The 55,553-nt window shown below is 39.2% G+C and overlaps 4 protein-coding genes and 1 pseudogene across 7 annotated transcripts; 4 read left to right on the plus strand and 1 right to left on the minus strand.

The window, feature by feature from the left end:
* The window catches only part of LOC133449116 (uncharacterized), a 2,485-nt pseudogene extending 2,285 nt beyond the window's left edge, over window positions 1-200 (plus strand).
* Window positions 201-12,717: 12,517 nt separating this feature from the next.
* LOC133449117 (olfactory receptor class A-like protein 1) lies at window positions 12,718-13,677 on the minus strand. Its single transcript, XM_061728248.1, has one exon. The coding sequence runs from the start codon at window positions 13,675-13,677 to the stop codon at window positions 12,718-12,720; it is 960 nt and encodes a 319-aa protein (XP_061584232.1).
* Window positions 13,678-17,863: 4,186 nt separating this feature from the next.
* Window positions 17,864-20,055, plus strand: LOC133449118 (olfactory receptor class A-like protein 1). Its single transcript, XM_061728250.1, is given in 5 exon segments — window positions 17,864-18,064; window positions 18,627-18,739; window positions 18,741-19,047; window positions 19,799-19,955; window positions 19,958-20,055. Coding segments are annotated over 5 exon segments (876 nt in total).
* Window positions 20,056-21,334: 1,279 nt separating this feature from the next.
* phtf1 (putative homeodomain transcription factor 1) lies at window positions 21,335-33,718 on the plus strand. The gene is made up of 17 exons (XM_061726919.1): window positions 21,335-21,648; window positions 21,797-21,912; window positions 23,751-23,807; window positions 23,904-23,973; window positions 24,220-24,378; window positions 24,915-25,089; window positions 25,459-25,570; window positions 26,699-26,890; window positions 27,130-27,369; window positions 27,594-27,722; window positions 29,576-29,845; window positions 30,240-30,371; window positions 30,490-30,576; window positions 31,373-31,528; window positions 31,642-31,737; window positions 32,621-32,746; window positions 33,220-33,718. The coding sequence occupies exons 2-17, from the start codon at window positions 21,862-21,864 to the stop codon at window positions 33,238-33,240; spliced, it is 2,073 nt and encodes a 690-aa protein (XP_061582903.1). The 5' UTR covers window positions 21,335-21,648; window positions 21,797-21,861; the 3' UTR covers window positions 33,241-33,718.
* A 2,356-nt stretch (window positions 33,719-36,074) lies between these two features.
* Window positions 36,075-52,002, plus strand: pfkfb2b (6-phosphofructo-2-kinase/fructose-2,6-biphosphatase 2b). 4 transcript variants are annotated; one of them, XM_061726920.1, is made up of 17 exons: window positions 36,075-36,370; window positions 37,183-37,347; window positions 37,896-38,021; window positions 39,866-39,962; window positions 45,493-45,556; window positions 45,721-45,795; window positions 46,748-46,804; window positions 46,968-47,092; window positions 47,291-47,498; window positions 47,670-47,816; window positions 48,255-48,359; window positions 48,515-48,644; window positions 48,730-48,792; window positions 48,896-48,960; window positions 49,557-49,724; window positions 50,407-50,429; window positions 50,985-52,002. In XM_061726920.1, exons 2-17 carry the CDS (start codon window positions 37,263-37,265, stop codon window positions 51,052-51,054), a joined length of 1,608 nt encoding a protein of 535 aa, XP_061582904.1. In that variant the 5' UTR covers window positions 36,075-36,370; window positions 37,183-37,262; the 3' UTR covers window positions 51,055-52,002. The 4 variants fall into 4 exon arrangements, with proteins under 4 accessions (XP_061582904.1, XP_061582907.1, XP_061582905.1 ...); XM_061726923.1 differs by lacking the exon at window positions 49,557-49,724; XM_061726921.1 differs by lacking the exon at window positions 50,407-50,429 and having other exon boundaries at window positions 36,076-36,370.
* Window positions 52,003-55,553: the final 3,551 nt, after the last annotated feature.

Here is a 55,553-nt window from a genome sequence, read left to right on the forward strand (position 1 = left end):
ACAGAGAGGATGGATGGTTTGAGAGGGGCATCAGGGAGGCCATCTATGTGAAAGTGGAGCGACCCTCTTTAAATAGAGGGGGGGGACTGAGACATCATTTGTCCTCATCTTACAATGCTGTTTTGAAAACATTACCCCGGCGCTTAACAGACCAACCAACTTGCTCCACCTCACAGGCGGGGGGAGGGGCATCTGTTTAGGCTCCTGGGACACCATCTTCTCTGGCTCACTCATTGGGCAGTCATGTGACCTTAGTCATGTGACTCCTTTGAGTCTATAACTGCCAGAGCTACTTCCTGTGGACCAAACAACTGATGAAGGTGTTTGGATGAACACCGAAACGTCTTGTGTTTTTAAGTATGTTTTAAGTCCAGTGTTTTTAAAATAAAAACCTTTTTAGAAGATATAATAATAAGGAATTAAATAATTTCCTGTGTTTGTCACCAGTGTATAAAAAACACAAAAAATATTCAAGACATTCATAAATTATTCCTAACAATATCTTATGAATGACTCATTCGCAAATATAATTTTTACAACTGCATAATTTCAAAGCAGACAAAGTTTCGCACCCCCCTCCCCCCAGAGATCTCTGGCGCTCCCCCAGGTGGGGCCCGGACCCCAGGTTGGGAGACACTGTATTAGAGGACCGTCAGTCCTCAGAGGTCACAGTAAAACTCTTGCAGCTAAAATCCTTTCTTCTAGACTATAAGAACAATATAAGTTCAAAAGCAAAATCTTCCTAAATTAGAAATTAAACCTGGAATGGGAAATGTTAAAAGCAACTTTGTTTACATCTGGAGGTTTTTGGTTTTTGGTTTCAAATAAAAAGAGGAGACGAGACAACGGAAAAACAAGGAATGCATGTGTAAGGAAAAGGAAAAGCAAAATATATATATATTTCTGCTTTTATTTTTAATCATGTTAGTTTTGGTCCTCCATAGAACATAGCATATTAGTAGTAATGTCAAATGAAACCCAAATTATTATATATATGTATATATATTTATATATACTTTCATGTATATACATACTATATACTGTATACTGTATATACTGTATTTCCTTAAAATGCTTCATGCCTTAAATGAGACCTTTTGCTATCTGGCAGCAGACGTCTCCTATTCAGCGGATGGATGAGTGATTATTGAAGTGGAAGCGTCCTCTGAGCCCTTCGTCCCCTCTGAATGTTCTTATTTTGGACTACTTGATTGATTGATGTTGGACTAGTAATAATTAAAAGACCTTATGGTCAATTCCACTTTAAGGTTTTTCTACTTTTTTAATGGAGTTTGCTGTTTCTGTCTCTGCCTCCTCTGTTTCAGGAGAGCAAAGTCGTGCACTTCTTCTCAGACTTCTGTATTAACCCTCCATGCATACATTTATGACTTTCTTTTTTCCCCTTTCTTTCTTTTCTTTTTTCCCCCATGGCAGCTATCTCTCATCTATTGTCTTTGTATTTTTTGGCACTTCTGTTCTCTCGTCTCACCCCCAACTGTTCAAAGCAGATGGCCGTCCTCCCTGAGTCTGCTTCCGCCGGAGTTGTCCTCCTGTTCTGAGGGACTTTCACTTTCTTTTCCACTGTCATCTGCCACTACGTGCATGCTCAGAAGGGGGGGTTGAATCAAATTGAAGGTTTAATACAATCAACTTATTATGAGACAAATCTTTATGAACTGAAATGATATAAATACATTTATATTGGATTGAAGTAAACTAGATTATAATTCTATTGGATTAAAAAGAATTGGATTGGATTTGACTTGGGATTGGTATAAATTTAATTTGAGTTGTGTTGAACAGTTTTACGTTCTCTGTTCTCCAGGATGTCCTGTTTTTGTTGTGTTTTGACTTGGCAAGATATGATTAGACAGAATTCAATTCAATTTTCTTTATATAGCGTCTAATACAACAGATGTTGTCTATAGATGCTTTCCAGAGACCCAGAACATGACCCTCGAGCAATTGTTACATAAACAATGTATGTTTGAATGAATGTATATAAAATAACTGATTCTCTTTGATAGTGATAGATAAACAGCCCCCCTCTTGTTTCCAAAGTAGCAGAGCTCCTCAGCATGCAACGAGGCTGCAGAAAATTGACCTTCATCATGGAAGCTGAGCTTCTCTCCCCTCCTGAGGCCTGATGTGCTGCTGGTTTGGACATATTCCAAGGTTAGGTAAAGCGCCTGGGTCCTGTGGGGAGGGGATGAGGTCATATGTCCAATGCCCTTAGCTGTTAATGAGGGTATCTTGAAGAACCACAGGAGGGCAAAAGCGAACATGAGAGGTTCGGGTGAAAGGGTCTCCCACCAGCCGCCCAAATCGACCAGATGTCTGTGTGTTGAAGGTTGAATACAGGGTATACAGTCGTTTTTAAATCTGGACACTAGAAGCATGACCATTAGAAATAAACTTAGACAATGATTAATGCTTGATCAAGTTTACATGGATGAAAAGGTCAACACTTTGTAATACTTCTCAATGCCAAAATCAGCATCGTGCTCTTTGTTTTTCCAGATATAATTGGCGTTAGATGAACACAATCCTGACAAATCCGACCAAACGTTTTTGAATGATGAGCAGAATATCACTCATGTTAACTATGACTATTTAGTAAATTGGACACCATTACAGACCAGCAACTGCTTGTCATCTACATGATGCACCAGTAGGAATGATTTTTAAAGAACAAACAGGACTGTCTTATCCAAAATCATGCACATACGCAATGTATATGACATGATACATAACTACAGCATTCAGTCTGTAGAAATGTCTAAAAAAGTTCTTTAATCCCAGTTTAGGATGCAGAAGTCATCATCTCACACGATTACGTGTTTATGTGGCTGCTTTGTTTATTTTTTAGTTTTGAAACAGATTTTCTCTTTTCCTTTTTTCTTTGGCTGCTTTCAGCCTTATTACTCTGCAACTGCTGAATTGTGACAGTAACTTTGCATGGATTCGATCCAATCAGGTTTCTCAAAATCACAGAACTTCAAAATGTTATGTACATTTCAAGTTTTCTGTCAAGGTGGCAGCGACTGAAAGGAGATGACGGTAGAATCAGTTTTTTTATAAACCTTTTGTACACTCACAAAGTTGAAATTACTCTGGTTTGTCTGCAGGGCCTCACTGAGGGAGAATTACATTTTTCAGTGTTGTCAAAGACTTAAAAAAGCAATTTATCTTGTGCAAAGTGCAAACATTATTGTCTTTTTGCTGCAAATATACATTCTGTTCTGACTAAAAACTGTTATTTTGGTCCCTAACCAAAGATAACACTCATCACCATCTATTAATTAACCAGGGGTTGTATATGTATGTGGAATGTGACTTTAAATACCTAATCCCAGATAAATAACATTCACTGTGTCAAAGGGAAGTGAAGGAGTGAACTGTTTAACTACTACATCAGAAAAAAGTATAATGCTAAGATAAAATGCTAGCTGGTAGCCGTCATAAAGGCATTCTTCTTCATCCATTTTCTTCCACAACTTTTAACAAGTTTGTAGGATAAATGAGTTTTATTAGTCAAGCTGGACATTAATTTCAGCATTATGTTACTGATATATACAGTATATATATATACTGCCGCTGACTCAAGACTCATACTGGCCTTTACTTGACATACCTTAAAAAATTCAACAGGTGGCACTCTGTCCTCCGCCATCTCCAAATGTTCAAAAGTGCACTGCCTGAATTTTTGATCACAACAACACCTCAAACTCCCCGAATGTTCTCTCTGTCATAGCTAATGTTTCTAACACTGACTAAAAGTGAAAATGAAGTCGGGGGTTCACCGGGGGCAACTACACCCACGCCATGGGAGTGCTTTTACTTTCTGAGGCAGAACATGGAAAGCAGACACATCGTAGCCTACGAGTTACACCGGTGCTAGGATAAACCTTGATACGGCTGTGTGAGTGTTCCACTCTTGTCCTCTGTAATTACTCTGACAGCAGATGTATGATACACAGAGGGTCCAACAGATGTATTATTCAGCTGTAGGTGGGAGGAGTGACACCACTTGTTCTGAAAAGGCATGAGTAGTCTCAATATTTCATAGTGTGCTGGAGCAACACTCCTTACGACAACATCTTCCCTCTGTGAGCAATTTGTCATCTCATGTGCATCCCAGTGACACCGTGGGACTCCCTGGAACTCCGTGGTTTGTTTATGTGCTCTATAAATGCATACAGCACATTACTGAGTCCTGAAATGCCTTTGGATTCTCCAACTTCCTGCTTGCAGACGGCGCTTTTAGCTCTGAGGAGACATTCTGTTCTCACCATTTTCCTTATGTTTTATTCTGCACTTCCTTCACCTGTGAAAAGGGTGTCAGTGGCACGATGAGATACGTGCAGCTGCTGTGTTGGAACATGCCCCGCGTTGTATAACTTTACAAGCTCTGTTACTCTGCAGCACAGATTGCGGCCTGTTTAATGGAGCGGTCGTAAATGTCCCCAAATACTTTGAATTTACAGTTGTGCTGAAACATCCTGCTCCTTTTAGGGCTTTTGTAAGAGTTGCTTACTCGGACAAATAAAGTGAACGCCACATTAAAATGCATCTCTCATTAGATAAATCTCAACAGCCTTCTGCCTTTATGAATTGGCCAATGAGACGGAGTCAGCAAACTGCTGAAGTTACTGCCCACTGCAGGCTCCTCACAACAATTAACAGCAAACAATAGCAGCTACCCACTCTGCAGGACGAGGCTGCACTTTGAGTAATAGCTTAAAAAACACCCCGAAGGAGATTTAAGGGAGGAGAGCATGATGTGCAAGAGCTAAGCTACTCAGCACACTGTTACATGCCGGGATGCCGTGCTCTGCAGGCTTGCTGAATCTTGTCTAAATTCCACAGCAAACTCAGGGTAGCGGCTCATGGAAAATTCCACCTTTGTGGCATTTACAGGCTGAGATGATAGAGATAAAGGGCAGAATCCTTCCTGCTACAGAGTAAATTTAACTTGAAAAAGGTTGTGTCTTTTTGATTAAAGGTCTTATTTAATCTGCAGGATGATACATCAAAGTCCGTAACGTATGAAAATATGAATAATTTCACTTCAGTTTGGAAATTAACACTAATATATTTAATGAGATTTTTTTTTGTTCAAATAAGATCATCTTCTTTTCTAAAGTTTTATGAGAAAAGTACTACACTTAACACGTCTGTTCAGTATAACCGCAACCAGCTGTTTATTCATTCTGCTAGTTAAAAGGGCTGTAAATTGTTTACTTTGCTGGTAAAGCAGAAACATAATCGAGCTGCCTTTGAATCTAAAATGAAAATGCTGTACATTTTGAAAATGATTGACGTGTGTCAAAGAGTAGGAAACACACATGTAATTACTGTGATGTTCAGCTTTGTGTGTTGGAGGTTTCAAAGTCTTTGGGTTGTTTCCACCTTTTGCTGTTCTAAATAAGAAGTGACCGTATCGGAAGAGAGGAAGAACCATAAATTAATCAGGGAGCAAACACTGGCGAGGGTATCGACCCCTGTGCACAGTCACTGCAGTACGAGCGCCGTCTCTGTTCTCATTTAAACATTTAGGGTAAAACATGACACATTTAGGTGGCACTTCAGATTTTAGTAATTGATAATAATGAATAATAAAATCTGAAGAGTATCACAAGTGAAAACTGCGTATCTCTGTTTGAGCTTCGTCTTTGGTTTCTGCTAAAAAAAACTAAAAACTAAAAAAACAGTGAAATAAATGAACAATTAGACTAAAAAAAATCCTGTCTTTATTCCCATTCTTTAAGATGATTGGCTTTCACATACATTTGCTGCTCCACTGGAGTAAAACAGAGCCACTCCTGTTTATTTGTCTGTTGTCATGGTGAATCATTGTATCCCTGATCCATTGATGACATCGTTTCAACCTCAGGATTCATTCATTTCACCATTTAAGGACAAAACGAAAAACATTTAAACATCTTTTGAGGGTCACAATGAAATGAAAACAAAACCTAACAACCAAACTTCAAACAAACATTGTTTTTTTTTTAACTGTCAGATTTTTTTTCCTGTGCTTTCACTGTTATATGTGGAATTTTCTGAAATACATTATCAAGGAAAAGTCTGTGAACTCTTTGGAAATAACTGATTTTCTTCATTGATTTGCCATAAAATGTGATCTGATCTTTATCTAAGTCACAGTAACAGACAAACACAATATGTTTAAGCTGATAACGCACAACGGTTAAAAGCTTGTGACATCACTGGAGCTGGCAAACATGTCCGTTCATCAGCCTTATCATACAGGCAGCATGTCCATGGCAGAACACTACAGGGAAGTTTCAGCAGTCCAAAATAATTACTTATGAATCATAGCCATGTGCTTGACTTTTGCCAAAGAGCATTTAGCCAACTCATAATGCTGCAGGGAAAAGGTTTTATGAGCTGATGACACAAAAGTTGGATTTTTCCGGAACAATAGTTCGAACTTTGTACAGCACACCGAGGGCACAGCTTACTAACATCAAAATGGCAGCGGGAGCATCATTATTTGGGCTTGCTTCCCTGCCTCATGGCCTGGAGCACAAGCCACTATCGTGGGGGAAAATAACTTAACAATTTTACCTAAATAACCTGTAGGATAATGTCAGGGTGTCTGTCCACCAGCTGGAGCTTTGAAGTTAGGTGGTGCAGCAAAAAACAATCATTGTGAGCAGAAAAAGTAAATCTACCAAAGACTGCCTTGTGGGAGGGGAGAACACTTTTGGAGGGGCATTTTCAGAGCCTAGACCTTAACTCTTAACTACAGAAGATCCACTCTGCACTGGAGGTCCTATATGTGTCTGAGTTGCAGTTCTGTAAAGAGAAATGGTCAAGAGTTCCTCCTGATTGTTGTGCAGGCCTGATCCGAATCTATCCAAAGTGCCAAAGAGGTTAACCCGCCATTAACTCCAAGGGTTCACTTAATTTTTCAACAAGAACTCTGGGTGTTAAACAGATATGTTCAGAAAATACACAAGGAAATATTACTTTTATCAGCGTAAGCACATTGTCTTTGTTTACTTTTATGACTACCATATTTTCTGGACTATAAGCCGCACCTGCATATAAGCGGCATCCGCTCTATTTTAAAAAAAAATAATTAAAAAAAAAGATATACAAGCCGCACCTGCATACAAGCCACATCCGCTCTATTTTTAAAAAAAAGATATGCAAGCTGCAGATATTTATGTTGTTAGATTAGATATTTACTACATGTACAGAATTATTTTGAACTGTAAATGATGTACATGTTTGTACCTAAATAGATCCTTTCCTAACAGTGTCTTTTAACATGGCAGCAACTTTGCTGATTAAAACGGGACAGAACCAAGAGAAAATAACCGGTATTTATTTATCTATTTATCTGTTTGAAATCTGCTTCTACCTACTTCTATCTGCTAAAGAAGGAGTAGCGTATTCTTCTTTGCATTTATTTTGTCTTAGTTTTGATCCTAATTCCGGTTAGAGCGCCCCGAGCGGTGGAAGAAAAATCCACAGAATAGCCGCACCTTTATATAAGCCGCATGGTTCAAAACCTATGAAAAAAGTAGCGGCTTATAGTCCAGAAAATACGGTAGATGAAGATCAGATAAATACCTGTCAACTCCATGAGGTTCACATCCTTTTTCTTGTCATGGTGCGTTTGTGTTTCCGTTGTCAGTGCTGAATTTTGTTTCCTGAAATAATATTAGTTTCGTTGTTGCACTATGCATTTTATTCTCACCATATAACTCACTGTTTCTACGTGTGATCTCATACTGACTCTGTGACGTAACACCGGGACTTTGAGGACAAAACCATCCACGTCATGAATGTTGGTTCATTTTTGCAGACTTTTTTGGACTGCAGCAGTTGTCATCCAACTGCAAGGTATGGTGCTTATCTGCATACAACCTAAGACGGAGAGCTGTAGAGACATGAATGTCACATTGTAAGTGTTGCATTACACTCTGGCCACAGGTTGGTCAGTTTTTTATGTGTGAACTAAGATTGTTGATTCTACATTTGGTTCAGCGTTAAATTCAAATTAAGGAAAACCAACAGCTATTCCTAGCGTTTGATTCAACTTTTAAACCGCACCAGTTGAAGCCCCTGCTGCGTCCACTGCCTTTTATCTTCAGTCACGTCAACAGATTAAAATCTGGGTGCGGGGTTTCTATGTTCACAGAGTGTTCGGCGTGATTCAGCGGCCCTCCGGGACTCTGGATTGGTTCATCAAAGTTTTAATCTCCTCAAACTGACAGGTCATTGGAGCCTGTTTCTGTCTGATATACACATTTTTTTCTCTCTTTCTCCTTAAAAAGATGTCCAGATCTGGTTAAGCCAACCTATGAAAAGAAAAGGAAAGAAAGAAAAATCGCTCCTGAGAAATGGAAAAAAGGGGCCACTTTTTGAGAGAATATTGATGTAACACCCACTCATGCTTTAGTTTACATCAAGGCATGGTTTCAGCTTTCACTTCTGCTAATTCAGGCCGTCTTCCTCATCTTTCTGCTCAGAAACTGTTAATATTCAGTTATTCTTTAGAAGTGCACATGACAACATCTCCATTTTTGTTTCAGCAGTTTGTTTGTTTTTTTCTCTTCTCACAAGTCCCATATAGTTTCCTCCACACCTTGTTTTCTTGGGCTTCTCCTCGCAGCGTGATGAACTGCTGGATATAAAGCGCTGCGTCTTGAATGTCGATCAAGTCTCAGCACAGCAGCGCATATCTCACCTGTGAGTGGAGGGGTTGCAGCAGCCTGCGATCCCTCAGGGCTGTGAGCCACGGCCGTCCCACCCCCACCCAGTCTCCCGTTTGGCCTGTGTCCTGGCTGCTGCTGAACAGGAGACGCCTGTCATATATAACACAACGTGTCAACTTGGTGTAGTAGTTTCATTGCAGTATGCAAAAATGCAGCTTTGGTTTCCATCTGCACAGGGATGTTCTGACTAAATGTGTTAAAATACACTCCATCATTGACTGAGCCTGTTTTTGTCTAGACTGAACCTTAAAACTACAAAGGTGTATCCAGATTTTAATTAATGGGCTTTAGCAGTAATCTTTAGATTTGGTTATTTTTGGAAAGTGCCAGGCTGTGCTACAATGAGTTTACCATCTGCAGGATTGCTCAGAACTAAGACTGCTATCACTTTTCTGCTCTAACCCACTCAAGAAATAAAACTGGTCTCATTCCCTTCATTTTAAACTGCAACGTTGACGTATTGCAGCTCCTTTGAAAATCAGGCACAAAGTCAACGATACAACCTGAACTTTGATATGGAAAACTATACAATATAGGAATGAGTGAAGTTGCAATGCCGTGTTTGCTGAGACAAAACGTCTTTCTTCTTTTTTTTAACCTGTTGTGTAAGTTTTCCTTTCACCGTTTTGAGCGCAGGCCTCCTCACTGAGGTGCAGCGCAGCATTCCAGGCAAGTTGAAACATGGTCATGTCTTCCATTTCTGTGAAAAGCAGTTGATGCGAGGAGAAGGGTCACACACATTAAGACTCTGCAACTTAGGAGTGCCAAAGAGAAAAAAAAAATCTGAATTTAGAAAAATGAAATCAACTTGGCTCAGTCCTGCTGGGTCTTCTGAGGTCAGATTTAAAGAACATTGCTTTGACTTCATGTAGAAATGACACTTTAAAGGGTTTTTTTCTTCTTTTAAATACTTTATTTGATCATAAAATCAACTCTGCACTTTAGAAAATGGAAAAGTAGAGGTGTTTCTTTACATAAAACTTCCACTGTGAATGTTTTCTCCATCATCTTCACTCAGACATAATTCTTCCAAACCGGTTACCTAAAAGGAAACATCCCCCAGAAGGGTCTGTTATCTGAAAACTTAAAAACGGGTTTATTGCGACATCTCTGTCATTCCCATGACAATTTGAAAGTATCCCAGGATATGTTTATGGCTGTTATTAATCAAATAAGCACCGGCATTTCCTGTTGCTCCAGTAATCCTCACTTTTTCTTTTTCTAAATAAGAAAATAAAACAATATCATTTTATGTGTTTCTAAATAAATAAGTTATAGTTTTGAAACTACAGATTTGCAGATGTTGTTGTGGAAGTCGTGCTTTGGTTGCCACTTTTACTGTCAGTTGTAAGTTGTGGTTGTCGTGATTCAAATTCTTATTTCTGCGTAATTGGTAAAGTTTACAGCGGGGGGAGGAGCTGCAGTTGCAGCTGGGCGTGGATTCCCTCGGAGGCAGGAAAAGTGGGAGGTTTAACCCCGATGCTGCCTTGCCATTGGTGGACAGGGGGACAAAAATGCCTGTACCTGCTACAGGTAAACAGATTTGCATCAGGCACAGCAGAGGTCTTAACAAGATCGGCTGGAGGGATTTTGTGAATTTATTTATCACTTGGGACGATCCGGGACCTTTTTTTTTTTTTTTTTTTATGTGTTGCTTTTTCATAGGTTTGTATCGTGTACCTGACATAACTCCACCTGAAGAAAGGAGTTATCATCTATAGGTTTATTAGTTGTAAAACTGATTTGTCGGCACTTTGTTTTTGCATTGGTCGAAGATTATTTGCAGAGGAAGGGTTTGCACCGATCCGAAAGTGTAGGTCTTAGATGGCAAATATCCAAACTGGTGCTGGGTTGGTCTCCACATATTTAACAGCACCCTGCTTTCATCAGGCTCAAAAGACTCGAGAAGGATGAAAACAGTAAAAAACAGGTTGTGTCTTGTGCAGGGAGAGGCCTGCTCGACACACCCTTCACACACAGGTAAATACTTGAGCATACACCCCAGCGCACGCCTGCCTTTTGTGTGTTTCCTTCCCTCTTTTAACCAATCTGCTACTTCTCTCCTGACAGAAGAGGAACGACGTCCCTGCAAGCGTTGAAGGGGCGACATCAGTGTCGACCCTCCCGACGACACGGCTGCTGCTCTTGTGAAACCATCCATGTATTCTATCCTTCATTCCACCGGAGTCTGTATAAAGTACCATTCAGATTTCAGTGGTTTGAAGAATAAGGCACATGGAATTTGTCATCTGGAGAAAGATTTAGAGAGGGAAAAAAAAGGAGGGATTTTCATGGTTGCAGCTTTTACATTAAATGTGTGAACGTTACCGGTCTCGGTTTTAACTTGGTGGAAAATGCAACAGTTCTGCACAAGCACCCAAAGAGGACTTCTCCTCCCACCCTTTCCTCACCTGCAGTGCGACAACTGGTTGCACTTTAGACTTATTGCAAGATCAGAGCTCTCGCAGCCCCCCCGCTTTATGTCTTTCAGGCTGTCACTCTCAAGGGTTGTAATATCCTCAACCCGTCTCTCTACCCTTCATTTTCTAAGTTAAGGCAATTACATAATGACTTCCTCTATTCCCATGCTACCACATCCTCAGCAAGCTCGTGCTAAAATATGCTTTTGTTCCTGCTCATCTTAGAGCTACAACCACAGAACTAAGACAGTCATTGTCACTATTGTATCGTGTAATTAATGACTGAGTAACAAACATCTTTTCATCTCTTTGTTCTAAAGAATCAAGTTTTCCCATCAGGTTTTAACCGACTCCCTGTGGGATAATTAACCTCCCTCATTAGCACAAGACCTTTTCCAGATTTATTTCAAAGACTTAATGATAACTAAATGGGATGCTGGAAATCATTTGACAACTACATTTAATTAGATTACCACACTATAATTTTAACACCCAATTAATATCAAGGAAACATAATGAATGAACCAATAAAGAAACATGATGCCACATTAGAGATTGCTTGTCACTGAGTTACAGGGATATTGTTTATATATATATATATATATATATATATATATATATATATATATATATATATATATATATATATATATATATTGTATGTATATATATGTATATGTAATGTATATATATATATGTATATATATATATATATATATATATGTATATATAAATATATATATATGTATATATAAATATTATTATATTATTATATTATATATATATATATATTATTATATTATATATATTATTTTATTATTATATTTCTTTATTTGGTATGGACATCACAATAACATAGGACAAACCAAATGCACTGTTTGAGCGTTTTAGCATACATGCTAATTTGCAACACTTTTCCACAGAAAGCTTTTAAAAAAATAATATAAATACAATACAATAAGATATACAATAAAATTAGAGGATGACATAAGATATACAGCAAAGACAACATTCAAGAGCAGAACCAGACCTGACCTATTCATGTAGGCACTGTTGTTTAGACTTGAGCCATAGTTTGAGTCCTCTGTTGAAAATATTGCCACACGTTTCTAATTTTAAATTAGTCGGTAAAGAATTCCAGAGTTTTGCACCCTTCACAGAAAAAAACGACTCACCAAAAGAGGTCTTATACTTTGGGATACGACAGTCACCATTGGTGCAGGCCCGTGTGGTTACTCTACCAGAGCTCTGATGCCTAATAACCACTTCATATGAGCAGTGGCACAATATATCCAATAACTTTCAAGAGTTACAACACTAAAACACATCTAAAAAGTGTCATATATGAGTTCCTAAATATAAATTCACAACCTACATCTCCCACTACAGAGGCTGCGCAATTCCCATCACAAATATGTCAGAGTATGTTTCTAACACAGAATGGCTCACGAATTACGTTGACTTGGACTTTAAAAAAAATTTGGTTTCAGCTCAGCCTCCGCTTCCTCTGCAGCCCTGTGAATAATAAACCATGCAGCCGGGCCTCACCGCGCTGAAATTTGTACAGTACACTCCAGGACGGACTTCTCCTGTGACGCCCACCTCAACCTGCTATTCACCTTCCTGTTGGACACGATGATAACCAGAGGGCTCAGCGCTGCGTACAGGGAGGCAAAGAATACACGCAGGTCAGAGACCAGGGAAGAGCTCATTGTCTTCTTCACGGTGAGAGTGTACACCCAAAGCCCATTATCCACCCCATAGAGGATCACATACAAAGTCACAAGCACCACCACGACTTTGGCGGCCCGCTGCTCGGCCCCAACACTTCCTCCCCCACCACCACTCCGAAGTCCCTTCACCTGCTGTCGGTGCTTGTAAAGAAAGACCAGAATCATCACACTGGCTAGAGTCATGAGGGCCATGGGTACCACATCTCTGCCCACTTGTCCTGCCCCGTTGACCTCTTTAGACACTTTTGACGGGAAGTTCACTTGGCAGAATTGTACATTAACAGCATTGTTTAACTGGACAGAGCCGTTGTTGGTGCTGAAAGTGAACAATACGGCTGCTGAGCTCATGCTGGTGTTGAGGACCCAGAGGAACAAGAACACAAAGGGCAAATTGTGGGCTAATAAGGTGCGAGCAGAGGCCCAGCGCGACCCAGGAGGGGCGATGCACAAACACTGATACGCACTGAGGAGGAAGGTGAGCCAGATTGAGAGGGCACGGCAGGTCCTGTAGATGAAGATGACAGCTTTGCAGCCTGTGTTTCCGAAGACGTCGGCCAGGTGAAAGGAGGCCAGGGTCTCCAGAAGACAGCGGACGAGCACCACGAGCAGGTTGACGCAGGCTAGGTGCAGGACGATGGCGTCGGCCGCAAGGAGACACTTGTCTTCAAAGATCGAGAGAAAGAATGCCACAATTATGGCAGAATTGCCTGGAACTCCGACAACTGTGAGCGACAGATAGAGCATCCCACGAACAAACTCCTCTGATGGCATTCCTAAAGAGCATTGAGCAACTGAATAAATCACATTATCAAGATATTGTCAAGGCGAACATCGGAAATGTCTTTGCCGAAGGCTCCTACCTGTGAGCAGTGGAAGCTAAGAGGTCTGAAGTGGACCTTGTCACGGACATGCTGTGATCCACTCCTGATGTAGTCAGGTTGTTTGTCTCCTTATACCTGCAAACAAATAACAGCTGCTGGATCTGTTTTTGCACGGCCCACTGACTTCTCTTCCCTCAGCCTCCAATTACTTGAGATCAATCCAGGTGACTGATTCTGTCCCCTCAGTGGGTTCCAGACAGACGAGTTACCAGAGACAAGGCTGAGCCTGTTCATTTACATGATACATAGTTATTCAATAGTCAGAAACAATGCTCCTAGCATTTGTGTCATGTCTATCTCCAAGCAGGAATTATTGCATTTGTTCTCTAATTCCTGAACCAAAATATGCATCTCTTTATACAAATCCTGTACATAGTTTTTGTGTTTTTCATTTCTGCACTCCCTTCCTGAAGAAGCAGCATCTTAATAAGATACCAACACCACAGTGTCCCCCAGTGGACAAAGATGAATCCAAGTCAAGGAGAGAGGACGTTCATCTCAGTCTGCAGATGGATCACCCATATTCTTAATTAGGAAAGCATGCTTCAGATTTTTTGATTGTGTAATTCATTTATAGTGATTTAAAGAAAAAAAAAAAAAAAGTTTTATAACTGGAATCAAACCCTGTGAAGACGCTGAGAGGACAAATCGGTGAGGGGAGGCATCATGATTTAACTCCAGGTTCCGCGTCAGGGAACTGGAGATGAAACTTCCGGTGATTTCTTGAGAGAACATGCTGATGCACATCCTCCACAGAAATTACAACACACTTCTCTTATGATTCTACAAAATGACCATTAATTAAATTCTTCATATCTGAAATAGCTTAATTTAATTTACATTTCAAACATAACACAAAGGAAAACACAGGTGCCGATAGTGCCGCTGATTAAGCAACCACTTATTATTACGTTTATATGTTAGAAAACCTTTGCTTTGTATTTATCTCTGAAACTTAATTAGTTTTTTTTCCCTGAAGGAAGACTTGCACGTGTAAAAGAAATCCTCAGGCCTGAAGGGTTCTTATCTTAAGCATGCAAAACATTTAGTGCAGATGAGGCATGGCTCTGTCGCTCCACTTGTGGGTTCCTGTTTTTCTGAGGTCCTCCAACAAATGGAGTGTTGCACACAGCAGAGATTGATTTGTCTTGATTAAGCAGGTTGGAATTAATTTAATTCTTTATGAAAAGGAGAAAACAGGAAGAAAACTGCATGTTAACAGTTTAACTCTCTTTGTGCGTTTGATGCTCTAAAAAAGAAAATAGTAAATGGTCTCAACTCATATAGCACCGTTTCAGTTTGTGTTCTTTAAAGCAGTCCACAATACGTTCTTCATTTATGCATTTACTCAAACACACAAAGTGTTTATTATTATTATTATTATTATTATTATTATTATTATTATTATTATTATTATTATTATTATTATCATTATCATTATTATCATCATATAAAAAAGCAACTTTTTTGGATTGTCCTTTGGGAGGGGGGGTCACCACAGCTGATCATCTTGCTCTGCTATTGAGTTTTTCATCGGTTTTACATCCAACTCAGATACAGTTGGCAGTACTTTGTCTCTATAACTATATGTCAGTGAACATGTTATGGAGCAACATCTTGTTTAATATTCTACAACATGTTGTCACATGACTGAGTTTGTGATTGACACTCCACAATCTACTCTATGCATTAATCCATGGCCATAAAAAAGATCCAAATATAAATAAAAGAAGACCAATTTTTGGCCAAGTATAACACAAAAATAATTTTTCAAGCATGTATGTATAATAAGTATAATAATGCTGTTTACAAGTGAACACGTTTTTAAGTTTATGTCACCTATCACTGTGCCCTTCAAGCCTTCTTGCATGGCCTCTATGCTGTGGTACAGATGAGCTGGTGCAGTAACAAGCAAAGTAAATATCCCTGATTCACAAGACAAAGGTGCTGCTTTCATCGACACGCTTCCAAGAGCGAAAGCTTACAAAGTAACTTACCACTGAACTGAGACAAAAGAAAACACTTCTGCCGAACAAAAGAGAACCGATCTGATTTACAGATTGTGTTTCTGCTGCCTCTGTGACTTGGTCCCAGATAAGGGAGGGAGGGATGGATGGATGGATGGATGGATGGATGGATGGATGGATGGATGGATGGAGGGAGGGAGGGAGGGAGGGAGGGAGGGAGGGAGGGAGGGATGGATGGATGGATGGATGGATGGATGGATGGATGGATATTTCCGTTCACTTATGCAATCAATAAGTAAATTATGCATTAAAAAAAGAGTCTATGATGTCCAGTGTCATATCTTTGGTTATCTTTGTTTTGTTTTGGGTTTTTTTTTTCAGTTTTTTGTATTATTATCATTATTTCTAGGATATTATTGTAACTGAGTTAATCATGTAAACACGAAAGTAAATTAGTTTAGCTGATAACAATAATGTGCATCAGCTACAGATTAAAGATAATAATATAAAATCATGTCAGAGGAAAATAGTCTTTATATCTGAAGTTGCACAGGAGCAAACATTACATGTTGGTCTCCCCCGAGAAGGACATGCTTGAACTTGCCATTTTAATTAGTTCTCTGAACATGTAAACATGTTAAAAACAAGGAGGGAAAGAAGAAATGTAATGGTGATTTCTTTCATAGCTTACTCCCATGAGAAAACAAGCCCCTCAAACAAAAGCGTGTCAACATACAATATGAAGCCAGCAACCAACCAACATTAAAAACAATTTGCACTAATAGAAAACTCTGTGACTTATGTTTCAAACTTCCCCTGTTACATATGTCATTATTTAAGTTACAGCTTAAATCAATACAGTCATGTTATTCCTACGCACCTAATTAATGTAGAAGTGCATTGTTATATAATTGTCTTGCTCCTCTGTGTCTTCTAATGCGTGCTCTGGAAATGAAGGAGGACAGGAGCGCAGGCTGAGGCACGGCGTGTCCCCACAACAGATGCTTGATGGCTTCTTCTCATCAACAATAAGCTCAGACTCCCGTCTCCAGAGGCGCTCGTTAATCGTGTTTTTAACACTGCAGGGGAAACAGATGACTACACTTCAGAAGTTTAACCTTTAAAAGAAACTGAAAATTGATGTTTTGAAGTGCTGGAAACCAACACTCGAGTTAAGACTCCACTTCACCTCTGATATGTTATTCATACTGTAGCATCAAAAGCAGGGGAATTACTTTTTATGATGGAAAAACATTTTTCAAACATGAAATCGTAAAAGTGCTAAGGTCACACAGGTCTTCACAGAAAGTTTTTAATATTCAGAACATTAAAAAAAGTCCTCTTTAAAAACAAAATACACATTTCTACATTTTGTGTACATACAGTACACCAATTGTAAGGATTCCCTCTCATAAATGTAAAATATGCAGGATAAGTCCAAAATGCTTGCTTTGTGCAAAATGCATTTAACTAAAACTTAGAAATTGATTAGTGGTGGATTGATACGTCGTTGTGGTCCTTCTGGAATTAACTGTTTGAATGAGTGTGCATGTCCTGCACTGTTTTGGAAAACACTGAAATTAATAACTCTGAAATATACTGTTACTATTCCTACTTTTTAATTAGCTGAAATCCTGCACCACCTTAGGATAAATGTTGAACCAATTGCACAAAGTCTATTTATTGTCATCCTTACTTGAAGCATTTTAATTAAAGATTTCCTATTAGCCGGCTTGAACTCCAGGCGATCGTTGCTGCACATCCATATGGCCCACCGCTTTATTAAGATAGTGTTGCCGTTTCCTTTGTAATGCTCCTCCTCTGAGACTTTTTGAGTCAAAGTTTGGTTTGTTGAATTGATTTTCCAAACTGTGGGCTGAACAGTGTAATCTTGGCTAATAGTCTCGAGGGACCTCAGAGATTATAAACTGCGGTTACATGGGCGATCTCGCAGTTAATTTACATTCAGGCATTTACTTTTCAGCTCCAACTTCAGGTGAGAGTTGTTGTCTAACCAGTGTGGGGGATTTATGTTGTATGTATGCATGCATTTATTATTAACAGATTTAATTCTCTATCTTCTTTGTAAATCCTGACTTGGGCAGACCGATGGATCTGTGTGTGACCATCAAAGGGGTCTCCTTCATGCTGCAAACAGGTATGGGCATCTTGGGAAACATCGTGGTACTTCTGGCGTATGCCAGCATCATGTGCACTGAGCCCAAGCTGCTTCTAGTGGATATGATCCTGTGTCACCTGGCCTTTGCAAACCTATTGCTGCTGCTGACCCGTGGCATCCCCCAGATCAGTGTCTCCCAACCTGGGGTCCGGGCCCCCCCTGGGGGGGCGCCAGAGATCTCTGGGGGGGGGCGCGAAACTTTGTCTGCTTTGAAATTATGCAGTTGTAAAAATTATATTTGCGAATGAGTCATTCATAAGACATTGTTAGGAATAATTTATGAATGTCTTGAATATTTTTTGTGTTTTTTATACACTGGTGACAAACACAGGAAATTATTTCATTCCTTATTATTATATCATTACTCAACATTTAATCTACTCCGACAGGTTGTTAAAGGAAAAATGTTAAAAAATGTTGGTCTCAAATTAAAAGAGACATTTTTCAGAAATATTTTGATGTCCTTTTATGTCCTTTTGTGCGTATTTTATACATTGGTGACATTGGAGAAAAACAAAGTCATATGTATACAGAGTAAACCAAAGAGAAATGTATCAAAAAAACATAATTGATGTTCATTTTTTCAATTAAAGACTATTTTGGTGCTAGTATGTACGGGTCGGGGGGCCCGGCTGGTCTTAGACACAAGTAGGGGGGGCTCCAAGGAAAAAAGGTTGGGAACCACTGTCCCAGATCATGACCGTCTTCGGGCTTAGGGACCTTCTGAATGATCCCGGCTGTAAAGTGGTCATGTACGCCTGCATCGCCCGGGTGTTGTCAGTCTGCATCACCTGCATGCATGCACCTGCTGTGGTTCCTCAACATGGCCATTTGCATTGGAGCCCCTTTCTTCTCCAAGGCTCCACGTAATGGGACGGTCCCTGCAAACACCCTCAACTTTGGCTTTTGTCTCGGAGACTTCAGAGACAAACTATCCTATGTTATTAATGGAGTGGCTGTGTCTGGAAGGGACTTTGTATTTGTTGCCCTGATGGTGGGCTCCAGCTGTTACGTCCTCCTGCTTCTCCACCGCCACAGCCACCAGGTGAAAGCAATCGGTGGGTCTCACGGCAGCGGAGCAGAGACCAGAGCGGCCAAAACGGTGCTGACCCTGGTGGCAGGGGCGTCAATTGGGTATGCCAAGGTATGGCAGCCGCCACACCTTGGCTTCAGGGGAAAATGTAAATGTTTGTTTTTTAAATACATTTATGGAATTACTCTGTGTCTATTTATATTGATTACTCTATTATTTAATACATATAAAATAACTGCAAATGCGAATCAGAACAACATGATCGATTTCACTAGGTATTATCTTTCCCAACACTTACGGATGCGTATTGCGTAAAGGCGCATTGACTGAATTGATCCACACGTTGTTAAAGGAGCATGAGGCTCCTTTAAGAAATGAGACTCATTAGCGCCACGACGACCGTCGGGGTTACTGCACGGGAGAACGCACATGCAGCGTCATTTGACGTCACATCCGCAGGACAGTGCGAGAAATTCCGGCCCAGAATTGCAGCACATTTTGCAGCACACAGCCTGTTCAAGGCAACAGAGAGATACGCTAGAGGGCTCATTCTTTTTGGTTTGGAACGCTTCATCTGACATTATTACTAGAAAACTTAAAACGTATACGAATTTTTTTCATAAATCCTGCCTCAATCCTGCCTCATGTTCCTTTAAAGTGTAGTGTTCATAGTTACATTAGCAGGATGTGAGGGAGACTGGATTTTAAAAAGTTCAAATTTTCTTGACCACACAGATAAGCTACATAGCAGACTTCTGTGATGAGTATTTGCTGGGCATGTTGATTGATACTGAAGTTAAGTTCTGTGACTCATAACCTTGCCATACCTTAGCTTTGGCTGAATTGACGCCACTGCCTGGTGGTCCTCTACGTGGTCTTCTTCGGCATCGATAATGTGAGCTGGATCTACATGTTGACGGTGTCAAAGGTGTCACCGCTGGTGGCTGACATGAGGGTGTTCTTCTCTTCCTGCTATGCCTTTCTCAGCCCTACTTCATCATCTCCTCCAACAAGAAGGTCAAGGGGAAAATTGTGTGTGCAGCTGACCATGACCAACCATCAAGGGATACTCAAGAGTCAACTAAATGACTCTGTCTGTTGCTTCATAGCCTCCTTACTTGATAAGACACATTTTTTGCTCACATCTTATCAATGTATGCATTTTATACATATTTGGCTAGTGTTTAAGTTAAGTCGTGGTTCCTGTAGAAAGTACTCCCATTAGAATGTTGTCTATTAGTGAATTTCTCTAAAAAAATAAAGCATAATTTATATTTTCACCAAAATGATGATCAAATGAAAATCATAAATACACAATTATAAGTACCTGGAGGAAGATTGTGTCAAATAATCTTTTTTAGAATTTATTTAAAGTTAGTTTTATGTAAAAATCGTAATTTTGGTTTCAGCACATCTCTTTAGATCTACTGTTTGAAAATGATCTTCATGCTTTGGATTTTTTATCTTGCAAAAGCCGTTCAATTACAGTTAGACCGTGTTGATTCAGTAGTTTTAATATGTTGGGAAGGAGTTTGCTTCATATCCAAGAAATTCATACCAAACTTCAGATGGTATTCTCAGGTATTCGTTGAGTAGCTAGTATTAAAATGTCTTAAAAAGAACAATTATCAGAACATACGGCTTAGATTGACTTGATTTTCTATCTATCTAGCTTATTGTGCAAAGTATTTAAATTGTCTATATATTTCAATTTGAAATGTTGTGAAAATTGAACATTTTTAGAGAAAAAAAAGAAAAATTTATGTTATAAACTAAGGTGAAGAGCTATAAAATTCTTACTTTTTCTGACATATTGCTGAGGTACAATAATAATAATAATAATAATAATAATAATTTTATTTATAACGCACTTTATATATTTAGTAATCTCAAAGTGCTACAGAGCAGAAAAACAAAACATGAACTATTTTTTTAATTTATTTAAAAACAGAGGTGCAGTAATCGATGAAAATATTCGCTTTATTAATAAATACAGAAAATTATATAGCCTAAAACATATATTATTGTTGTTTTCTTATTGTTATCATGACAAAGGTTGAAGCTCATTACTGTGTTTTGCTGCGCTTTGATTGGCCAGAGGGAATAGTGTACTTTTCTGTCCTCAGTTTGACTGCTCAGGCAGCATTTGCCTGCTGACCGTATCCAAAATTTTAGCCCTCGAACGTTTATACTAACATGAAAACCACAAATTCTTCAATTAGAACTTAGAAAATTATAAAAAATAATAGTCACTTATTTTTATAACAGGTACGCATATTTGGAAAGGCTTTTGATGTAACAAAGAGCTGACATGTCACCTGGGAGACAAAAATCAGGTATTAAATATCCCCTCAAAACACAATAAACCCCGGAAATGGAAAAGGGGACGGAAGACTTAGCTGAAAGTTCAGGAAAAATAGAAATAAACAAATCAGCAAAATAGCCTAAACACGCACGATGGCAAGATCTGTTAAAATCTAACATTTACACACTATTATTCGGGTCGATACGAGGCTGAAGAGTTAAAGCAAAGTCACTACAGCTCTTAGTGAGCTCAGTTTTAACAACAAAATGCCGCAACAACCCTGATATAATGATGAGAAAATGATTAAACACCAGTTTATGATGACAGCTGAGGATTTCTTCCAGTTTGTGCCAAAACCAGCCTATTGTTGACTAAAGGTAAGCAGTTTTATTTACTTTATGATCAATGGCTACTGTTAGTTAACATTTTACTAAGTGTTAATTGTTTAATGTATAAATACCAAATCTGTCATTCAGTTTACTTAGTTTTTTGTATATTTATTAGTCTCCTTTTCTCTCTGTTCAGTGAACAAATGTGGATGTCCGCCCTGTCTTCCTCCAGTTCAAGGATCTGATCCGAGTTCCGAGTTTATGTTCCAGTTTCACATGAACATGGCCGCGATAGCCTGGTATCAAGAGAAGGTCACGTTTCTTCTTTCACTTATTTCATACATACATATATTTATTTTTATTTTTTTTATTATTTTTTTTTTCATATACAGTATCTCTAAAATCAGAAAGCAAACCAATACCAATTCAAAATTATTTCATGATGGGTTTTTTTTATTCTTCCTCTTCTTTTGTAGTTGCATGTGGTTTAAAAGTTTACTTTTTTTGAGATAAGGCACAGTTGTAACTTTATTTATTTCATTTTTGTCTGAAAATCTGCAATTCATAGAGATGTTCAGGTAATTCTGGGATCTATGATGTCACAGAACAAGATCCAGAGCAAAACTATTCTGTAACTGCCTTCCTCAAGATATATCCCACACAAAGAAAAACAATCAGAATCAGAATCATGTTAATTTGGCCAAGTCAGGTCAAACAAGACAGGGAATTTGACTCCGGTTGTTTCGCTCACTGTACAGTAAATAGACAAATGACACCTCTTATGTACAATTTAAAAAAAAAGTGAAAGGTGCATTGTTACAGCATATGATTGTGGTTATTATTATTATTATTATTATTATTATTATTATTGCACAGTGATTGATTACTCTGAGACTCTATGAGAGTTCATCAGAGCAACAGCTTGGGGGGAGAAACTGTCTCTGTGTCTGGAGGTTTTGGTGTACAGAGCTCTGTAGTGCCGTCCAGAGGGAGGAGAACTGGGTTTTTGTTGTTTTTTTGTTTTTTTGTTGTTGTTCTTGCTTGTTTTCTTTTGTTTGTTCGTTGTTGGGGGTTTTTTTTGGGGGGGGGGGGTACAGTGTTTTTTTTTCTTTGTGGGTATTTTGCTCATGATTGAATCTATTGCTCTTTTGTTGTTATTTTTATTGTTTATGTTTTCTGTGAGGTATCTGTGAGTGCTCTAAAAGGCACCTAAAACCTAGTATTTACCTGTGACCCTGCACAGGATTAAATTAGTATAGAAAATAGATGGATCGATGGATCAAAGTCAAAGTCAAAGTCAAAGTAGCTTTATTATCGTTTCTTCACATGTCAGACATACAAGGAATCGAGAGGACGTTTCCCACTTCCCTCGGTGAAACATATAAAGTGTGCAGGCACAGGCACAACAGATAAAATTTAAAAAAAGATAAAGATAAAGATTTAAAAAAGATTTAAAAAAGAGTTCTTAGAATAAATACAACACAACACAGACATTTACTGGAACTGACCTGAGTGCAAAAGGCAATTTTTTATTTATTTTTTGTGCAGTATGTAAAACAGTTTTATAAATATATATTAAAAACAGTGAGCAGTAAATTAAGTGAATTTAAAGCGACATGGGGGTGGATGCATGGATAGTAGTACAGTATTTAAATTCCTTGAAAACATACAACAAAAAGTAGGTAAGAAGAATACCTACTTAGTCTGATCCAAATGTTATTTGGAGGCTCTGCTGGAATTTTTAAATTAATTGTAAGAGTTCAGAAGCGGCTTGTCTGAGTTGCTTAAAATAACTTCAAGGTTGGTAAACGTGGTCTTCTAGTCCTGTCCCTTGAAGATTTTTAAGGAAAGCTCTAAAATTAATCAAGTCTTCTTTTGTGCATGTTCCACCTCTTCATCAGGTTTCAGAACATTGGTTGTAGAGGTTTTTTGTGTCATCATGCGTAGAGACGTTAAAACAAACAGAAACATTACTTCTTGCAAGAGGATCAATAAGAAGAAGCAGAACAGGGTTTTGTTGCTGCTGAACTTAGACTTCTTTGCCAAGTTAAAAATATAACCAAGTTATTTCTGTTCTACATATTACATAGCCTTTATTTTTGGTTTTTCTTTGATCAAAAATAATTAGAAAAGTGTTGTTTTGGTTACAGATCGGGGCTTACGATCAACAAGTCTGGGAGAAATCGCTGGAGACAGCAGATTTAGTGGTATGGCACTTGTACCTCTCTCTAAAGGAATAATAAACATGTTAGTGTTGAGAGATTTTTTTGAATGAGCTCAAATACCTTTTGCTATTCATGTAGGGTCTTGAGAGCAAACCAAAGAAGACTGGTTACATCAAATCCGACCTCATTGATGTGGACTTAGTGAGAGGTGAGTGGGGTTGGCGAGAAGATGTAAATCTTTTTTTTACCCAGTTTAGTTTGCATGCACTAAATGAAAATAAAAATGTGTATAAATGTATACGTAAAGCAAATAAGCTACATTATCAAAATGCTTGTTACTTTTAATCCTCTTCTCGTCTCACACATTGTATTGTTTTGCCTCTGATGAATTACATTTAGGTTTGCTTCACCATTTGAATATAGTTTGATTGTTTTTTTTTGCGGACCCTGTTAGGATCAACATTCAGCAAAGCCAAACCAGAGAGTCCGTGGACGGCTTTGACTCGAAAGGGTCTGGTCAGAGTTCTCTTGTTTCCATTTTTCTTCCAGTGGTGGATCCAGGTGACCTCCAAGTCCATCTCCTTATGTATCCTCTTGCTATATTTCATGCAAGGTGAGCTCACTATTTCTAAAATTGACTTCATGGATACTGAGGCTGTAGTTTTCTAACAAGACTGGTCTAAATTTATAGGTTAAACTAAGTATTTAAAAGGGGTGTATCAGAGTCTTCAGAACCCATTTCTTATTGCATACTGGCTCACACAGTTAAGTTGACATCTCTATTATTATCAGAGACTCTGAATATTATTGATTTTTCTCTGTGATATAAATATTTAAACTGCATTGGTGACATTTTAAGTATAATTTAGTTTTTTTCAGCAAAATTCGGAGCCCAAAAAGGTACATTGTTTTCAATCTGTTCAGACTAACAGATTCCTAATAATGCATTACAGTCTCTACTTAATCATAATCCAGTCTCTTACAGGCACTCTGTTATTGTTTAAATTCATTTATGCGCAACAATAAACCGGTTCCCCCTCACACCTGAGCAACACAGAGGAGACCTCATTAGTACAAATGAATTCAGCTATAATGTCTCCCCTCAGAGACCATTATGTTTTCTGTTGCCAAATGTTTTGCTCCCTTCAGTGGCGGCGGTGCTGCTGTACTTGGAGCTCCCCCGGGCGAGTGCCAGCGAGGTGTTTGGGCCCATGTGTCTCATGTTGCTGCTGGGCACCGTGCACTGCCAGATTGTGTCGACCGAGACCAGCCGGTGGCCCGGCTGTCCAGCTGCCAGCAGCACCAGCCCGACACATAGAAGGAGGTGCTGTTCTCTTTGTTTGATTTATGTTGACATACTCTTGATCCATGCTTAAACTCACGTCAAACACACACACCAAAAGACTGCGCCATGTAGTTTAGATGCTCAAATTTCAGTGGTTTTTAGCTTTTTTCAAAGAATTAGGTGCACAATTTATCATTTCATTTTTTTTTTATGTAATTTTATTAGAGCTAAAACACATCAATGATTACCTTCATTTTATTTGTGTTGGACTTTCAAATCTATTAAAGCATAAGACAAATACAATAAATATAAAAATGTAAATATTAAAATTGATATAAATTATAGACTATTCTAATTCTGTTTACCCTCCTTTCCCTCTGTCCATTCTTTCTAATTCATCTGCTTCAGGCCGAGGAAAAGCAGAGTTTTGAAAAAGTCAGAGGAAACAAATGACGGCTGGAACGCAGAGCTGCCTCGGCAGTTTGAAGATGGCCAGCGATCATTCAGAGACGAGGGGAGGGTACAGTGACTTCCCTCTTTCTGTCTTTGGAGTCAATAAATGTGTCAGCTATAGTTGATGAAAGAGTCCAAGTCTCTTTCAGAGCAATAGTAGCCATTATTGAAATGATAACTGTGCTTTAACTCTCTTAGAGAGGGAGGGTTGTTCTTCAGGAGCTTTATACACCAACTGAACAAATGTCTGTCTGTCTTGTCGTGTCATGGTGATTGGGTGCTACACTGAGAGAGATCACTATGAATAGATATTTAATGTAGTAAATAAGCAATATGTACTATGAACAGCATGATATCAATGTTATATTTGCTTCTTGTAAATATTACTATAATAATTACTATTATTGTTACTATTACTATTTACAAAACTATCTAAAATATTAGTTTTTGAGTCTGGACACATTAAAACACAGCTATCTGATGTGATGTAAAAATCACTCTATACACACTCAGGAATGCCGCCTGCTATATTATTGGATATCTAAAGCAGATAAGAAACATCAACCCTTTGTTAGCGTTAGTTTGTATGAAAATAGACTGCAACGGTTCTCAGACTTGGGCAGCACGGTGGCTTGGTGGTTAGCACTGTTGCCTCACAGCTGCTTTTTTTCCTCGGTGTGAAAGCCAGTTGAAGAGGAGGAACACGGCTAAATCTGCTCTTTTACAGTTTGGTTGAATTTTCAACTTTGCTGCAGCCTCTCTTCTTCTCTATTTAACGCACATCCAGTGAACAGCAATACATAAGTCGTCAGAGGCAGTGAATCCAGATCATTTTAAGTTTGTCTAGACTGGACAGTCACCACGCTTGTTACTGTAAATCCATTGTAAGTGAGAAGTGAAAGCTGTGCAGATAAAAGCTCTGAGAAACACCAATGCGCAAGTCGCCATGTTGCTTCATATGATTGATGAAGCAACTAATGTTGCAAACTCCACTTCTGGAGGGAAAAAAAGCTAAGGTCTTGGTTTTCTTACATCCAGTGCATTTTTTTAATGAAGTTACCCATCTGTTTCCATGACTGGATAAAATTATGTTTTCCTTTTAGAAGATAATTCGTTTGTTGGCCCGTCAAACATAGCATATAGCTTTTGACCATATTTTTTGAACTTATGTATTTGCCTCTGTAATGTCTTTCAGAACAAAAGTCAGTCGGGGTTTGGCGCTTCTGATGAGCTCTCCAGTGACGAAGAACCCGGCACACAATCAGAGAAAAATCCCCGATCAACACACAAGATGCCCCATGCCGATCCCCAAACAGCTCCAGCGTCGGTGTCTTCCATTAGGAAGAGAAACATAAAGTCTCATCCCAAACCTGCCCTAGGACCCCAGGTGAATCTATCGTTTTTAAACTGTAAAATCAAATTTAAGCTTAGACAGTAAATAAAGTTAGCACTGGAAGTTGTATTTTTGTGTGTTTTAATAAATAAACATTCACGTTACTCAGATAATGATTGAAAACCTTATCTTAAAAATGTATTAGTGAGTTATCTGTGCTGTTATAATGACGTTTGAGTGACAATAACTCTGTGTGTTTTTACAAAACACTAAACTGTTTGATCTGATGGCAGGACGTGAGCGGGGCGTCTGTCAAGATTAGTCATTTGGATCGCCTCAGGCCCAGTGCGGGTTCTCGTCCCGCCTCGGACACCGACGACACCCTGTGGGAGGAACTTCTCCAGGACCCCGACTCCGTCTCCTCGGGCAGCAGTGACAGTGAAGGGAACGCCTCGTACAACCCAGGGATGGTGTTCACGCAAAACGCTCCTCTGAGCAGCGATGATGAAAGCCTGCAGCAAGGAATCACCAGTGTAAATATACTCAAATGAATAATGCTCTTCTTTTAAACTTAGTTTTGTCTTAAGGAGGTATGCTTTTTTCTGCAACGATTGTAAATATTGAAGTTTGATTTTTTAAAAGATGAAAGCAGTCCGGTTTCAAAAAGCAACACACTTTACTTCAAATGCACAGTTTTTTATCCATTTTTTAGTACGTTTATGTTTATTTATGCCGTAAACCGGATGTGTTGTGTCAGAGCCAGATGACTTGGCTTCAGGCTTGTCACCCATCCAAGGACCGTGTCAGTGCCATAATATGGGAGCAGGGCGACTGTAAGAAAGCAGACATGTCGGTGCTGGAGATCAGCGGGATCATCCTCACACGGGTACACACACACACACACACACACACAATTATATCCGTTACATATATGTCCCATATCACCGAACCAAACCACAACATTTTTGGGCCCCCTTCAGTCGCAGGTCCATAGGAAAACCGTTTGGTTACATACAAAGAACCAAAAACCAAGCAGAACAAAAAACGACCTGCTGGATGACCTCCATTCTTGTTGTTTGTGGCGCCACATTTGTTGCCATTGAACTAGTATGATGCTAAACCCTGCATGCTCAGTGGCGGTCTAACTTCCAGTGGGAATGCTCACCTGAACAGGCTGGACCGAACAGCTCAGTGGAAACGGGAATAATGCCTTTGAGTTAAAATATCAGATGGATAGAATACAAACAAAACCTCATAGCTGGGAGGGAATATGTAAAAAATCATGAAAATCGTGCACTTGGTGACAAGTTTTTGATATTTGGCGTGGTGTTAGTTATAGACATAAGGTTTTCAAAAACCACCGCAAACAAATTTGGACGGCCCCCTAGTGGCCGGTTTGCTCCTAGATTGTTGTATATTGTCACTTTCTCTTATTTTTTTGGTTCTAGGAATTCAATTCTGAGATACATTTCCTATTTCAAGGTCATGTTGAAGGTCAAATTTAATTTTCAAGGTAATTTTTTGCCCAAAAAACTCTAGAATTAAGTCACATAGAAAGATTATTTAGGGCTCTAGACCTATATTTTCACCCCCAAGGACTGCAGTTTTCTGTTTATTGGACAGGTCACTATTACTGTAGTGTCAATAATCTAATTGGGTGAGAACAGTGGCGTTCATTCAGTCTTAAGATGAACAGAACCTCAGAACTAAGTCACAGTGAAAGAATAGGATTTTATTAAAATAACACACTAAAATTTAGCAATTTGCCTCTATCGCCTAATTGCTTATTGATTAATTTTGAATTTTCTGCAAACCGGCCACTAGGGGGCCGGCCCAATTTGTTTGTGGTGGTTTTTGAAAACCTTATGTCCATAACTAACACCATGCTAAATATCAAAAACTTGTCACCAAGTGCACAATTTTTATGAATTCCCTCCCAGCTATTATCAATAGTGTATTTTGAGCTCAGTTCACGGCTGCAGATTTAAGGAATTTGCCTCTCAATACCAGAAACAATAAAACCTTTTAATGTTGACGTCCTTACAATACTTAAGTTACTCTGACATGATGAAACCAAGAGCTGAAGCATTTGAAATGTTTAATTGTCTCTTTATTTATTTATTTATTTTTAACTTTAACAGTAATATTTGAAAGCACACAGACGTGTGTTGTTTGTTTACATTCTAAACCTCTCCACACTTTCTGGTCTGGAATACCGATTCATCTTGACCTCAGGATATGTTTCCACCACGTGATGCTTCCCAGAGTCTGTAACTCCAGACAGAGCGACCGCAACTCTGGACAAAAATTAACATAAAGCTGCAATTTTGTGCAGGACAAAAGCTTCCCAACGTAATCGCTCGGACATTGTGTTTGTACGTTTATTGCCCGTCTTTGCTCCTGAGCAACACAACGTATCATAGACACTAGTTAAGAAAAGTAAAAGTATCAAAGTAAAAGGGTTGTGTTGGGGATTTTTTTTGCATTTTCTTCTGATTTGGAGTCGTACATGATATAACAAATTCTAAGTTGTTGCGGAGCTAACATGTGTTATTTAGACTCTGTTGGCCATGTGTCTGTCAAACACCTGGTATCCCTCCTTGGCAAAAGCAAAAGGCTCCACATCTCTGATTTAAAGCAAAGATTGTGTCAAAAATGTCATATGCTATCTCAAAAAGGCAGCGCATGCAGATGTGTTCTGGTTCAGATCAGTTTTGATGTGTTTCTTCTTGTTACCAGGTGAAGCTAGTGGAGCAGGGTATGGGCTACCTGGTGCTGGGCGGGCTCATGACCGCCACCCTGGCTCTGCTTCCCATCGGCTTCCGTCTGGCTCAGCGTCTGGACATGTCGACCCTCGGCTCCCACTCACTACCGCAGCTGGTTGGAGTAGCGCTCGCGCCGCGTGACGCCTGGACCTGCGCCTTTTTCTTCATCACAACTGTCCAAAGAGTCTGCCTCATAGGGCTGTTCTTTTTCATGATGTGTGTGGCGGAGAGGACCTACAAGCAGGTGTGTGCTAGCTCAGCTCCGTACTGATTCCTTTCACCACAATGTTGACTACTGTATATTCTTTGTTTTTAACATCTTAAACAAAGCTATATCATGTTTTTTTAGGCTTACTCATTGGCAGATTATGTAGCTTTTTGTGCATGTAAAAGGTGTGCATAGTTAAAACGGGTCCACACAGATTTACTGTAGTAGTGCATTATGGGATGCAGCATGCAAGTGGCAGTGGTCAGTTGCACACTGGAAATTCTTCCAGAAGTTGGACATCTTGATATTTTATATGCCTTTTCAAAAAGCGGTTTGACTGTTTATCTCGTGCATTTATCAAGTATATTTTCCCTTATTTTCATTGCTGCTTGTCATCCTTCATGGTTTATGTCTACGTTTCCCTCGACAGAGACTCTTATTTGCCAAGTTCTTCAGCCATCTCACTTCAGCTCGCAAGGCCAAGAAGTCTGAGATCCCTCATTTCAGACTGAAGAAAGTGCAGAACATAAAGATGTGGTTGTCACTTCGCTCTTTTCTCAGGGTTTGTATTCTCTTCCTTTAAGGCACTGCTTTCAGCACCATATATTGCTCTGCTACTAAAGGGCCGACATGGACCCGTCTTTGTAACAGGGTGTCGTTGTCTTGCCTTGTCATTGCAGAGACGAGGGCCGCAGCGCTCCGTTGATGTCATTGTCTCCACTATCTTCCTTTCAGCACTTTCCATTTCATTTATCATTTGCGCCCAGGTCAGTCAAACATGCTGGGACAGATTCATTTAATTAATGTCAAGTATTCACATTCATTACTCAGCTAGAAGTATAGATACTAGAGTTTAAAAATACTCCTGTAGAAGTTGAATTATCAACTCAAGTGTTTTACTCAAGTAAAAGTATAAAAGTACTGGTTTCAAAACTACCGGTACTAGTATAAAAGTAAAAGTAATGTAAGGGGGAAAAAAGCCATTAAGGACAAAAGCCATTGAAAATGAATGCATCTTAGTATAATTCAAATATATTAAAGAACCATATATGTGTACTATTGAGCATTAACATGTGTTTCAGAGAGCAGAAGATATGATGACTAGTTGCCTATAAGTATTGTAATGGTGCAAAAAATCAAACTTCAGAGGCATGTTATCATTTATCCTAACCTTTATTGGAATGTACATCCAAGTTTAGTTGCAGGAATCTGAGGGAACGGATGTAAGAACAAAACTGGACAAGAACATCCTTCATTGTGCCACAACCACAACCGAATTCACAATTTAACTGGATAGTTTGTTTTTTTTTTAAAGGCCGAAATGAAATAGAGTAACGAGGCTGTTTTTAAAATGTAAGGAGTAAAAAGTACAGATAATTGCGTGAAAATGTAAGGAGTAAAAGTAAAAAGTCGCCTGAAAAATAATTACTCCAGTGAAGTATAGATAACCAAAATTTCTACTTAAGTAAGGTAACGAAGTATTTGTACTTCGTTACTTGACACCTCTGATGTCAAGAAAACATCATTTTTACAACACGTGCTGTTGCCTGTGCTCCACTTCAGCTTCTGCACAGCCACAAGACATTCCTGGGGGCGCTGACAAACTGGGAGCTCATGGTTTGGGGCTCCTCCCTCATCCTCTTTCTGTTGCGGCTGGCCACGCTGGGCTCCGAAACCAACAGCAAATACAGCAACTCCTCCGTGCTTCTCACGGAGCAGGTACGTCTCCCCTGGCTGCGAGACATCTCTGTGTCCAACACCTGCCCCTGCCCCAAATCAATAACCACGTCTTTTCCCTGAAGTTCAGTGAGTGAAGGGTGTCATTATTGCAGATCAATTTGTATCTGAAGATGGAGAAAAAGCCGAACAAGAAAGAACAACTCAACATAGTGAACAATGTCTTAAAACTGGCTACAAAGCTGATGAAGGTAAGCATGAGTTTGCGAGTGAGTTATTCTGGTCTGGGTTGTTTCTTTGAGTAGAATATTGTGTGTTTTAAGGTGTCACTTAACTGGCCAAAGCTTAAAATGAAGTATTTTAGCATAAAGTAACTTGAGGAAAAATTTGTTGGTACCTTTGCAACTGTAAAGTTGAATTAAGTCTAATACAATCCTGCAAAGCTTCAGTATGTGAACCAGTAAGAATATGGGAAAAAAGACAATAACCTTGCTAAATATATTAATACATCCTGGGTGGATTTATCATAAATTATATTTCAAACTCACTATTGAGCCTCGATAAATATCAGAGGTGTCATCGATATTTTCAACAGAGCATCTCCAAAAAGCTCCAGGTTCCTCCCACTGCTGTTGTTATTGTTCTTCAATGGTATAAAGTTGATGAGAGAGCAGTGAACATTCCAGGAGGTTTGAAAGATAGTTGAGGCAGTAGACAAAAAAACAAAGAAAAACACCCAAAGATGTTTCAAGTTGAACTCGAAAGGCCAAGGTGCATCACTGTCGGATAGAATTTAATAAAATGGCCTGTTGGTGAGCTTCAGAGCTTCTCGGAGGATATCCTTTGGACCCATCTGGAATTATTTTGGCAAGTCACATCGGCTCTGTGTTCACTGATGGAGAAAATGAAGCCATAGGTGCAGCTGGGTTTTTTATCTTTCAGAGCTGCTACGCTCCATCCGTCATGAATGGACCTTTGTGGTCCCAGATTTTAATCCTGGGTTTGAATACAGTATGTGTCTTTTAGAGTAAAATAACTGTATGAAAGTATCCTTTCATCCCTTTACTTCAGCGTAGGAGTACTTGTGCTATAAATCTTATATCTTAAGCTTGCATGCCCTCTTCCATCCTCCAGGAGCTGGACACCCCGTTCAGACTGCTGGGTCTCACGGTGAACCCACTGATCTACAACATCACCAAGGTGGTCATCCTGTCTGCTGTGTCTGCGGTGGTCAGTGACCTGCTCGGTTTCAACATCAGAGTGAGTCCACTTCTAATGCTTAATAATAATGTTATAGCTCACCTTTGTCTGGTAACTTAGGAAAAAACTCACATTGACCTCAATCAGAAATATTTTTGTCATGAATTACCTTAAAATATTTTAAATTCTTGCCTTTAAGTGCTAATTATTGTTATATATTGCCTTTTTTTAGCAAGGAAACATCTGAAGAAATAATACAATATTTTCAGAAATATATTGTATAAACTTTTTACGTTTTTTATGCAAAGGTTCAACAGAAGTTCATTTTACTGCTAAGATAAAATAATTCAAGCTGCTTGCTTCATTCTTATTGCACAAGTGTAACATTGTTCTCTTTATCAAATCTCTGCTAAAAAGTAAATATGCACTGAACCACTGAAATTATAGCTTTCTCCTGCTTTTTTTTGTTTTTGTTTTTTGTTCTGTCTGCAACCTTTTTTTTAATGAAAATATCCCATTTGTTTCATTTCCAGCTGTGGAAAATCAAGCCCTGATGTGAAGACAACAAGCTACTAACAGTCAGACACTGGAGTTCAGAAACTCGCTCCGTCTGCTGCACACGCCTTTTCAAATACTAAAACTACACAAACCTACTGACTGTAAATTACGTTGACAGTGCCTTCCAGCTGAAGCATCAGTCATTCACACACCAGAGATGCTCTGACAATCCCTCACATACCATGACTTGCTGCTCAGCTGATCTGGCATTACATTTTTCCATCAGCCGTGCCACTAACTCAGTGCCTGACCTCTGACCCTTGAATGTCCCTCTTAAAGTGGTTTAATATAGCCGCTGATGTCTGAAATCATTCCAGGCTTCTGTGGCATTGACATTTGCAGATCTGGCTTGAACAGATGTGTAAACTTAGTATGTAAATGCAGATAATGTACATATTTTACTCTTTAGGAAGATGAAATGTTAAACTAAACAGTGTGGTATCTCAAACCTGGATATTAAAATGTATTAAAGTACTTCTCATAGGACTCTTTTGTATATTTAAGGGGAGCAGTTGATTGTCTGTGCTTTATTTATTTGGGCTTCTGTTTTAGCTCTTGCACTTGTTCTGGTACCTGTGAACCTTGTTCTTTGACCACTTGTCTGGCTTTTGTATCCATAGACTATTGAATGCAATAACTATGCAAATAAGATTGTTAGAGGGGGAATAAAAAAAAAAAACGATGTTTCCATCCAGAGATGTTCCGTTTTGAGTGCTTCCTCGCGGCTGCGTCTCGGTGCTACGGAAGAGTATTAGGGCCAGGCAGGAGAAAAATAAAAATAATATTTTAGAGAAGGAAGATTTTTTTTCATTATGCACTTCGAGAAAAAAGTTGAAATGTTGAGAAAAAAGTCGAAATGTCGAGATTAATGTTGAAGTACAATTTCGAGAAAAAAGTCGAAATGTTGAGAAAAAAGTTGAAATGTCGAGATTAATGCTGATGTATAATTGCGAGAAAAAAGTCTAATGTCGAGAAAAAAGTTGAAATTTCGTGAATAAAGTTGAAATGTTGAGAAAAAAGGCGAAATTTCAACTTTATTCATGAAATTTCAACTTTATTCTGGAAATTGTATTTAAACATTCTCAACATTTCGACTTTTTTCTCGACATTTCGACTTTTTTCTCGAAATTTTAATTCAACATTATTCTCGACATTTCAACTTTTTTCTCGACTCTTTTCTCGAAGTGCACAATAAAAAAAAAATCTTCCCCTCTCAAATATTTTTTTCTCCTGCATGGCCCTAATACTCTTCCGTACGGTGCAGCACCTGATCCTCTGCAGACTCCTCGCAGTTTAGTCCATGGGCCAGACCAGATATCGGTACCACTCAAGGTGACAGATTTGCTTATAATTTTTGAAAAGATCCATGTCTATATATTATATTTTGGTATGACAACCCTTCCTGAGTGGCAGCTGTATCATAGTTATCAGCTCATGAAGTCATCCACCCCCTTCAGAAAATTACATTTTAGATGCTTGTTTATAAAAGTAAGCTGGTTCCTTATCTCATTGTTATGTCCTTTATGTCCTGTATTTGCATGATTAAGACCAGTTTGTGACATTATTGGCTGTTATAGTTTCATAGGAGCCTAATGATGCTCTTATAGTTTAAGGCTCACAATGACCTGTAACAATGATATACGGTAGTATGGGTATATTATACATTTCCTGAATCCTTATGGTCCTGTGAGTATTCCAGTTTTTATATTTTGTTTTTCTGTTGTTCCTAGATGACACAGGGCTAAAAGATAGTATATAATTTAGGCGAAAATTGTGTAAAAATGTGTTGTTTATAGTTTAAAGAGCTGCAGTGGCCTCTATGTTGGTCAGAAAGATTCACATCTTAGCTTGAATGAATGCTTAAAAGGTCCCCTTTAAAATGATACCAACGACAATATTGTGAAACATTGACAGATATCCTGTATATGAGTCTAAACCAGGATATGCACCAGCATCTAAAATGTAATTTTCTGAAGGGGGTGGGTGACTTCATGAGCTGATAAATATGATACAGCTGCGACTCGGGAAGGGTTATCATCAGTACTCGAGTTGAGGGGGGATGAGGGGGGATGGCATCCCCCCTGAAATAAAAAGGTCAAAATCATCCCCCCTGTAAACCTGCCATTCCCCCTTTCCATCCCTCATGTAATTTCATCAATGAATGTGTTTTTATTGCTATTTCAACATTTAGAGTCATCACCAGAAAAATAACTTATTTGACAATTTTCACCTGTTTCAAGTAAATTTTCACTTGAAATAAATAGGAAAAATCTGCTAATGGGACAAGATTTATCTTCTCATTACAAGCAAGAAAATCTTGTTCCACATGCAGATTTTCCTACTTATTTTAAGTGAAAATCTACTTGAAACAGGTGAAAATTGTTGTTTTTTCCAGTGATGAGTTTTTGCTTTAAGTGTAATGAGATTCTTTTTACTAAAATGAGACATTTTAACTAGATATAAGACAAATATTCTTGTTAAGATTTTGAGTTTTTGCAGTGATCCATTTTACTTATCCTGTGAAGGACAGAGGCATATTGATAAGTTTAGAAAACTGTTTTTTATTGTTGTGTTTTGATGTAAGCCCAGTGGATATTTAAAGCTTACAGAAGGCTGCATTTAACTGCTGCTATGTCATTCCTGCAGTATTTCTGCAGGTGTTTTGGTCAGTGCTATTATTTGTAATATATTATATTATTTGTAATCAGCACAAATTATCTGTCCCCATATGATAAAATCCACCATCCCCCCCTGATTTTCTTTTACAACTCGAGTACTGGGGTTATCATACCAAAATATAATCTACAGACATGGATCTTCCCAAAAATCATAAGTAAGTTGTGTCACCTTGAGTGGTACTGACCAGTGAGATTTTGGGCTCTGGCCCATGGACTAGTTTCACCCAGGTTTCACCGCTGGGCTGCGCAGTGGCGTTTGCGACGGCGGATCTATTGTTTACGGTAGGAGGGGGGTGGTGACGTAGGAGCGCACCTCCGTGCTGGCCAGACACCAGCAGCAAGGACAGGCCGACCACACGGCTCCTGCAGAGCCTCAGCCTCGGACCCGGCGCTACCGGTGGAAGGTGCTGCGATCCTGCAGGACGCATCATATTTCCCCACCGATCAGGTAAAAAAGAAATAGATAAATAACCTCAATCAATGTCGCGACGTAGAGGATGCATCCTATAGATTGTGTTATGTAATATCAGTCATTGATTAAGGTGTGCAGCTGTGAAACATCTGGGCTTTAAACGGGACGGATTTTTTTTCTTTTGTTTTGGTTGTTGACCAGATGATGTGGCAGCAGCGATCTTTGCTCCTCATCCTCTGATGCTTCTCTGCATCTTGACTGTGCAGTCCGTGTTGCCAGGGAAACATAAAGCCATATGCGTGTTACCTGCAATAAAGATGCCGAAGTGCGCAAGATTATATAGTGATGGATGCATGGAGATAATCCATTTCAGGGAGCGATTTTTTTTGTCTCTTTTGGTATATATAATAATGATTATGTTGTTTATGATAAGATGTGTTTATATATGTAGGCCTATATGTTTATTATTTATAATTGCTCTGGTATATCATTTATTTATAAAGCTCAGGTATAATCATGCTGAGGTATAATATTGCAATGAAGTGCTGTACTATTTTTATAAGGTAATAACAGGTATATTTTTTTTGATAAAGTAAAGCTTGCTGTTATATTTTTTTCTTATTTTTATTTTCAAGCAAAATTGAAATAGAAACGCGGGGTAAGACCTCATAAGTTTTTCTACTTCCTCCTACTCCTTTTCGGGCATGAAGGTTTATTTCCCTTTTGATTTTGTTTAATTACTGTTTATTTATATTCTTTTTTTGTTGTTTTGTGTAATTTTTTTTTTATGTATGCTCAAAATAAAGATTTCAATCAATCAATCAATCTTTTTGGTTTCTCATCTCCAGATCGGCTTTTGGGTGAGATTCCTCTGAGGGAACTCCGATTTTATTAGTTGTAACAAAAGAATTTAAGATCAAATTTCAACATGTCAAGCACTCAAAGAGATGGAGGACTCTCCGCAAACCCAGAGGTCAGGAAATCAGACCTGAGACTGACTGAGAAGAAATGCTGTAAGTAAGCTCCAAGTTTCTTAGAACTGGATTAAATTAGTCTTGAATGGCTGCTAAGAGTTTACAGGTGCACTGGTAACATAAGACCTTCCATTAACCCCAAACTGAATTCACAAATAGCTTTTAAATTACTTTTTTTTTGTTGTAAAGAGGGTTCCTAATTAAGGGTCCAGCTTTTACTGAAATTACCTCTGTTGGGAAAAAAGAAGAGAATGTAGATTATGAACATGCAGTGATATAAAACTACTCTTGACACCTTCTGTGGTTTTGACTGTTTCTTCAGATGACATATTTGAACTCACACAGACAACATATATATTTTTGTCCAAAGTTAATTACTTTTGTCCTGTGGCCTAGTTATTATCTCAGCAACGCATTACCCTTTTGATGCAGGATTTTGTTTAATTGGGTCACAAGCTCTGTTGAAGCACAACGCACATCCACAAATATCTGCATGCATGCAGCATCTTGTCGACACTGAAGGGGATTGCATATATTTGTATTTAATGTACTTGGTTTGTACTGTTGTGAATGTCTGTGCTGTGCAGCATGGGCATCTTATATGACAAACTCTCCAACGATGATCGTGATGATCGGCTTGCCTGCAAGAGGAAAAACCTACATGTCAAAGAAGCTCACGCGTTACCTCAACTGGATAGGAGTCCCAACCAAAGGTAGTACATGTGACATCTGACATTAACTTCTCATTAGTTCATCTCAACTGATAACTAACAAAAGATTGAAAAGATAAGTGGAAGAAGAAAAAAAGAATATCTTGTAAGCAATTAGTTTAATTGTTCAAATGTCAGAGACATGATTAGGTATATAAAAAAGCTTTTTAGAGAAACAGCAAAAAAAAGAAATAAAAAGCTACAAATTGATAAACAATTTTACTAATGTTCCTAATAATGTTAATCAATGTAAGATGGTGAAGACTTTGAATATCTTGAGAGTCAGAAAATCTGGAGAAATCTTTGTTGCCAAGACAATTAAAAAAAAGAAAATCAACATTGGTTTTTCATGATCTCTGTGTCCTCAGAAGGCCCTACATTAAAAAAGGTAGGATTCAGTGACGGAAACCACCGCATACACTCAGGAACAACAGAGTCGGCTGTGCCATCATAACATGTAACTAGGAAAACCAACAGCAACAGTGCTTTCTTCTGGTCATTTAAAGCAAATTTAAAGTGAGATGAAATGGAATAGAAACAAATTTATTTTGAACGGTAAACAAACGAAAACAAAACAAAAGAAAATTAAATAAAGAACAATTCGCTGTCAGAATAATAATAATACAAAGAAAAGAATAACAATAACTATCATTGCGATAAAGTGAACTATGATGTGGTTAGGGGAACTGTTTTGGAAACCCTGAATGCCACGTCCTCTGAACTAACAAGGTTAAGGACCGCCTGGTCTGTTATCAGTACTCTGTTCAAAAGCCTGCACCTCTGATGGTACAGGGGCTCATTGGGAACAATAGAATAGACAGCTTGCACATCTGGAAAGGAAACATCAGTTGTAAAGGTGTATATTCAGGTTGTAGAACGACAGACAATGTTTTGTGTTTTCAGGGGAGGCCTTGCATCTTTGAACGGGACAATGAAAGTATTCTGCATCCGTTACAAAAGCATACCTTTGTAGCAGAAGAGTGCGGGTGTTAGACCAGCCTGTCTACACTGCAGGTCTTTCACCAACTGAAATAATTTGGTGCATAATGAAACAAAAACATATATGTGACAAAGACATGGGACTGTTGTGCAGCTCCAGTTCTATATCAGACAGGAATGAGACAATGTCCCGCTACCGGTCTTTTCAGTTCCCAGATGTTTGCAAACAGTTGTTAAAAGAAGAGGGGGTGATACACAATGGGAAACATCACCGTTTTCCAACTTATTTGAGATGTGTTGATGCCATCAAATTTAAAAGGAGCTAATATTGCTCAATAGATGGTAAAATGTCTTCTATGTTGTATGGTGAGTAACATAGGGGCTCATCACATGTGCAAATTACTGCTTATATATCCATATATGTACACACAGCTTCATATATGTTTTTCTGTTTGAAGTGACTTCCTAAATTTGAAATTATAAATACAATTAAAACACATTCGAGAACCTGTGACTGCTCTTTTTCCTTTTTACAAATTGTTCAAAACACAACCCATGCATGTCATTCCCCAAAATCTATCACTTGCCACCTCCAAAACTGACTCAGAGTGAGGAGGTTTACCAGAGCATGGTTGTTTAGTTTATATACTATATCATTTATAAAGCTTTTAAGTAATTTCAAAAAAGTAAAAAAAAAACACCTTTTACTATAAAAGGTAAAAAAAAAAAAAAAAGATAAAATCTCATGCAGAGCCAAAGAGGAGCATCCCTCTGCACTGGAATTGATAAGTGAACAAAACATTTAAATAATAATAATTTTAATTTCTTAAAAAAAAAAAAAAATTTAAATCAAAGGGACTAGTTAGATATTGTGCCTTGATAACAGGATGTCTTGTGTTTATTTTCAGTGTTTAACTTGGGCGTGTACCGCAGAGAGGCTGTCAGATCCTACAAGTCCTACGATTTCTTCCGCCATGATAATGAGGAAGCCATGAAAATAAGAAAGTAAGTTTTACTCCTGCATGCTCATGGTGCGCTCTTCTTCTGTCATTATGACGGACTTTCATTTGTTTCTGTAACTGTGAGTCAGAGATGCTGTCATATCGCCACCATTTGAGTATGGCGCTCCCTGCCTTCATCATAAATCCATTTAGTGTTCTGGAATCTCATTATCATCATCATCAGTGACAGTCAAAAGCCATGGTCAGCCAAGTATTTGGACTATGTTGAAGTGATTTCCACACATGTACAACAAAGGTATTGAGTTCTGCTGCTTGTCCACCTTAAATCTGTTCTTAGCTCTCCAAAGAGATTAAATGAGGCTAAAAAGGCCTCCTTCCCTTATGGTTTTATCTGGTGGTTGGGATTGAAATGGAGTCTGTCACGCATGGCTACAGTGAAAATGTGACAGGCCCTTGACAGCATCCCAGCGCTCAATTGTGACCCACATATTAAACAAGCTGTCGCTGTCACTCTGAAGCTGACACCAGCACTCCAGATGACTGCGCAGCCGGGTCAAACGCTGCCAATGTTTCCAAGAAGCTGTCTTTTTGTCAGCAGACGTCTTCGGTAGATGAAAATCAAGGAGGAGTTTGACAATTGTGTGCATTAGCCTCTTCTCTTTTTTTCCTTCTTCTTTTTTATTGGGTTATATGAGAAGTAGAGATCGATTTTGTGGGTTTCTTAAGAATCGTTTGCAGCTGATGGTTCCCTGAAGTCTGAATCTTGCGGACGTAAAAAAATATTGTTTGTTTTTATTCCTATCTGAAGCTTCTCCAGGTTAGATAAACAGCAAAGAAACATCACATTCAAAACCCTCCGGGTTTCTCTTTGTATGTTTTGGGTCGTTATTAACTGACTCTGAGCAGGCGTAGCTAACGGTGCTTCAGAAATGATCTTGCTGCTCTTGTCATCCGTCAGTCCCTCAGTAAAAAGTGCCAGCAAGACCGGGCCATGCCCATTCCTCTGTCTCCATGATGGTGTTGTGCACTTAATATTTTGTTTTCTTCGATTTATTCTGGCAATGCTAACTCAGAATAGGATTGGCTCTTGAAATAAAACTTCTGTGAAGTTTATTCTTGTGTTTCAGTGCTTGGGGCTGAAGGTTTGTACCTGGTAGTCCAAATAGTTTCCTCTTTAAAGTAAATTTAGATAATGATGTGTTTGCTTCCGAGAAACTGCTCTTCATTCCCCACTTTGTTGACATTCACCCTCTCTAACGAGCACGTTCTTTTTTCCCCACAGAATGAACCAAATATTGGTTTGGCTGCTTCTAATGTTCCCACTATCGTCTTTGATGGACTTGTTTTGTTTTGCAGCCTGAGGCTGAACGGTTTCTCTTGCAACGAGAGCCTCTTTCCACCACACGCTGTGGATTCACACCTAAGGCTTCCAAATTCAAATTCCACGCTTGGGGACCAACTGCAGACCTTTCACTTCCTTAACCAGTAAAAACAAAGGATTTGATCCTCATGAAAACAAGTCATAAATCATTTTTTAGGAGCAAATTAAATTATCCATTTTATTTGTGATGCACTTTCCATTTAAAACGAATCTCAAAGTGATACAGGATTAAAAGTATAACCATAAATACATGAAAATGCACAAATATACAAATAAAACATGGCGCAGTTCATTAAAATGCTTTCTTGAAGAGGAAAGTCTTCAAGGCTTTTTGTCTGCGGGGCCTTCAGATATTCAGAAAGCGAGTTCCACAGATGGGGAGGCGGCTGAGCAGAATGCTCCATCTCCCATAGTTCGCAACTTAGTTCTGGGAGTGTGGAGGAAGTTGCTGTTCCCAGAATAGAGACGATGACTTTTGTTGCGTGATGAGATCTTTAAGTTATGCTGGATCTTTGCCATGAATGCACTGGTGAGTCAGGAGAGCAATTTTGTATTGAATTCTGGAGGACACAGGGAGCCAATGCAGGGACTTGAGGATGGGTGTAATATGCTCATGTCCATGTACTCTCATCAAGATGCTGATGGCGCTGTTTTGAATCTGCTGGAGCTTTTGGACGCTCTTGCCAGGAATCCCAATGAGAAGTGCATTACAGTAGTCCAGTCAGGAGGAGACAAAGGCGTGGACAAGATTTTCTGCATCAGATAGGAAGAGGTGATGGGGCAATGTTTTTGATGTGGAAAAGTGATGTCTTGCACAGATGTTTGATGTGATTATGGAATGTTAGGTGTGGGTGCAGTCTCACACCAAGGTTGATAACTGTAGAAGAGAGGGCGAACAGATGTCGGGACCAGATGTCAGGTCCAGACATCTGGGATCTCCAGACCTGATGTGGATTGCGGACAAGTATGGCTTCAGTTTTTGAGCTGGTAAATTGAAGCATTTGGCTCATCCATGTCTTTATCTCCTGTAGACAGGTAGTCAGGGTGGTCAGTGGTGGTGAACAAGATCGTGCAACAAAGACGGTTGTATCAGCGTTGATGTAGACGTGAGTGTCATCAGCATAGCAGTGGAAAGAGATTCCATGCTGGCTGATAACATAACCAAGTGGGAGTAGATATAAAATGAAAAGGAGTGGACCAAGGGCCGACCCTTAGGGTGTGACAGGATGGGACTAGGAATTAGCACCCCCCATGCTGACATATTATATCCTGCCAGTGAGATAGGATGTGAACCAGTTCAAGGCAGTACCACATAGTCCAATGTCACGGTGAAGCCGGTTTAGGAGAATGTGGTGATATTGTTTAAATATCCTGCCCAACATACACGTTGGCAAGTTTAGTTAGTCTTTTTTTTAATTTTCATGTCTCTTTGAAAAGTGCTTGTTTTAGTGTTTTCCTTGTTGAAACCGTTGATAGTGTTTTTTGTTTTTTTCTTTTGTTAAAGGAGCATGAGGCAAGATTGAGGCAGGATTTTGTGAAAAAAATTTGTATACGTTTTAAGTTTTCTAGTAATAATGTCAGATGAAGCGTTCCAAACCAAAACGAATGAGCCCTCTAGCGTATCTCTCTGTTGCCTTGAACAGGCTGTGTGCTGCAAAATGTGCTGCAATTGTGACCGGAATTTCCCGCGCTCTCCTGCGGATGTGACGTCAAATGACGCTGCATACGCGTTCTCCCCGTTCTCCCGTGCCGGCTTCGCTGTTGGCTACAGTACCCCCGACGGCCGTCGTGGCGAAGGGTGGCGCTATAGAGTCTCATTTCTTAAAAGGAGCCTCATGCTCCTTTAAAGAAATAAACTTTTGTAACTTAGTTTGATTACGGTCTCAAAAGCTGCGTTTAGGTCCAGAATTAGGTCCAGCATTTTTGAGTAATTTTGCAGACTTTTTGGTGGATATTTTGGTTTTTTTGGTGTCCTGGATGCAAATCTGTGCACCAAGAGCCCAGATGCTTAAAAATGATGCTCAGGGACAAGGCCAGCTGCCTTCACTTGTCGCAATCACAGGTGTACCATGGGGATGAACGGGGAAATTACATGTTTCTAGTTTTTATTTGGGCTTGAAAATCCAGAAGCCTGCGGAGAGAGTTGTTGTAATAGTCCACTGATTCACTCGCTGAGGAGAGCTTCACAGAGGAGAGCAGATGGAAATCAGAGGCCAAGTTCTCTGGGTTTATGTTTTCAAGATTTTAAAACTGAAGCTGGCATTTTGGTTTGAAATGGTGTGATAAAAATGACAGTTCCAGGGAAATTACATCATGATTGGAAACACCAATATCATCAACTAGCAGGTTGCTGATGAGGGCGGAGTCAGTGATGACACAATCCAGGGTGTGTCCACTGGTGTGTGTGGGGAGACCAACATGCTGTGTGAGACCTAGATCAGTGATTCTTAACCATAGGGCCGCGGCCCACACTTGGGCCGCGAGCGCCATCTAGTGGGCCGCCAAAAAAAAATCAGTTTTGTACGTGTGGGCCGCGAGGGCCGCGGGACTGCATAGCAACTCCCAACCAAATGAGGAGAAGAAGACACTCAGCTAGCTGTACGTGTAATAGTAAGAGAAATGGTGTGTCTTTACAGAGAAAATCCTTCATTTTGCACAGAGTAGGTTTAGATCCGCCAGGATCAGGGATCGATTACTTGGGTCTGCGCCCAGAGCGAGCGAGCGCGGCGTGATCATTTATCCCGGCGCGTCCCCGCGGCCGGGGAGGTCGGCTGAGGCTGCCGCTCGGGCGGTGGGCTCCATCGTTACTGGTGAAAGATGGTAGATGTAGATGCGTGGGCTGTCGTGTCTGCTGGACTGGACTGTTCGGGCTTTCGAAAAAGCATCGGAAAGTAACTGCTGCAGCGACCAGAGAGCTGCGGTGCGGGCTGTGCCCGTCGCAGCTGATCAGGCTCGGATGAACCCGACACACTGAGTCCTGACAACTTATTAATGTAAATAACTTAAAGTAAAATCAAACTAAGTTTTGTCCTCGCTGTATTTTTAAATATGCAACCCGGAATGGACAAATTCATCCTGTTCAGTCTTCCCACTGGGACAAAACCAGTGTCTCATACGTTCAGAGACTGTGGCGTTCAAAGTGCGAAAGTGAAACGCCACTGAAACAAAACACAAAGTTTTTCATCAAACATATCCACTCAAGTCTGAACTGAAGTCACAGAAAAATAAACTGACCATCTTAAAACATCCTGCCCATGTTTGGGTCCAGATACAGCTGTGAAGCAGCTTTCTCCACAGTGAACATAATTAAAACTAAATATCGTTTCAGGCTCATCAATGAGCACCTTCTCATGCATATGATAACCTGACACCATCCAGACCAGATTTAAAGTCCTGACAGGAGAAATTAGAGCTCAGTTCTCTCACTGAACAACAGAAAGTGGGGGCATAAGATTATAAGAGGGGAAGAAAGAAAAACTGTTAAATTGTTAAGATGTGTTTATATTAATTTAGTATAAAAATGTGTTGAGACAATTAACAAAGAAAAGGGGAAATTCAAACTGCTGGTAGAGAAATAAAATAAGATAGCATTTGAAAAATAAAATAAAATCTACTTTATTTTTAAGAGAAATAAATATGTTTAATTCAAGTTAAACATGTTAATTGGCAAATATGTACTTTTTTTAATATAACAGTCAGATGCAGATGTTGATACAACTATGAGGCTACTTGAATATATATATATATATATATATATATATATATATATATATATATATATATATATATATATGTATATATATATGTATATATATATATATATATAATGATGTTCTGGACCTTCGCTTGAGTAAATTTTCTCTAAATGGACCTCTTAAAGTTTTAGTTGAATACCCCTGCTATACAGTGTTTATATTTAATGGGCCCCGGGCCACTCTGTACTGAAAAAATTGGGCCCCAAGGTCAGAAAGGTTAAGAACCCCTGACCTAGATGGTCCAGAAGTTGCAGAAAATCAGATGTTAAATGGCAACATCTGGATGTTCAAATCTCCAAGTAATATATGTTGAGAGGAGAAATGATGTGCACGGGAGAAAAGAAAAAAAATACTGTATATACATTTGTTTCTATTTTTGTCTGGCATTCACACTGCAATGTGAGCTTGTGGGATTGCGTTTGTTTCCTTTCTTGTAGGCAGTGTGCTCTGGTAGCTCTGCAGGATGTGAAGGCGTACCTGACGGACGGAGGTCAGATCGCAGTGAGTTGACTTTGTGTTCCTCTGGCTCCTTTTCAAACTGTTTTATACATCTAGAACTGAAGCATATCCAGTATGAAGGCAGCCTGAATGGTATTTAAAAAAATTCAGCACAGATTTAAGGAATTTTCATTATTTTATCTCTTTTTTTTCCTTTCATGTATTAGGTTTTTGATGCAACAAACACAACAAGAGAACGACGTGACCTTATACAGGCTTTTGTGAAGGAAAATGGCTTCAAGGTAAAACTATATTTTGTCATTTCATATTTTCCTGCTGATATTTAAACACAATTTGGGCAGACTGGAGTTATTGTATGAAAATCAGTCAACAATTGCCTTTAACCGAGCAGGAAAAATCCCAAGAGCTGCATCTCAAACTCTATCAGTCTCAGTTAGGTTGGTAAAAAGTCATGAGACTTTCCCTTTTTCTTAAGAGAATGACTATTTTCTCTAAAAGGAACATTAAGGTATTACTTAGGTCTGCAAAGAATCAAATTTTTTTTTCAAAATGCACAACGCAATGTTTAGCGAAACACCATATCAGCAGAACCTCGTTGCGTAATTCAGTCAGAGGAGAGGTGATGATGTTGGTTTGTTTTTGCAGATCAGGACCTCAGCATCTAGTTGGTCATTTATTCAGTCCTGAACTCCTCTGTATACAAGAGCTTTCTAGGGTCAAAAGTGAGACCAAGCTTGGCTGAAACTGGGTCATTCAGCAAGACAATAATCCCAGGCGGCTCAGCAAATGTCCAACAGAGCGGCTGAATAAGAAAATAATCTAGTTGTTGCAATGCCCCAGTCAAAGTCCAGGCCTCAAGCTCATTGAAATGCTGTGGCAGGACCTTTGGGGAGCAATGCAGAAATCAATGCCTGTAAAGCTCAATAAAATGAAGCAAGACTGTGAAGAAGAATGGGCAGAAATTCCTCATACAACAATGAGGGAGGCTGATAAAGTCACAAGCTGCTGAATCAGACTGTTCACATGCTGATTCTGCATTATATCTGTATCTATTTCCCTAACTTTAAGACTTGGTAAGAATATATATTTTTTGAAATTATGTACTCCTTTAAGATTAAACAAGGGTGTATGTCATTGATTTAGACACTGTTTGTTTAAGAAACTTTAAACTTGACTTAGTCCATTGTGTAAATATTTCATGTAAACTGACTGTATGCTTCCTTTTTTCAACAGGTATTCTTTGTGGAGTCTGTGTGTGACGATCCAGATGTCATTGCTGCTAATATTCTGGTATGACCTTATGTCAATTTGTCACCTCCCCTTTCTGTAAACTTTTACAGCTGACTTAATATCTGTATCAAACCCATCATCCCTTCATATTCCCAGTATGGACAGCATTAAGTGATCACCGAACTGCTAGCTCAGTGTTTGAATGTTTTAATGCATCTTACAGGAAGTAAAAGTCTCCAGTCCAGATTACCCTGAAAGACACAGAGAAAGAGTCATGGATGACTTCCTGAAACGCATCGAGTGCTACAAGGTCACTTACCAACCGTTAGATCCAGATGACTATGACAAGTAAGAAAAGAAAATCCACCATCACACTGATTTTTCAGCATTTGAAGTTAATAAATATTCCGGCTTTGCCTCCACTTTGCCTTCCTGACTAATAATATTGACATTTTGGGGTCCAGTGATGTAACAGCTCAACTCTAGATGGTGAAAGTCTGCAACCATTTCATTCGCCTTCATGATTTCTAACCACCTGCGCTGCAGGGACCTTTCTTTTATCAAGGTTATGAATGTGGGCCGGCGTTTCTTGGTTAACCGGGTGCAGGATTACATCCAGAGTAAGATAGTCTACTACCTCATGAACATCCACGTGCACTCACACTCCATCTACCTGTGTCGCCATGGAGAGAGCGACCACAACATGGAGGGACGCATCGGAGGAGACTCTGAACTCTCCCCACGTGGGAAACAGGTATGGCAACTCTTTTATAACCATAATCATCCGACCTGCGCAGCTACAATACTGCAAACACTCGAGCCGTGACCTTTATATTTCATTTAATCCTCTCTACCTCCTGAGCATAACTCTGATGAAGCAGAAACGGCACTAACGATGCGCTGAAATCTGTCTCTCACATCCCAGTTTGCACACGCCCTGAGCGGTTTCATCGATGAGCACAACCTGTCGGACTTGAAGGTGTGGACCAGCCAGCTGAGGAGGACCATCCAGACAGCAGAGGAGCTGGGCGTGCCTTACGAACAGTGGAAGATCCTCAACGAGATTGATGCTGTTAGTGATGCGTCATCTAACCGTCTCTTGAAAACAAGCATTAGTTTGAAACTGTCTGGTGTAGATGAACAGATGCAAAAAAGCCTGAAAAAAAATCAGTTTGAACAGCTTGCCGTCATAGAAAGTAAAACATTTTCTGGGCACTCTTGGTTCAATTAGGAAGGTACATAAAAAGCATTATTCTACGCTTTATAATGTCTAAACCTGGTCGTATTTCCCGTAGATGTCTGAATTTTGGCCCAATATGAAATGTGTTGTCTGGAATAGATCTCATTTAAGTTATGAGCACATTCTGAATTCCTGCTTTCCTCTTCTTTTCAAGGGATTGTTTTATGTATTTTCTTATTTATTCTTCAGTGAAAGACCTTACATTGACTCTTTTACTTATGCCATGCCATGAGGGTATTTATTTATTTATTTATTTTTACCATTTTCCAGGGTGTGTGTGAAGAAATGACCTATGAGATGATCCAGGAGACATTCCCAGAGGAGTTTGCTTTGAGGGACCAGGATAAGTACCACTATCGCTACCCAGGAGGAGAGGTGACCTGAAATACTCCACAGCGACTTATATTTATAGAATTTGTCTAGTGTGCAACTTATTAGTGCTGAAACATTTAGTGAACTCATTTTCCTTGCAGCCTTGTTGTTATCCTTACTCATATTTGCTTTTACGGTGGACTTGTCTTCTTCATCAGTCCTACCAAGATCTTGTTCAGCGTCTGGAGCCGGTTATCATGGAGTTGGAGAGGCAGGGCAACGTGCTGGTCATCTGCCACCAGGCTGTGATGCGCTGCCTCCTGGCTTACTTCCTGGATAAGGGTGCAGGTCAAACAAACACACGTACACATGCATGTGGGAGATTTTACATGAAGAGAATGATTTATTAAATATTCTGCTCCTCACACTGCAGAGGACCTTCCATACATTAAATGTCCACTCCACACAGTGCTCAAGCTCACACCCGTTGCATACGGTAGGTCTTTCCCTTGAAATCCTTGAAGGCCTGGAAAGATTTTTGCAACAATAAAAAAATGCAGGAAAAGAGTTATAACTTCATCCACTTTTTTGTTCCACAGGTTGTAAAGTGGAAATGTTTTATCTGAACGTGGAGGCGGTGAACACGCATCGAGACCGGCCACTTGTAAGTTCGTCTAAACTCAAGCTGAAAAGCTTCGTGTTCAGAATTTGTGTTTTTTTTTGGGGAGGTTTGTTTGTACTGACACTAAATTACGGAGAAAATCTCAACACCAAACTAAAAGTCTAGTGAGCTGCTGTTTGCTGTGTCTGTAAGTTCAGCACAATTGCAATGCACTTGCATTAAATCCCCCACATGAGGCTTTGCTTCCTCGACTTTTTTGTTTCTTACATCCCTGTTTTGTTCTGCCCCTTCCGTCTTTAAGGATCAGCCTGGCTTGAGATGAGACCTAGCTGTGTCCTGGCTGCTCGTGCTACCTGCTTGGCTGATCTAATCATTATCATTATTGAACACTGGTTGCATCCTGATGTTAAGACAATAGACTTTAGCCCCATGTTTAAATATTTGTCCTTCTCCAAGATGTTCCTTTCTTGATGCAGGTGTTTATCTGAGAAGTCAGCGCTCCACTTTTCGTGGTCATGAATACTTCTGTGCAGAAGATCCTCAGCTTGGCTGTGTCTCGTGTGGTGTCCTCCCCCCCGCTCTTGTATGTCTGCAGATATTTTTCCTTTAACACATGCGGTATTCCATCTTTTAACCAGGGTAATGATCCAATGGACTCTGCTCTCATACATCGGCGGAATAGTTACACTCCCTTGTCCAGTCACGACCAGGTCAAGCGACCCAGGCTCTACAGCGCGGGCAACCAGCCCTGGCTACCGCTCGCTCCCACCCCATCGGCTCTGATGCCAGAGGGACTGCAAAGCCAAGTTAGTGACAGAGTCACCGGCTAACCCTCTAAATATGTCACCGTAATCAGTCACCTCCCACCGCAGTTGTAACCCTGTGTTTCGGGTTCCCTTGACTCAGTTGTGGATGCTCTTGAGGAGTCTAGAGTTGTGTGTTGCAACTGACATACGTGAAACCCACCCTTGCATCTGTCTTTCACTCTCAGGGCATGCACTCGCATCTTGGACAGTTTGCTCTCTCATTTTAATGTTGTGCCTATCGGACATTCGTCTTGCATGACCCTTTCCTCACCAAAAAAGCTGTCTTACGGTTTGGATTTGCAGAATAGCATGCCACTTCCTATTGCTGAGGACGGCTCATCACCGAGTTCACCTCCACTGTATACAAAAGACACACAAACATCAGGTGTAATTTGTGCAGCATTTTGTTGCAAATGACCATGTGCACACATAACTATTAGAAATCATTGACGATTTGAGTTTTATATTTATGTAATAACTTAACATGATACTGTCATTTCCATTGAATGGTTGCGAAATTAAACATTCAAATAATTTAAATCAGAGGAGGGAAAAGAAGAAGCATATTCTCTGTTTTATGTGTTGTGTAATCATTGGCCTTGCCTCATGGGTGTAGTGCTTCTGCCCTTCTCCACATTTCTATCTGTCTCTCTTTCTCCGCTTTTCCAAACCTGTCTTACAGACTCGGATAGGAAGCAGTTGTCTGTGAGTATTTCAGAGACTAAGTACTCGTAGCCGACCTTTCATTTTCTTTTCCACACTTTCCACCTCATGCCTCTGTTGTCCACATCTATGTATATGAGTTGTAGAGGAAGACGATTTCTGTGATTTTCTTCTATTTTTATCGTTTTCTCTTGGTTGGGGTTCTCCTGCCTTCCATCATTTTGCTGTTTTATGGGTTGTTGGTTTCTTTTTAACCCTTCTTTGTTATTAGTTTATTCAGTTTTGTATAATACAAGTCTTTGGTAATACTCAGGACACTTGACTTTCAAAATAGTGAAAAAAATCAAATAAAAAAATCTGGATAAATTAAACAAAAAGTGATGATTCGAGAAAATCATCATCATAATCTTAATCGGATTGATACTAAAGATACTGAAAATATTTTGAGGTGGCTAATATATCGCACTTCATACAATGACCTAATCTTCTCGTTTAAGACTCCTGGCCTCCAGGGAAGCTATTAGTTGCCTCAAAGTGGATTTGCTGCTGTAAGGAATTAATTAAAAAGTGTCAGTGACATTTCCCTTTTTCTTGAAGGAGTCCCTGTGTGAGGGAATCGACTTTGACAGCCCCGAAGAAACTGGTGGCTGTGTCCGCTTCTGAGTGAAGGTCGGATCCTCATCCTCCTGTCTTCATGGCACAGTGGGTCAAAGTTTTGGTGGGGGGTCATTGAAAATGTTACAGGATGAAAAAACAGAACAGTTTCTTCTCAGAATGAGGCCACAAGTGTGACAAAGTAATCCTATTCGCCGTCCTTAATCTGCATGCCAAGGCTTTGATCTAAAAGCCTCATCACGGGTATCATAAACACACTTTTGCATGTGCTTAAAAAGAAATCAGTCAACCAGAACGTAGTGTAGAACTGGTGACCCGTTCTCTGTAAAAACAGCAATGCCTTACTGAACTTGAACTCTGTTAATAGAATTAGGTTCTCTGTATAGCTCAGAATGTCATATCTACAAATTACACACTTATATCACATAGGTCAGTTTTCACTTTAGCAAGAGGAATATATTATGAATTAGATGCTATAGAAATATTTTATAATGAAGAGTTATGTATATACTATGCAACGATTGTAGTTGTCCTTGTTCAACTGGATTTCAAAGCCATCATCTATTACATCCTAATTTGGGAGAATGTTGTTGGGTTCTCACCCTTCTTTCTGGTTTTGGACCATTCTTTGTTACATGAGCTTTTAGGAGTCAAATCCCATTGCTGGACAAGCTACAATATTTAAAGAGAAGAATTTACAAACTGTACATACTTATCTGGTGACTGTTGCAGTGAACACTAAATATTAAATGTTGATCTACTGGGAAGGAATTATGAGCAACAAAACAAAGAAAAAAGCACATGTAAGTGATTCAGTCCCCATGCTGTTGTTATGAATGTGTTGAGATAGATTTCTTCAAAGACACAAATGTATCTATTTTTTAAAACAAAAAGACTGTGCTTCAAGTTTCAGTTCATGATTTTGTAATGTTCCACTGTCGATAAGTCAGCCTGCTCCGAGCAGCCTACTGTGCCTTTACAGGAGACAATAAAAGATAGTTGGAAGGAATGTCTGTGTGCTTGTTTCTTCTTATGATTTCTTTGGGTTTTTTTAAAGGCAGTTTGCAGTTTTTTTGAATCCGCCAAGAGAAACTATCCAAATATGATACAGAATTTTGATACTTTTGTGACACTCATTTTATTGAAATATTTTTTTAAATACAGTCATTGGATTACTTTACTTTATTTATCGCCATGTAATAAATTATTTTTCCATCCATCTGCAAAATATATAAACTAAATGACTGATTAACATTCTTTCAGAACAATATAAAATAGTTTAATTGTCTTCGTCTTTTATTATAGTTATTTTAGCCATGAAACCTAATATCACAGTCTTACAACTGAAAATGTAAATCAAACGCATATCCAAAATAGTTCAAAGGTTTTCTAAAATACAGTATCAAACTCAAATCTCCTTTTCTATCTTTTTCTTTATTTTGGCTCTTACTTAGCAGACATAAATAAAGATGAAATGCTACATGTTTAAAGTTCAATAAATCTCAAATTTAATGCCAAGAACAAACTCAAAAACATGACAGAGATGCCGCCCCAAACAATACATAAATAAATCAGCGAGTTTAGATTAAGCAAGCAACTGTTCTGATAAAAATCAGTGGATTATGGGTAACATTTGTGAGACAGGTTAAGAGTGTCAGAATTGGTTGTACATTTTCCAAAAGACTCAACTCCACTTTCATGACAGACAACAGTTTGGAAAATCTACCTTTAAGTATTTCAGCCTGGAAAATCTTTCTACTATGTGACAAATGTGGACTCTTCATTTAACTAGAAATTCTGTAATTCATTCTGCCTGTCTTTCGTATGGTTAATTTTATCTGCAGAGAAATTACAACCAAACTTAATACATTTGTGCTCTGAAATCGTTTAGATAGCTTCTGGTGGGCACTTATAAATGTGACTGTAACCTCAAAACAGTCAGCCTACACAGAGGCTCAGACATGACATCTGTAATGAACAATTTATTATTTAGTGGACTCAAATTAGCATATTGTGACTTAAAATTAGCATTTCATTTTGTCCCTCTAGATAGTATTTTGTGACCTTATTTAAAAAAATAATTATAGGTCATTCACAAGGGAAGGTAATGATGTCACAAGGATATGTTATGAGTATAAATTAATTAGTTTTCGGTTGCCTTATTTTAAGAGCCAAAATGAATGTTTTGTATGGGGTTTGGTTGCTATGATGGCACAGGTGTTCGCATTTAGGGGGGTGGTCAGATGGGGTTTTTGCAAGCTTTTCTGTTGACCGTCTTTACCTTGATCATAGTCATTCTTAAATACCATCATTCTTCACCATAATGGGCGTAGTTAATTGTCATAAGTTTGGAAACTAAATACAAAAATGCAAGTTGGGCTCATTCATACCTGTCAAGTTTTGGATTTAAAAAAAAGGTACATTTTCCACCACCCGCTGTCCCACCAGCCCAACCGAGGTCCAGTATCTTACATTTTAAGACAGGTTTACAGTAAAACTAAAATAACTTCCTGTCAACCTCTTACAAACTACAATTATGTGCTCAGAATCAGATACGCCTATCTTTGTTGACACGGAAATGCTGTGGACATTCCTATGTATGTAATTCCTATAATAAAGCCTAATAAAGTGGACTAAAGCACAATTATTTATTTTAAATATTTTCAGTTAATATACACATTAATTGTGTTCAAGTGAAACATTTACATTTTCTTTTAAGTTGTCATTTTCACTCGTGGCTCTCTGGAATTCATGACTGATGACACAGAGGCATTTTTCTGTATCTCCTCTTTAGGAGAATAAATTTGGTTTCCCATTTTTAGAGATATTTACACCAAGTCTTCTTTTTTGTCAGAAATATCTCTTATTAGATCCATCCATTTGTTGTTCCAAGTTTGCTCCCGTTGTTGCCACTCACCTCGCGAGAACTGCCACCCAGGCTACAGCAGGTGGCAGTTCTCGCGAGATTGGTGACAATTCAGTTTGCTGTTAAAAAATTATTATACTATAAAACTGGAAACTGGATCGAAGTCACTATACAGTCATATTGATATTTTGTGGTCTGAGTGGGAATTTTATATCCTTTTTAAATTGTGTGTTTTGTTGTTTTTTTTTGGCTTTGCCAAAAAATGCTACCTAATGGTTTTCTACCTTTGTAGAGCTACAATTTTACTATGTTTTCGGAACTCGCAAATTCCGACTTCCGAGGACAAATGGAAAGCGCCATTAATGAACTGCCTGGTTAAATAAAGGCCAATGACTGAATGAATATCAAATAAAGCGATAGAATTGTTGTTTTTTTTCTCTTTATCTATAATGTTCACAAAGTGTAATGCAATTCATGTCATGGGTAGTGTATTTTGAAGGATCAAATACTCAACATCCCATATTATCGATTTAGCGTGGCAATCAAACTTTGAAAATCGACTGTGCGCATGCGCAGAACCACAAAGTAGCATTTCTCGGCAGGTAGCAGAAATTGGCAGAACACCCCCACTTCTTATTTTGAGATCTTTTTCGGGGGGGTCCATTTGGGTCGTCTTTTTTTAATAGGGCTTGGTCGTCTTGACGTCATCACTTGGCGGAGCCGCCCTGTTGGATGCTACCTGAGCTGCTCTTTGGGCCACTGTGCACTGTGTACAGACGTGCTCCCTCTTCTTTTTATCTTAGTCTATACTTGTAATCGCTACTTTCCGTTATTCTGTAAACCATGTTAACCCGTTGCTGTGTTGTGGGGTGCAGCAGCTCCACACATAACAGACGTGGGGAAAAGATGGCTAATGGTTTAACTTTTCACCACTTTCTTGCTCGGAGGCAGAACCACGGAGGCCAAGTATCTGAGATAACAGAGTAAAAGAGTTGTCGGCTCGCTTGGATCGCGGCTGTAAGACGACCAAACATAACCTTCCACAGTTAACCACAAACAAACACTCACACAGACCGGGGTCGGATCATTCACACGGTTTTTATTCCCACTTCTCCAGCTAAACGCAGTTGCTGGCCATCTCTCTGCGGTGCGATTAACCCCAATCTTCAGAAAAAACTAGTTTGTTGAGGAAAATTAACTCTATTTGTAGCTGCAGAGGAAAAAAAATAATCCCAAGAGGAAAACAAAAATATTGCTCATGCCTCGGAGCCTCTTCCGCATAATATAGCGGTCAATAAAAAGAAAAGAAAAAAGTAAGAGTAATACAAAACATGTTCTGTATGTTGTACTATTATAGGCTACTAATTTATTGAAACACATGGCGAGTCAAACATTTACCAAAGCAGCTGCCAAACACTCCTAAACAAGGTAGCCTAGACGTGGGTTGTACAGAACTGCGGCAGTAAGTCCTTACTAAAGAGTGGAGCCCCGACGAGGAGCTCCACTCTTTAGTAGGGATTTCATATGGATCCAAACCGTTAATAATCATTATTTTCTCCAAATACCGGTCCCTGGCTTCCTTGTTTAAGGTATCCCGGAAAATACCAGTTCCTTTCCAGCATTTTAACATATTTTTTTTGCGTTCCATCTGTTCATTTGGTGCTACACTACACTGCTGTTTGTTT

Source organism: Cololabis saira, chromosome 8, assembly GCF_033807715.1.
Source record: "Cololabis saira isolate AMF1-May2022 chromosome 8, fColSai1.1, whole genome shotgun sequence".
NCBI lineage: Eukaryota > Metazoa > Chordata > Actinopteri > Beloniformes > Belonidae > Cololabis > Cololabis saira.

What these genes read in the sequence shown, in the direction of transcription:
- phtf1 (XM_061726919.1), top strand. Translation starts at nt 21,862, where the DNA reads ATGTTCCAGTTTCACATGAACATGGCCGCGATAGCCTGGTATCAAGAG. An exon ending in TGATGTGGACTTAGTGAGAG is followed by an intron (nt 23,974 to 24,219) that starts GTGAGTGGGGTT and finishes GGACCCTGTTAG; the next exon opens with GATCAACATTCAGCAAAGCC. An exon ending in TGGCTACAAAGCTGATGAAG is followed by an intron (nt 31,738 to 32,620) that starts GTAAGCATGAGT and finishes TCCATCCTCCAG; the next exon opens with GAGCTGGACACCCCGTTCAG.
- LOC133449117 (XM_061728248.1), bottom strand. Translation starts at nt 13,677, where the DNA reads ATGCCATCAGAGGAGTTTGTTCGTGGGATGCTCTATCTGTCGCTCACA.
- pfkfb2b (XM_061726920.1), top strand. Translation starts at nt 37,263, where the DNA reads ATGTCAAGCACTCAAAGAGATGGAGGACTCTCCGCAAACCCAGAGGTC. An exon ending in GATAGGAGTCCCAACCAAAG is followed by an intron (nt 38,022 to 39,865) that starts GTAGTACATGTG and finishes GTTTATTTTCAG; the next exon opens with TGTTTAACTTGGGCGTGTAC. An exon ending in CAGAGGGACTGCAAAGCCAA is followed by an intron (nt 49,725 to 50,406) that starts GTTAGTGACAGA and finishes CCTGTCTTACAG; the next exon opens with ACTCGGATAGGAAGCAGTTG.